Source organism: Alligator mississippiensis, chromosome 1 (assembly GCF_030867095.1).
Source record: "Alligator mississippiensis isolate rAllMis1 chromosome 1, rAllMis1, whole genome shotgun sequence".
Taxonomy (NCBI): Eukaryota; Metazoa; Chordata; order Crocodylia; family Alligatoridae; genus Alligator; species Alligator mississippiensis.
The window spans coordinates 155,715,565-155,787,653 of NC_081824.1; the positions used below are offsets into that span (position 1 = coordinate 155,715,565).

Consider the following 72,089-nt stretch of genomic DNA (forward strand, 5'->3'; position numbering starts at 1 on the left):
AATCTATGAAATCTATGAAATCAAGATCTATCAAAGGGAGGAGGGTCATTATCACTTTTCATGTATGGGAATAGTCTGGGTATCAGGTAGGTTAAAATGTGTCATAAACCAATATGCTTGTTCAGACAGTGTATGTGGTATTAAGTTCTTACTGTCTGGCCAGATTATGCATTCTTGTTCCCAAGTTCACCTTTTAATGGTAGATTTACCTTGAGGTCAGAGAGGGAGTTGTTGTTCTGTGAGAAATATATTCCTAATGGTGTATTTATATTTTTTTTCTGTGAAAGTTCATTCTGGTGTGTAGTTGCTGTTCAGTTTCACCCATGTAGTTGCCATGAGGACATTTGGTGCATTGGATCAGATATATTACATTTTGGAAAAGACGTGTAGGATCCGTGGATTCTAATGGCTTCATTATGGGGGGTGTTGATAGTAATGTCAGTGGAGAAGTGTTGACAGGTTAAGCATTTCTTGTTAAGGTAAGACTCTGTCCTACTTGATGTCTGTTGGTAGTGGAGAGTTTGCTTCTGATGATGAGTTAGGCAAGGTTAGGGTGCTGTTTGAAAGCTAGGAGTAGAGGGGCTAGGAATATTTCTCTCAAAGTCTATTTGTCAGATATAGGCTGAAAGTGTTTCATGATTGGTTCTTCTGATTGGTTCCAGTATGGGATGGTAGGTGATTAGGGGTATGCAGTTGCAGGTAGGTATTTTGTATTGCATCAGGTTACCACAGGGTATTTGGATAGCTCTTTCACATGGTATATTACTCTACTGGAATGTCCTTGTTGTATAAAGGCAGATTTTAGGTTAGCCAAGTAGGTATTATGAGTGTTCTCCTCAGAGTAGAAGTGGTGGGCGTGACTGCAGATTACAGTTGGTTTTTTTTTTTTTCCTGTGCTTGGGATGACTGCTGGTCTTGTGAACATAAGTGTCCCAGGGACGCCGGGGTTAGAAGGAAACCCCGGGGCAAAACCAGGGGGGAAGTAAACACTTACCTCACGCAGAAGCCGGAGGGAGCAGGGACACGCGCACGGGAAAACCGCCAGCGTGATTTGTAAACCGCGCTTCTATCCAGCTGGGGCTGGGTGACGTCAGCAAGAGACGCCACCCGGCAGCAATAAAAGGCGGCCCCGGGAGCAGAGCAGGGCTGGAAGTGGGGAAAGCCCTCAGGGAACCCCAAGAGCGGGACCCTCGCCTGCGGGGCCCGTGTACCCAGCCTGACGGGGGAAGTCATGGCAACGGCAGCGGCGTCGGCAGCGATGGTGAGAATGGCAACGGCAGCTGCAGCAGCAAGAGCAGCGCCGTTGAAGGAGCCGGCGAAGAAAGCTGCAGCTACAGCAGCGAGAGCTGCGTTCTTAAAGGAGCTGACGGAGAAGGTGGAGACGAAGTCGGCAGCAAGATGAAAGAAGGAACCGGCTACAGATCCGGTAAGGGAGCGGGCAGTGTAGCCGGTTAGGAAACCGGCAGCGGACCCGGCAAGAGAGCCGACAGATGGGCCGGTGGAGGAACCGGCAGCAGGACCGGCGAAGGAGGGAACGCTGGATACGAGGCTCCCAGAGAGCAGGAGCCACGGTCCTGGAGAGTAGACACCTGGGGGAGTCGATGGCCTTAAGCCACCTGACGGACTTTGAGCCAGGGTAGCCCGTCGATCGGGGCTTAGGCACCCGGATCAGATCCCAGGCTAGGCGTGATAGAAGGGCTTGACTTTCTGTTGTGTTGTTTGCTTTCCTTTAGGCTCTCTCATTTTGTGTTGCGGTGGCCTCGGGTCAGTATAGGCTAGGGGCAGCAGGGAATCAGGGGGTGTGAGACCCTCAAGGCGGATTCTAGCCTGGGAAGCTTGGTTCTCCAGAGTGGGGACCACCAGGAGGCACAGGACCGAAAGCACAGCGGGGTCACCAAAGGAAGGCCACTGGGAGACCCGCAGCAGCAGGTGGCGATTGGCCGGGGTGTAGGGAAGGTTGGAGCCCTGTGAGTGCCCGCCAAAGGCGAGACAACCCTGGAGACTGCGTCAACGGAGACCCCCACCACTGAGGTTCCATCCAAAGTCGTGGCAGGTGAGGTTAGGGGGCCTCCCGACACCACCTGAGCCACCTTCCGGGGCCCTCTCGTGGGCTCGGGGCAAGCTAGAATGGCCACCTGAGCGAAGGCAGCTCGAGAGCGCCTAGTCAAGCAGAGGTGGGCACAATAAGATATGGTAGTCTCAGGGTAGGGGTTGTTATATGGTGATTTGAAGGATGCCATTGTGTATGTGGAGCATGGTATCTAAAAAGTTAGTGCTAGTGTAGGAGTATTCCAGTGAAAGCTTGATTGAGGAATGATAGTTGTTAAACCTATAGTAGAAGTTAATACTTGACTCCAGGTGTTTAGTCCATATGATTAAATTATTATCTATGTAATGCAGGTATAATACAGGTTTGACGGTGCAGTTTTCTAGAATTTGTTTTCCTCCAGGTGGTATAGGAAACGTTTGGCATATTGAGGGGCCATCTTTGTGCCCATACCTGTGTCCATCATTTGGAGGAACTGGCAATTGTTGAAAGTGAAGCTGTTGTGGATGAGGATGAAGTGGGTGATTTGTGCTACATGTTGTTGCTAATCTGAGTGTACTCCATATTGTTGGGATGCATCTGTGCCTTCTTGGCGTGGGATATTAGTGTACATTCTGGTGATATATATAGTAGCAAGTGTGGCCTTATTGGGGAGGTAGCTGATGTTCTGGATACTCTTGAGGAAGTCTGTGGTATTTTGTAGAAAACTTACTCTTTGACTGACAAGGGGTTTTAGGATATTTTCTATGAAACTGGATAGCTCTTCAGTGAGGGTACCACAGTTTAATTTGATTAGTCTGCCAGGATTACCTTGTTTCTGGATCTTGGAAAGCATATAGACAGTTCCTGGGGTGGGAGAGTGGAAGTCTGAGGAATATTTTTTCTAATTCTCCACATACTAGAATCTTGTCTGTTTTTTTTTTTTCCTCTGGGCATAAATTCAGGCCTTTGGAGAATACAGATATTTCAGAATGGGATGGTGTGTGTTGTGACAAGTTGATGATGCTAGTGTTCTGGGTGCTGCTGTCTTGATAGTGGTGCACTGCTCGAGAGGTGGCTCCTGTTGTGAGAGCTAATTCCGCTTTTTCTCCTTATGTATGTCTGTCATCAGGTATTTTTCATTTGGGGATACCGCATAGTAGTCAGGTATGTCTCCTGATTTGCATTTGAAAGCTTGTGTGACTCTATCTTAACTCTGTCCAATAAAAGATACCAACCTAAGAAAGCCTTGCTTCTTCAAGATTCCTATACAATCACAGCTACAACATTACCCTAACACTGTAACTACCTTTGACAGACTAGCATCCTTCATTCACCCACAAGCTATGATTAAATCTTTAAATTCTGGTTTAATTTATCTATCATAGTGGGTGCATCTACATGAGATGCATTACTGCACAGTAGAGCAGTTTACTGTGCAGGTGTGTCTACACACGCGCACATTGCACAGTAAACTGCTCTAATCATGAGTAAATTTGCTACCTGAAAATGCAAGTAGAAAATTTACTTGCAATTAGTTACTGCACAGTAGCACTCATGTAGACTCCTGACCGGGCAGCAGGGGGGCGGGAGATTACCTCCTGCCCCTGGGAGTTGCCTGTTGCTGGAGCAGGCTCCGCCACTGTCCACCTGTCCCGGCAGCAGGGAGCTCCCAGCCCCACCTGCCACCTGTCCCAAGATGACAAATCCATAGCTCGGGCTGGGAGATCTTTATCTCTCCAGTGCCAGCTCCATAATTGTGGGGCTGGCACTGGTAGATTCTTATGTCCCTGCCCAAGCTCCATGGTCATGGGACGCAAGCTGGGAGATTATTTTCTCCCAATGTGAGCTCTGTGACCATTGAGCTGGTGCTGGGGGATAAGGATCTCCCAGCCTGAGCCCTGCAACCATGGAGCTTGGGCTGGGAAATAAGGATCTCCCAGGCCCACTCCCTGATGGTGGAGTGGGGGCTGGGAGTTCCCTGCTAGCAGGGGCTGGGGAGCCTGTTCTCTTCCCAGCTCCATGGTCACGGAGCTGGGTGGGGAAGAGGTGCAGAGCTGGGCAGGGAACAGGCTCATGAGTCCTCAGCCTGCAACTGCACAGAGGAGGCTGGGGAATAGTCCTGGTCAGGGGCATGTTCTAGCCCTGTGCCCCAATCAGGTGATCGAGTTGTGGGGCTTGGAAAGAACTGCAGAGTTGGGGCAGGCCCCAGACCCCCTGCCCTAATCCACCGGTGGGCCAGCTAGCACTAAGGGTATCCCCACCCAGCCAGAGGCTTGTTGCTAGTTGCCTCATCAATGGATCGAGGCAGGGGCCTGGGACCTGCCCCTCCCCTGTGGCTCTTTCCAAGTCTCCTGCCTCCAGTTGGGGAGCTGGGTTCAGGAGCTCCCTGCTGCTAGGGCAGGGATCCCACCTGGGCCCTGGGATCTGATGCCACCTTTCTTGGAAAAATGACTTTGTATTTTATTTCACTTTCTGCTTACCTTCATATCATTGATTACTTTTTCCTTCAATGGACAGGAGTACCACCAATACTCTGCCACTGTAATAGGATATAAGTTATTAGGTTATCATACACTTAGATGATTGCAGTAAGAAAGAGGACTGGCCTTTATTCTAGAAAAAGAGGCAAACCCCCACCCTGTCCTGCCCATTCTGGCCTCAGGAAAATCCTTCAAAAACAAATGGACTGCTCATCTAGAAGAGTATGTAAACATATGTTGTGATATACTACATATTACACATTATGAGTATGAGTATTTATACTGTCCCCAGTTGTTTGTGAAACTGTGAATCTTCAAAGTATCATGAATTCTGGCATTGTTACTCACCAGTCACTTATGTGAACTGTTAAGCAATGGCTTGCAAATAACTAATCAGAATTTGTAAATGAAGCATTTGCATGAAGAAAAAAGGGCGTGAATTAACAAAAAAAGGGGTACTGAATGAGTATATAATCAATTGACAGGATAGATTTTTAAGCAATTATAAATAAGAGACAGATATGTATGAATCCTTTTGTGAATATGTACTGTACTTAGGAACTGTGGCAACAAATGTCTTAACAGAAACTAGGGCCAAGTTACAGAATTCAGATCCAGATTCCAAACTCCAACAGAGTTCAGCAGTGTTTCGATTCAGGGGTTTGTTGCAGACACAGTGAAAGAAAGCATGATAAAAATGTTTTTGTAGGACTCCTAGTAAAATACAAATGTTACAGTTGAGCGCTGATGTATCTGAGATGTAAACAATAAAAGTGTTTGTTTAGAGGTTTGGCTTATTGCTCTCATAGAATTATAAAATATCCAGCTGACACCAAGGATTTTGCTCCTGTATCAAAAGAGATGTCATCCAGAGTAAAAACATTTAGTAAACACTTGCTATAAAATGTATTCAAGAGAAAATTCTAGCCCTGCCATGTAACAAGAATGTGTTAGCAAGCATATCAACAGATATCCAGATTACCCAATCATAGTCTAAACAGCCCCATATAAAGATTTGTTTTATTCATAGGGAGAGAATACATTAACTCTACAGTAAGAATTCAAGCTTAAGTTTGTGGTGCAATCCCTTCATTCTGAAATCCTGTCAAATTAAAATGAAAGGGAAAAATAATGGTCTTGCAATTATATAACACTTCCAATCCAAGTGCCTTGTAAAGCCATTTACAAATTTAGTATTAAGTGACTGTGCAAACTTCACATACATGAATCCCATTTCTCATCACTGAGGTTTATCCATCAAGTGCAGCAAAACATGGCAAGAATTTAGCAGCACATAAAGCACTAAAAGAGCTGAGTACAGGATTTTCCTAATTTGCAAACTTAATTAACACACACAGGTCTTGCACCATGGTCACTAACAAAAATATGACAGAATGAGCTCCTAAACCAATCCCTGAGGTAAATCACTAATAACTTCTCACCTATCAGAACCCCTCCGCCCCCCCAAGTTCTGCTGGTAAATAGGACAGCAGTAAATCAAGGACTGTATGTAACAATAAACAGCTCCAGTTCTATGCAAGTGACCCACTTCAAGTATTTAGTTGCTATCATAGCCGAAGAAGGCTGTAACACAAGCACTCATAGCATGGCCTGTCATAGTCCAATGCATCTGCAAATTCTGCTAAATAACTTGTCACAAGGACATGAAAAAGGAAGGATAGCTCAGGATGGTAATATAAAGGAAAAAAATTAAATCATTGCACAAGCTCCTGTCATCCAGCCTTATCCAGCTCCTGTCATCCAACCTCATCCCAAAGATAATTAAGCTTCAAGTCAGGAAAACCATAATCAGGCCATATATAACCTACAACAGTCAAAACCGGGTTCTCAGGGAAGCAAGATCATTTTGAAAGGAAGATTTTACAGAAACTCTCTGGTGCACTGTATGATCCCATAACATAAGAATGGTGCATAAGAACCTAGAATGAGTTATATCAATTGTATGGAGACCTAGCCCTGTCACAGGAAAGATGAGCATGATGACTACAGTGCCTGGGCCACATCAGAAGAATGGAAGTGATCTGAACACCAAAGAAAGCACTCCTTGGGGTCTGGAGGGTAGAAGGCCACCTGGATAACTAAAGCAAAGATGGCCAGATGATGTAGTGTCAGACATATAGAAATTAAATGTAGACAACTGGAGGATAAAGGCACACAACCAATAGGAATGAATGAATATGGGTGGGTAGCCAGGGCCTCTAAGGCCTGGTGCTAAATCACACACAGAATCTGATAATTTCCCTTTAAATTTAACCTGGTGTAGCCTCTCATTTAGCCGACTCTTTAGACACTTTACAACAATGCTATTATTTCCTTATTTTCCATCTTAGCTAGTAGTTCCTTGTAAGGGATGGTGCCAAATGCCTTGTTTAAACTTAGATAGATTATGTTTACTGCATTGCACTTAGTCCATTGCGTTTAGTAATCCTGTCAGGTGAAGGATATTAGATAGGTTGATATAGTCTTCCTTGGATAAAATGACCCTATTTTGTACATCTCTTTTATTTTATTTTTTTTTACTTTAATGTCCTTGATTAGTTTTTCCTTTAATATCTGTTCTAATACTTTAAATAATTTTAAAGCTAAAAACATGGCCTTGGTCACTCATTGTTTCTTTACGGTAGTCATGGAACTGGGAGGGGCCTCTCAGCAATTAAAGCTGTGAATCATTTGTATTCACAGGCAAATAGAGTCCTAAAAATTGTCCTGCTCCAGGCTCAGTCATATATTAAAGCCAAAAAAACCCATCCTACAATATGCCATAGATAAAAAGCAGGGAGACGAAAGCTACCAATGCTTTGCCACTGCAATGGCAGAGAAATTATAGGGTTAATATACGATCAGATGATTCCAGGAAGAGGACTGTGACTTATGTTACAAATGCTGTAGCTGGATTGAAGCTGTACACACAATTGTCCAAGAAATATGTCCAAGAAGCAAGACATTTTTTGGTGATATAATTTATTGCAGGGGTGTTTAACTCCTAGCCTGCAGGCCAGATCTGGCCCATGAAATCATATTATACAGGTCATGAGGCTCCTCAAAGATCTGACAATTTGGTAGTGGGTGCAGTGGCAGCTAACTCATGCCAAATTTCAGATAGTACGGTCCTGCACACTGGATTAAGCATATGGGACAAGCTTCCACAGCTCCTCACCCTTCAGACTGCAGGCATAGACTGCCTATCCAAGCCCCCAGGCTGAATTTATATGCACTTAAGCCCTGCCCCCTTCCATACACCTTACCACAGCCTTTGACAGTGGGTCCAGGGATTTCTGCTTAACCTTAATGTAGCAGGCTTGCCTTTTGGAGCTTGGGTTAAGTCCCAGGCTTGAAATCTTGCTATTTTGATGGGTGGAGCTCATCTCTCAATCAGGAGGCAGCAAGAGGAGTGCAGTCATGCCCCTTTCCTGCGGGGAGGGGGAGAGGAGTTCCCAACCCTGCCATGGACCTGATTGAAGACTGCAACACTCAGGTCCAGAAGACTTCAGGGACGGAGCCCTGGAGAGTATGAAAGGAGCTGTGTGCCCAGCATGAGGGGAGCACATCTGGGACAGAGAAGAGAGAAGAGCAGGGCTTAGAAGAGCTGAGGAGAGCTGCTCAGCAAGATGAAGCAGTATCCCGGAAACACCCCTGAAGACTTCCATCAGAGGGGAATGGCAGACGGCTCCAGCAGCTAGGTTTTCGGTGTGCAGCACGGCACATGGTGTCCGGACCCTGGGAGCTGTGTGAGGCGGCTCAGGTCTGCAACCTCTGGCGTGCGGCCAGAGACACAGTGCACAAGACGGTACATGGGGTAGGGCCTTTGGAGCGCTTGGGCAGCTCAGGTACTCAACACCCGGAACGCGGCTGGGAGCTTGGTGCAGGAGGCGCTGCATGGAGGGTCCAGGAGCAGACCAAGTCTGGTGCTGCACCCAGGCCTCTGACCCATAGCAAAAGATTGAGTCCAGGGAGCCAGATGGTGATTGGGCTACTGAGCCAGCAGACAGGGCCACGCCAGATGCCCCAGAAGCCCTGCATAGCGGATCCCTGTTCCAGGGCACAGTAACCCCCCAAAACCCACTGCAGGTGAAGAGCAGTTTGGCGTAGAGGACGAGGACCACCCTCCAAGCCTGGGAGCCGTGAATTACAGGGAAAAGAGGATTCCCACAGAGGAGGGGAGTCCCCTCCCCGGTTAGTTAAGGGCTCCTGAAAGGAGAGGTCCCACTGAGAGGGCCCCCCTAAAGTTACCAGCTTCTTTGTAGGGCTTGGAAAAGCCCGAGGACATTGGGGTTTCCCCTTGGGATTAAGTTTATCTTTGGGGTTTATCTGTTTCAGATCAGATACTTACCTGTGACTTACCTGATATAAGGTTTTATGTCATTTACCCAGAGGGTATTGTTCATGTTACTGGTTTAGATATCATATATAGAGAGGGAGAGAGAGAGAGAGAGAGTACATATTTTTATATCCGTGTTCCTTTCCCTTGTGATAAATTAATGCAAATAAATGTGTACATAGTTAAGTGCCCTGACTGTCCTGGCCTGGTTCTATAGGGACGGAGGGAAACTGAGCGGTCTGCAGTTCCCACCCCACAGCACACCTTCCAGCTAACAATCCCCTTCAGTTGGAGAAGGGGAGTATATACCCGAGTACACCTGGGCTACAATAATGATCAGTTTTGTTCCTCTGTCTTGAAATTCTCCTAAGCTGCTTGGCAGTCTCCTGCTTCAGGGTTTGGGTTTGTGTTGCTGCTGAATGATACAGAGATCTGCCCCTGTGGACCACAGAAGTCCTAGACCCCTGGCAAACTTGCTCTACCCTCCTGCTCCCTGTCCCTCTTTCTGTACTTAACAGAGTTGGGGTTCCCTGTTACATGTCTCATAATTACACATTTTCCATAATTACTAAATTCTCCCATAATTTTGTAAAGATCTTTATTCTTTTCCAAGATCAAACTACAGGATTGATACCAAACCCCAACACCATCCTTAAAGGTGCATTCTGAGTGTCTGTTCTTTATGGAATTCTTACTTGGACAGATTCTGTTTTATGCTGCGTGTCAAATATCTGGCCGGCAGAGCATGCCATCCAGCCCATTGAGCTACTAGTGGGTTACTGGAAGTTGGGGCATGGCTGGGAAGAGGTAGGACTTGCTGTAGAATCCAAGGCCCATGAGCCCTGCTGGACCTATGCATCACTGGCAGGTGGGCAAGTGAGGGTTGTGCCAATATTGCCTTGCTCAACTCCCTGTCACCTGGCTTGTCAGTACTTGGCCCTTCTGTGTCTGGCCTCACACCACCATTCCTGGGCTCCCCCTGCTGTCTCCAGACCTGCCTCCAGATCCACCACAGCCACTGACTTCACAGATTTGGCTCAGGAGGAGCCCCATAGTCTAGATCCAACCCCAGACCCGGGATGAGTATGACACCCCTGGGCTATGTCATTGTATTGTATTTCATTCTAAAGTACTGCTTCACTAATATCCACTGTTACTCCACCATCTTTACCATTATTTCTGTCTTTACAAAACAGTTGATACCTTTCTTTATCTGTAATCCTGTCATGGCTATTATGGTATTTTTCTATGTCTTTACTATTCTTATTAGAAATGTCATCCAAACCTGTAATCCAGTGTGGCTTCCAAACTAGGAGTTTTAGTTCCTCAATTTTATCAACCTGACTTTGAAGTTGGAACTGGTAAATTCAGTTTGTTGATTGAAATATATACCTCACTTTTTTTTTATTATTAGTATTATCATTGGCATTTATTTCCCTTCCATTTTGTGGGGTACTTTTTCTCAATGGCAACATCCAATTATTTAATTTTCCTCTTGTTGTGTATTTATCTCCAGGAAGAAGATTCCATAGGTTTCTCTCAGTATTTTATCTCAATTACCTATTTTAAATCTCTTCTTATCACTCATGCCAACCTAATCCCAGAGGGTCATTTCCCTGCTTACTCAAGTACAGCCAACTCCTGGAAAGAAGCTCTCTGTCTGTGAATACCTGCAGCAGTTACACATCTGAACCCTTTCAAGTAGTGCCAATTCTACTTTTAGCAGACAAATACCCCTTTATATTTTGGGATCTTCCTTTGCGACGAGTCTGTCTATTCTTAATAGTGAGTCCCCAATTATTTAAATGCTAGGGCTATCAATCCTTCTGGTCTCTTTAGGCTGTCTCATTCTCTCTTCTTTCATGTCATCCTATTGTCTAATATCGATAATTTCTTGCCGTCATTTTCTAACACATTAAGACAGTCTCTCAATTATTTTTCCTTTCTACTAAATGGTCAGTTTTCCCACTTTGTTTTCACTGTTACATGCCTATGTGGATTATCTTTCTCACCTGCAGGCCTACATAACCAATAATCTTTCTTTTCAGAGGAATCTGTGGCCTCTCTGTTATCTCTGAAGCTTCATCTCTGCTTCTTCCACAACATATGTCATTGTTAGGTTCATCCCTTTGAGCTTCTTTTCCATGATTTCCATGGAAGGAGACTTCATGCCTATTTATAGCTGGCATATGAATCCCCACACAAGGATGGTATATGTCTTGCATGCAGCTTCCATATCTGATTATCCTCATTTTTTGACCTGTATATTCCATTGATGTTGCAGGTGCTATCTTCTACTTCTTGAGCAAAACACAAAATACAACACAAACCCCACTGCAACGAAACTCTCACTCTCATTCCCTGTTTACTAGCTTCACTGGTCATTAACTCCTATATATTAAAAAATGTATAAGGGGATCTTTAATACTGAAAATAGTCAGACCCTCAGATTTACATTTCATTTAGAAAGCTGCAAATGCAGCAGTACTGTGGGCTCTGTCTCTGTTGTAGGGCATTGGCTCAGTACTGACTTGGAGGGTAGAACTACTCCCTGCAGCTTCTGAGCTTTTCACTGTAGCACTTGAATGGGAGGCCAGTTAAACCAAACCAACCCAATAGAAGTCTGATCAAGAAGCATAGGAAAGCAGCTTTCTGGCTCCCTTTTGATCCCCAAGATGCCAGGAGTCTCCTTACATTAAAGAAACCACAGCATGGGTAAGTTCCTGCTATCATTTCCTTATGTTTTATTCTGCCACTGTATTCTTGCCAGGTCATTAGTATTTAAATAATCTCATAAATATTTTGCTTAATTAGATATTATGTTGGATCACTATGGTGCTGTGAGCTTGCATGTAATTTAAAGTTCTGTTTTTATTTATTTAATTTAATCTTGCTATTAAACCATTCAGTTTTTAAGATGTAGTTATCATGCTGTCTGCAGGTATGGGAGATATCTAAGGTGGCTGCCAGTGCTAACAGAAGGAAGAGCAAATGAGTACCGAATAGGCTTAAGTTTAAGACTGAAGGCGTTAATAGTCTATCCAGGGCATGAGATAATTATTATATATTTTTAATAGTATTTGAATTTTGCCTGTGAGGTGATTTTAGCAGGTAAAATTCTATACTGCTAAATAATGAAAGTTCTGAATGCTAGACTTATGGAATTGATCCTGAATGTGGGAAAACCTTTACATGGGTGAGTAGTTTCATTTAAGTCAGGTGTTGAAATCCTGGTCCCACCAAAGTCAATAGATGTTAAACGGGTTTATATCAACTTAAATAGAGCCATAACTCAAAGATTACTGTTTATGTAAACCAAGTCAAGCAGGTGCTTTAATTGTTTGACAGATAAAAAATATGAAAATAGATTCAAAGTATTTCTAAGACTTTGTAGGCTAATTTATATTTTTTCTTAAACTGTGTTCTTTCAGATTTTGCCATGAATACCATTAAAAATTACCCCCACCATAAAAACAGGTTGAAAAATCTCTTTGTTAAATCCTTTGTACTCAACTAGAGACAAGTAACATGTGTAGACCATGGGAGAACCTGTTTCATGAGATTTCCAGAAATTCAAATTATTCAGATAAGGTTTAGATAAGCACTTGAAGTTTTGTGTGCTTATCTGAATCACACCAGACCAGACATTATTTGCCATCTTTAAAGTTTCATACTTTATATGTCAAATTATGTTTAAGCAAGATTGGCCCATTGTTGAGAAGAAATAATACAGTAGTATATATGTTTTAAGTTTTCAATCTAAATTCAAATTAAAAGATTTTAAGTGGAGTTGTGCTTTTTGTCTTGACATTTTCTATTTTGTTTGAAATTAATCAAGTCTGTTACAGGATAATAAAAGATAGTGAACTTTGTTTAAGAAAACTGTTTTCATAGGCAGCAGAAGGCCAGGGCTAACAGGGCTCAGGCTGCCAAATACAGGGCAGCAGTGGCAGTGCAGAGGGCCACAGGGCAGCCCAGGTGTGGGCTCTGGGTGGCTGCAGCAGGGGCTGTGCACAGACATGCAGCTGCAGCCTGGACGCAGTCAGGATCACAGCCTGGCTGCATGTGGAACACTGTCCACCACAGCCAGCATGTCTGTGAAGGGGAAGAGGTATGGGGGCCAGATCAAGGCTCCCACAGTGAGGTAGGGAGTGGGGCAGGGGCTGGGGTGAATGGGGCCCTGGGGCAGGATGGTCAGAGCCTGGGTGGCTCATCCAGGGGTGCGGGGGGACCTGCTGCTGGGCATACCCCAGGGGAGGCATGGGGGGCATGTGCCCCCCAGATTTATGTGCAGGGTGGAGGCGGGCTTCTGTTGCAGGCTGGGGCTCTGCACCCTGATGCTGCTGCCTCAGGAACCATGCACTGATATGTGCCTGCTGTCGCCAGGCTGTGCCGCATCCCCTGCCCGCCCGGCGGCAGCAGGCACATCCTATCACATGCGACTCCCAAGGCAGTGGCAGTGGGGTTCAGAGACCCAGCCTACAGTGACAGCCCACCTCTGCCCCCTGTGCCTTCCCCCAGGTGCACTCAGTGGCTGGAGCCCCCCCCCCCCTCCCTCCCCCCCAGACTAGCTGCCCAGACACCAACCACCCCACAATCCACCCCAGGGCCCTATTCACCCCAGTGTCCCTGCCCCTGCACTTGTCCCTGCCCCACTGCTTCCCTCACTGTGGGGTCCTCAACCCCCCCCCCCCAAAAGATATGAAGGCCATTTGAATAATCTTGGTTATTCATAAATCCACCTGTTAATTGTATTAATTAAATCTGCAGGACTAGTGAGATAATGCTTTGATGGAGTGTGAAACTGTCACCTGCATGCATGGAATACTGGCATAGGCAACATAGATTAGTATGCTGTCCCTTGTCAAGTGTCAGAACATGTGGATAATGACTGACTTGGTTTTCAATTTGTATTTAATAATAATTAAAGGTCCAGTGCCAAATCACTCTGTTTTGTTCTATGTGCAAGGCAGACCCAGCTTCAAAATAAAAACAGATTTTTGGCTCTTCTAAATATTTAACTCAGTTTTTTAACAGAAGAGAAAATAGTTATGTCAATAGTAACCTGGCACCTACACTCTTGCCATCAAAATGCTGTTTTCATAGCTGGCAAAAAAAAAGAAAATCCCTTCCAACAGTGCTTTAGAAAAGAGCTCCATTTCTATGCATTTTGGTGGAGAGATGGCATATTGAATGTGTCAGGTTTGGGCTCTACACTTCCTTGAAAACTCATCAGAATCTAGTGCCTGTGTAGCTTTTGAGTCAACAGACTACAGTGACAAAAGGGACAGCTAACTGCTTGCGGGTGGCTGCCTGACTGGCATGCTGTCACTTCACTGTCAGAAAGTAATCAATTTGATGAGCCTTGTCACTCAGGAACAGAAGTGATTATGGAGAGAAAACAACAAACAAAAACAGCTTCTGTGAAAAGTAATCAGTGTCTTTAAGAGTCTACATTAATGTCAGATTTCAGCATCGCATTTTATTATGCACAAAGATTATGAGCAGAAGGTGTGCAGTCAGTCTTCAGGCCTAATCAAAAGCTATCTTTCTAATATGTGTATGTTGTGAGAAATCCCTGTATAGGGATAGACACTTTGCTCAGTTACACTGCATTGAAAAGAACAAAGATATGATTCTGTACTGTCTTTTGTGTTTATGTACTCTTGTTCAAAGCGAATGTGAAGACAGGCAATTACATTGGAACAAAATGGTTGCATTTTACACCCACTGTGCAGAAATGTGAGGGATTGCACAGTTCTTTTTAAGAAACCAAGTTGCATTTTCCTGTGCTTTGTCAAGAATATCATAGTGGTGCTAATTTTAAACACAGTCACAACAACACACAATTTTGGGGGGATATTTTAAAAGGTTTCAAGTATATCATTTATATATTTTTCCCCCCTTGTGCTTCATACATGACACAGCACAAAAAGACTCAATAAATGCAAGACACCATGCTGGTATCATCCTGAGAGCTCTCTGGTGCAATATGCCTAAAGATATGGGCTACCTGTACACATACTTGTAGGTAGGGAGGGCAGGGCATTTTAATTAGAATGGTTCCCAGGCAGCCACTCTAATTAAAATGGCTCACCATCATGTGTATTAAGCCCTGTCATGTTTCAAAATGGGTGCTTTAAGTAAAGCTAATTTGACAAAGTTTAGATAAAGCACTCCTGCAGTCATTTTAAATTGTGGGAGGGGGCTTAATACATGTGATAGTGAAGTGACACTGGAACATTTTAATTACAATGTGGAGCAGACGCAATTAATCAAGTCTTTACCAATGCATTCTAATTAGACCATGAATGAGCATGTCTATAGGTAGCCATGGAGTTGGAGTTTAGTTGACTTAGGGTGCATGCAAACATTCTAATCAACTAGTTGAATTTAAGTGGGTTAGACTGAGAGGTGGGAACACTTACTGATAGAGAAATGCACAAGAGTTCAGCATTTGTGGTAGGAGTTGTGCAGGCTGCCTGCGCTACCGATGGCTCACAGCCAGAGGGCCCCTGTGCATGCAGACTGTGAAGTATTGTGCATTAGCTATTATACATTAGGGCTATGCTAAAAGGCACTGTTCTACTTTGACTTCTGTTTCAAGATTTCAATGGAAGAGTGTTTAATTTCAAGTTTCATTTGGTTTTGAAAGCACTGTTCTGTTTTGTTGAAACTGTTTTGCTGTTTCAATGCTGTTTCGACATTTTGCCCGTAGGCTATTCCACACCCAGCACTGGGAAGATTGGTGCTGTCACTGGCCCCAGCTGGCAGCATTAGCCTCCTGTCATCCAGCAGGCAGATCAAGGGTCCACACCCCTGGGAAGAGCTTGGCACAGCCCCTGCATCCCTCCCAGGGGTATGGGCAAGCCCCCAGGAGGTCTGTGCAGCTGTGCCAAACTCCTCCTGGGGGTGTGAGCCTCCGATCTGGCTGCTGAATAACAGGAGGATGGTTCTATCACCTGGGGCCAGTGGTAGCCAGGGCCATACCTGGGGTGGGGGGTGGTGAATGGGGGCGACCGCCCTGGGCCCTGTGCTTTGGGGGTGCTCTGTGAAGCTGGGCAGAGTGGCCATGGTGACTCTGCATAGCTTCTGCCAGTTTCTCATTTGGCTGTTTGCTACCACCCCCCCCTCCCCCGCCAGCACTGCCATCAATGACAGCAGCAACTTCTTTACATCCAGGGGGCATGGGATTGGGGTGGGGGTAACCGCTCTGGGCCCCGTGCTTTGGGGAGCCCCATGGTATTGGGTGGAGTTGCCATGGTGACTCTGCACAGCCGCTGCCAGCTTTGCATCCAGCTGCTTTCTACTCCCCCCCTGCTGCTGGTGCTGCCACTGATGGCATTGTCAGTTTCTTCACATCCAGGGTGTGCAGGATTGGGGCAGGGGTGGGTCCCCACACAAGCTGATTTTCCCCAGGCCCTGTACCCTCCTCTGGTTGACTCTGGTGTGGGGCCTGGGGAAAATCAGCTCATGCAAGAGACCTGCCCCCCAATCCTGTGCACCCTGGATGTGAAGAAGCCACTGCTGCCATTGGCAGCGGTGCCAGCAGTGGGGTGTGGGGGTGGGGGGAGTGAGCAGCTGGATGCAAAGCCAACAGCAGCAGCACAGAGTCACCATGGCCACTCCACACGGCACTGCAGGGCCTCCCAAAGCATGGGGTCTGGGGTGGTCTCCCCAATTCAGATCCCCCTAGTGATGGCTCTGACTGCCTTTGGCCCCAGGTGCCAGAACTATCCTCCTATCATCTGGCAGGCAGATTGGGGGCCTGCACCCCCAGGAAGAGTCCAGCACAGCCTATGCAGCCCTTCTGTGGGTGTGGGCGAGCCCCTGATCTGCCTGCCAAATGACAGGAGGCTGGTGCTGCTGGCTAGGACCGAAGCTGGGCACAGTCCATGCCAGGAAGATTGGTGCTGCCGCTGGGCCCTGCTGGCAGCACCAGCCTCCTGTCATCTGGCAGGCAGATCGGGGGCTCACCTGCACCCATGAGAGGGCTGCGGGGGCTGTGCTGAACTCTTCCCAGGGATGAAGACCCCCAATCTACCTGCCAGGTGACAGGAGGCTGGTGCTCCTGGTTGGGGCCAGCGGCAGCACTGATATTCCTGGCGCTGGGTATGGGCTGCACCCAGTGCTAGTCCCAGGTGGCAGCACCAGCCTCCTGTCATCTGACAAGCAGATTGGATCCCATACCCCTAGGGAGAATCTGGAACAGCCCTGCAGCCCTCCTGGGGATGTGGGCAGCCCCAGTTTGCCTGCTGGTGACAGGAGGCTGCTGCTCCTATTTGGGACCAGTTCTGAAACCAAGTAAGCCTGGTTTCAAGTGCCCTTGTTTCATTTCAAAGCTGTTTTGAAGGTTTTTGTTTCATTTCAGTGTTGTTGTTTTGAGCTTGAAACACATCAAAACAGCTTTGAAATGAAACACTGAGCAAAATTTCACACATCCCTACTATACAAAATACTATTTCTTTAAATGCTGCTAAACTGTGTACCTCCTAAGGCACCGTGCTTGCTTTCAGTTTTGGTTCTTGAACAATAAAGTTACCACCATGTAAGCTGTGTGGTTCTGTCTTTCCTAAGCTAGTCTAATCTCCCTATCAATATGGAGCCACAAGATATAATACAAACCAGCCTATTTTGTGGCTCCAGCTGGTTTGCTCCCCTGGCTGCTGGAAATTTTCATAGATTTCATAGACATTAGGGCTCGAAGGGACCTCAGAAGATCATGGAGTCCAGCCCCCTGCCCAAGGGGCAGGAAGTCATCTGGGGTCAAAGGATCTCAGCAAGATAAACATCCAATTTTCTCTTGAAGGCATTCAAAGAAGGTGCTTGAAACATCTCTGATGACAAGCTATTCTAGACCTTGGGGGCTCGGACAGTAAAGACATTTTTCCGTATGTGCAGCCTGAAATGTTCTTGCAGGAATTTATAACCATTCAACCTTGTCATGCCTTGTGGGGCTCTGGTGAACAAAGTTTACCCCAGGTCCTGGTGAAGACCCCTGATAAACTTATAGGTGGCCATCAGATAGCCCCTGAGCCTACGCTTTTCCAGGCTGAAGAGTCCCATAGTTCTCAGCCTGTCATCGTAAGGTCTGTTTTCCTGACGTCTGATCATGCACATGGCTCTCCTCTGGACTCTCTCAAGCTTCTCCAGATCCTTTTTGAATTGTGGAGCCCAAAACTGGACGCAGTACTCCAGCTGCAGCCTCATCAAGACCAAGTAAAATGGGAGAATGATGTCCTGGGATTTTCTTGAGAAGCATCTATGGATGCAAGTCAGCGTTTTGCTTGCTTTACTAGCCACAGCATCACATTGAAGGCTCATGTTCATCTTGTGGTCAACCATAACCCTCAAGTCCCTGTCATCCATAGAGCTAGCCAGCATAGCCACTGCTGAGCTTATAAGGATGCGGCAGGTTTTTCCTCCTAAGGTGGAGAACCTTGCATTTTTTGGTGTTAAACACCATCAGGTTCTTATTCGCCCATTTCCTGAGCCTGTCCAGGTCAGCCTGGATCTCCCTCGTGTCCTCAGATGTGGATTTACCCCAGAGTTTGGTATCATCTGTCAACTTGGCCAGTTCACTTCTGACTCCAATGTCCACATCATTAATGAAGATGTTGAGCAATATAGGCCCAAGGACAGAACCTTGAGCAACCCCACTGGTCACAGGGCACCACAACGATTGACTTCCATCAACCTCCAGCTTCTGGGTCTGACCACAGAGCCAATTCCCCGGCCAGCAGATTGTGGTGGACCCAAGACCTCATTTGGACAGTTTTACCAAGAGGTGATCATGGGATACCAGCTCGAAGGCTTTTTTGAAGTCAAGATATACAACATGAATCTCCTCTCCCTTGTCCAGGTGATAGGTCACCTGGTTGTAGAAGGAAATGAGATTGGTCAAGCAAGACCTACCCTCAACAAACCCATGCTGGCTATCCCTCAGGATGTTGCCATTGGCCAATCTATTGAGAATGACCTCTGATGATTTTTTCTAAGATCTTCCCCAGGATAGAGGTCAGGCTGATGGGCCTGTAGTTTGCCCGATCCACTTTCCTCCCTTTCTTGAAGATAGGCACCACATTGGCTTTCTTCCAATCCTCGGGCACTTCACCAGAGTGGCAGGAGTTCCCAAAGATCCATGCCAGGGGCTTAGGTATGATGCTAGCCAGCTCCTTTGTTGCCCTGTAGAGTCAGGCCAGCTCCTTTGTTGCCCTGTAGGGTCAGACCAACTGTCAGGATCTCAATATTGTGCTGTTAGACAGAAGGGTATGACACAATTGCACATGTACAAACACACAAATCAATTAGGTGCAGACACACACACACTACCAGCTTTGGCACATACACATCCAAACCAGCCTAGGCACCTGCATACCTATCACCAATTCAAGCACATAAACTATACACCCCAAAAGTTAGACACAGATCACTAATTCATATATCATGCACACAATGCCATATATATATATATATATATATATATACACACACACACACACGCACACATTCACCAGTTCACACGCATACAACCCACCTACACATACACACAGATAAGTTCCTAAATTGGATGGTACAGTGTGTATGTGTGTGCTTGGGGTACCTGGGGGAAGGTTCAGGTGAGAGAGAAAGAGTTAAAGTGTAGGAAGTGAAAGTTGCCAGAACCAGGATTAGACCCAGTGGACTACAAAGAAGGTGGCTGAGGAAATGAGGCTTGGGTTTACTTAAGGTAGACTACAGCTGGAAACTGAGGCAGACAGCTAAGATATTGGGGTGGGGGGCAGGTAAGTGGTGGCAAGGAGGAGACTGCCAGGAAAGAAACTGAGGCAGAAACCTGGTTGGTCAGGTGAAAAGGAAAAGGAAGTGTGGATAAGACAGTGGCAAAGAAACAGGGGGGTTGGAGGCAGAGAGAAGCTCAGGACAGGTGTTGGAGGTGGCAGTGAGCCAGAAGCAGGAGAGGAAGAAATGAGATAGAAGTTAGAGAGGCAAGGAGCAGAGATTGGAGCAGGGCCAAATCATAGTAAAGCAAAACCCAACTTAGGGGTCCAAATAACAGTTTTATTACACAGACAACACACTACACAGCCCCATGAAGTTATTGGTTCACACACACACACACACACACACACACACACACACAACGGAGAAAGAGACTCAGTGGAAGGGCTGGAGTCCAGGTAGGGAAGAGAAGCAGAGTCCAAGTCCTTGTTTGAAGAGGGGGTGGGAGGTGGTAGCTACCTATCCAGGCTGGAAAGGGGTCCTTGTCCTGTAGGTGTTGTCCAGAGGGAGGTCACCGGCAGGGCCTCTGGGTGGATAGGTGGTGTGGCATGGTGCTGGTCCAGATGGAGAGGGAGTCCCACTGCGTTTGTCTTCACTGCCCCTTTTTATAGGGGCAGACCTTGTGTGACCCTAGTGACAGGAAGCATGCCCAGGCAAGGGTCAGCTCCTGGCGTACTGAACATGTGTGCTCCATCCAGGGATGTGCAGTTTCGGGTGTCTGTAATGGTGGGGTACAATGGTAGAGTTGCTGGCTCTGCAGGGTCTTTTGTCTTTCAAATGCTGGGTTCTTGTCTCTGTTCCTGGGTGAGGTCCGTGGTTCCTGGATGAATCAATGCGAGGTGATGGCCTGGTCATTACAGGCCATTCCATAGAGGCCTGCTACCATTGTATTTCAATCATTCCCAATCACTCTCATTCATCTGGAAACCAATTTACATGGGAGGGGTATGTGACTCATACAGTTGTGACACAGGGGATGCCCGGGCAGAGGACACAAGATGGAGACTTGTCATACAAAATGGAAACTTGACATTACTTTAGTTCACTTACAAACACAGACCTAAACCATACAATATCCATATGAAACAATAAAAATCAATACAAAAATGATAATAATACAATATATAACAGTAAAAATCAATACACACCTAATAATAATACAGTATAAAACAGTGGATATCCAAAACCAAAAACTTGCTGCCAAAATAAAAATGTTAAAGCTTATCCTAAGTCTGAGCTCGCTTATGCTTGTGTATAGGAAATAGAGAGGGAGAGAAGGAAAAGCGAGAAATAATTGGGGAAGGGAATGCATATTCATCATATATATGTATTAAAAAAGGAAAAACTGGGGGTTTTGCTATACCTTAAGTACCCTGGGGTGTAAATCGTCAGGGCTGACTGATTTGAAGGTGTCTAGCCTCTCAAGGTGTTCCTTCACAAGGTCGGCATTGATGGAAGGCAAAGAATCTCCCTCACCCGGGCCTTCCTGTCCCATAGTGGGCAGGGGCGTCCCATGGGATTGATGAAAGACTGACATAAAGTACCCATTTAGTTGGTTGGCTTTTTCCTGCCCATCGGTTGTCAGTTTTCCCTTCTGGTTTCGCAGGGGTCCAATGTTACCTTGCTTTTCCTCCAACTCCCCACATATCTAAAAAAGGACTTTTAATTGTCCTTGATCTTAGTAGCCAGTTGGAGTTCAGTTGCAGCCTTGGCTTTCCTGGTTTGCTCCCTGCAGGTCCAGACCATTGGAATATTCTTCCTTGGAGGTGGATCCCATCCTCCATCCTTTGTAGGTCTTTCTTTTTAGCCACAGGAAGTCTGCTAGTTCCCTGGAGAGCCAAGGGGGCTGCTGTGCCCATTTGCTGCCTTTCCTCTGAGACAGAATAACATTAGCTTGTGCATCCAGGATCACTCCCTTGAGCAGCAACCATTCTTCCTGAACTCCCCTCCCCTTTGGGTCAGGGTCCCTTAGGGCCTCACTGACAAGCTTCCTGAGCTTGTCAAAGTCAGCTTTCCTGAAGTTGAGGACTTCAGTTTTGCTGATTGACTTGCCAGCTTTATGGCAGATGGTGAAGGTGATCAGCTCATGGTCACTGTCACCCAGCTTCCCATCGATTGCTAGGTCACTGATTAGGTCATCTCTGGTTGCCAGTACCAGGTTGAGCAGTGCTTTACCTCTTGTTGGCTCACAGACTTCTTGTGTCAGATAGAGGTCATCCACGCATGAGAGGAAGCTTTGTGACCACTCGGATTTAGCCGAGCACTCTTCCCACGAGATGTCTAGGTAGTTGAAGTCTCCCCTGACAACCATGGACCAGAAGCATGCAGCCTCAGCCAATTCCCTGGCAAACTCCTGGTCAAGCTCCTGACTTTGGGTGGGAGGTATGTAATTACTAAGACCAGCCAAGTGCATAGGGCACCCTTGATTGGCTGGTCACCACAGGGGACCATGTACTTCCAGGGAACTACCATGTAAAGTAAACCATCCCACGCTGCCTGAAGGCTTCCAGACGATATCCAGAGTGAATTCCCTCTCTTGGTAATTGCACATGCATCAGTTTCTGCTTCTTCACCCTACCATGGCTGTGGGGCTCTCTCTGAGACCAGCAGACCTAGGATCTTCATTGCCTCCTCCATGGCACCTTGCTTGCATTTTGCCACAGGCTCAGGGACATTTTGCACATCTGAGGCTGACCTGAGAGATGCTTGTGTTGTCACGTGAATGACTCAGGAACTCAAATGACCAGGTCTGTGCTACTTACCAGACCTTGAAGCCACCAACACCCCTGGAGATGCCCAGTGACTTCTACTTGGATGATGGACATGTGGCTTTCCTGGATGCCATGGATGCTTTAGGAGCACCTCCAGATCATCTACTGTTGCACTGGGGCCAAGACACAAGAAATGAGTGGTGGGAGTGGATCTTCCTGTGCATCTGGGATGACAGACAGTGGTTGCTAAACTCCAGCATGCCAGGCCATCTTCATGGAAGTCATCACTCAGCTGGCCCCCTTGCAATGAGGAAGAAGATATCAGCATAAGGCCACCCCTGACTCCAGGAACTGTGTTGCCATCTCATATGGAAACTCAACCTTCACCAATCAGTTTCACTAATAAGTTCAGCATGGACAAGTCTGTGGCTGGAGAGGAGTCCCAGGAGGCATGCCATGTCATTTAGGGTGTGCTGGTAAACCACATTATTTGCACTGGCAACTCACGTAAGCTTTTCAGCAATTTTTGCTGGCTGGGATTCCCCAACTGCTCCTTAACTGCTTGAGGGATGTCACTGGCACCCACATCACTGTCCTGTCTGAACCCCAGTGCTCCATGGAGTTCATCAATGATAAGTGCTTCTTCATCCTGCTACAGAGCATAATCAACCACAGTGGCTACTTTACCCTAATTTTTGCCAGTTGTGCAGGCAGTATTTTCTGGAAGAGGGTATCAGGCTCTCATCCTTGCAGAACCATTCATCCTGACCTGCTAATGTACAGCTGACCATCCAGCCTAGGCAAGGCTGGCCTAGCCCTGCTCTTCCACCTCCAATCTCTATCACTAGAGTGGCCAGCATAGTGACTCTCCACTTCTCCTGGTAAGGCTCCTACACTGTAGCCTGAGCCAGCTCTGTAAGGTTCAGGCAGGCTTCTGTCCTGTAGCCCTTGTTAAGTACACTCACCCAGTTACCACTAATCAAGGCTAGCTGACCACCTTCTCCTTCCCTCTGACTGTTCTGGAGCTGCATTTAAAGAACTCCTCCAGCAGCTGAGCCTGGCTGCACAATACAGTGATCTTTAGTCTCTAAGCAACTCCTGTTCCAGCAGAATCTCTGACTTGCTCCTGGATTTTGGCCTTTAGATTCTTCCTGCAGACCTGTTTCCTGGCTCTTGACCCCAGATTGGCTTATTGTTGGACTTTGTCCTGTGGATTATCCTTTGGACTTGGTAACTAGGTTTATGATTCCTGGCTCCTGCCTATAGCTTGGCATTTTGGCTCCTGACTTGTGGCTTCTGACCTTAACCTCTTCAATCTCTAGCTAAATGTATGACTCTGGCCACTAGGTGGATGGGCTGGTGGACCATGACACCCAAATAAGCTCCTGAGTAGGAACAGGAAGTGTCCAAAGAACAGGGCACCATGACCCAAGACTGCTTTGTGGCTCCCTCTGTCTTGCTTCTTAGCCTAGAGAGCAAATCTTTGTTTGATCTCCCAGCTTCTTGACTCAGCTTGCTTCCTGGTAATACTCTTGGATCCAATCCAATGCTCTTGGATTGATCTCCTGGCTTCCTGACTTAGTTTGACTGCAGATTTCACTTACCCTCCCAGCCCCAGTTGGTGCTTTGATCCCTGAGTGGACCCAGGCCATCCTGGCATGATAGTTTGCCCAGACCATCCCTATTCTGTGAAGAAGGTCCAACATGGAGCCCAGAATCCTGATGGTGCCCTTGTACCCACCTGCTTTCAGATGCCACAACTTGTGGAGACCCACAAGTCAGACCTGACTGGTTGAACCAGCTTGCCTTCATCTGATGAGTACTACAAACCTGGGTACAACAGTTGCAGGCCAAGAACCAGTGCCTCCAATCCTAGGAGGCATACCACAAGAAGATTAACTGCCGCTGGATAGTTTCCAGGAGGCATGATGGCTGCAGAAGGAGATCAATGCATTTAAGGCTGATCCAGCAGTGTCCTGTGCCCCTCACCAATTACCCAGAAGGGACAACAGGAATCAGCAGTACAATGAGAACCAACTGAGATTCAGGGGGTTTCTTATCCAATACCAGGAAAGGTTCTTTGGGAAAAGTGGTATATTTTATTAAACCAACCAAATAGTTGGGAAAAGAGTTCTTTGCAACCCTTTGGGCACAAACACCCTTCTTCAGGAATTAGGAGACTCACAATGCCTGAAAAAGGGTGTTTGTGCCTGTCGGGACCGAGGGCGGTCTAAGGCTATGGCCAGTAGCCCAGACCGTTAGGTGGGGTTTTTCCATGACGGAGTAGAGTTAGGCATGGAAGCATATTGGTTTTACAAAGAAAGCTTTACTTACACTGCCGATGGTCACAGTGCAGGAAGGAAACTTGCTTGAGTTGCAATTGCACACAAACAAACACAAGTGAGATCTCTTCCGAACCGAACCGAGATGAGTCGTCGATGTACGACTCCATGAGCACTTCACACAGGGGATACGTCAAATTTTGCACTATGATGGGGAGTGGCTAGAAGCTGATCAGGCTCCTATGTCCTCCTCCAAGACACACGCGGAGTTTGCTAGGCTCCACAGCACGCTCAGAGATCCCCACGAGATGGTTGTGGAATCCTCCAACTTGGGCGGAAACTGCTCTAACCTTTTATACGGCTAGCGAGCCAATTGCTAGCCGCCACATAGGAATAATTTAGAATTGACCAATAATGGGACACTAATTTGCATACGTGTGGCGGGAACTCTTTTGCACCAGGGATTTCTCTCTGCAGCTGAGAAATCCACCGTGCAAAGAAAGCTCCATGTAGCGGGAAAATTCCAATGTGCCGAGGCACTAAAAATCATTGGGTTATGACAGTGCCCAAAAGCTTGCAAAGAACTTTTTTCCAACTATTTTGTTGGTCTAAAAAAATATATCACATTTAACCAAACAACATTTCCTGTGTAGGTCCTTAGACCAGCATGGCTACAACAAACACCCCTTATCCAATACCATTCTTTCAGCATAACCCAACCTGAAACCTCCAGGGGTCAAGTAAAGGCAAGCATCATCATAAATCTCTGGATGGGGAATGCCCTGAATTAGGCCTCCCCACTGATGAAGCATAGCAGTCCTATTCTCCATGACTGGTAGGCATTCCTTCAAGAATTCTCCATGATGTTTGATGACCTCCAGTGGGCCTAGACAACACATTAGAAAGCCACATTAAGGAACCTTCACTAGGGGCAGGGTAGTGCCAGTACCTGTGCATTCCTTTTCTGCCATTATGCAGCAGACACCAACTGGAAGCCTAGCATTACCAATTTTGTTGGGAGCTTCAGGAAAAAGTAAAAGGTGAATTGACATGAGTGGAACTACCCTCAGGCTTTGATGTCTTTGTGGACCTGGAAGTTGAAATAAATCATTGTCTTTGGGAGTAGAGGGAGGAAAGATGGTATTCCCAACCCCCTCTGGTTCTTTGTAGCACTGCTGCTATTTTCAAACCCATGTGGGTCAATGGGGGACCCTATCATCATCCCTCAGAAGAATGGTAGTGAGATTGCCAAAATGACATGTGCCCCTGTAGTGGTGGCCCCAGGACAGACATGCCTACTTCCTCAAGAGAAAGGGCAAGGAAAACAAGCCACCACATGCCAGGTAAAGGAGGTTGGACTGGGGTCACCACAAACTCTTTTCACCCTCCCAGTAATGGAAACCTGCAGCAAAACTGACTTTTGGGTAGGGCACACCAAATCCATCCACTTCTTGTGCTAACCACCCTATTGGGCTCTGAGACAGTGGGCAATTTAATTGACAAAACCTGGACTGCACCCTACCAATTCCATTGCACTGGTGGTCCAAGCCAAAGATCATTGAGACCATAGATGGGTCATCCCTGGCATCCAGTGCCATAGAATGGGAGAACACAATCCTGGAGGTGAAGAGCCACAGGCACTATAAGATACTACACTTTGGAGCAATTCATTTTCTACATTACCTCTTAATTCTGGGACTCCCTTGGCTTACCTGTCACAACCCCCTGGTCAGGTGGAAAACCTGGGAAATACACTTTAATTCTAGTTCCTGCCATTAGAACTGCTGGAAACCAAGGAAGGTTTCCTACACTACATTCCAAGCAGGGGTTTGAAACCACTATTGCCTCCCAGAGGCTTAGCCTCCGGAGGCTATACCCAGTCTTCCCCATAAATATCAGAGCCAGAATTTTCTGTTGTCCAAGAACAGCTGCAGGAAAACCTGGCCTGAGGAATCATAAGAAAGTCCACCTCACCAACTGAAGACCTTATCCAACTTGTCAATAAAAAAAGATGGAAGACTGTCTCTGTGTAGATTATTGGGTCCTGAACCAAGTCACCATCATCAATCAGTACTCCTTACCTCTCATCCCAGAGATGCTTGATTGACTAAATAGTGCCCACCTATTCACCAAGCCCAACCTCTTGGGGGCATATAACCTGGTACAAATCATAGCAGGTGACAAATGGAGAAATGTCTACCATGTTGGATACAGGCATTTTGAGTATTTAGTTATGCCCTTCAGCCTCAATGGCCCTGCCACATTCCAGCTTTTCATCAGCAATATACTGTGAGACTTCTTGAACCAATTCATTATCACCTAGTTGAATAACATTTTAATGTTTTCAGAAGACTCTGACCAACACTTATTGCATGTCCAGGTGTGTAGCAGAACCAGACCCCAGGGGTGGCTGTGATGCCCCCAGGTGGCCACACAGCTCCTTCCCTACTTTGGCCCTTCAGGGTACCCTCCCTTTTACTCTCACCTGCCACACCTTGCTGGAATTATCTTATGGAAAAAGGGAGGCTGCCCCATGTAGAGGGCAAACTAAGTTATGCTCAGGTTCTCAGCATAACTTTAGGCGTTCCTGGAACTAAGCAATTAAATTGTACAGAGTGCCTTATAAGGCATTGGGAAAAGTGAGTGCTGTGATTGGTATGGTGGGCTAAACAGGTACAGTAGTTTCCCTGAAAGGAAAGGACACCAAAAACAGAAGAGGATTGGAGTACCTTACCTAAAAAGATGAGGTAAGAAACTTGAAGATCGGACAGTTTGAGATGAGAAAGTTACAAAAGTAGTGGACAAACAAAGAGACAGTGTATGTTTGTGTTGCTACTCTAGGGAGACTGGAGCAATCTTGGAATTCTTGTTCGAACAAGGAATCCAGAAACTAACATCCCACACACCCAGCAGAGGATCTGAGGCTGGTACCACCAAAGGTTGCTGTTGTAACATCTAAGGAACCACTTGCCAGGTCATATTGCAAGGATAATTATCTTGTAATAACCCTAGGGGTTACTAATAAAGTTCCCTCACTTGATACCAAATTGGATGAGGGGGCCATGTCAATCCTTGGAGGCCTCTGGTAAAAGGAATCCTGGGGCAACACCCCAGTGTCCCAGAGTAAGCCTGTTTTGGCCATTGGATCTCCCAGTCCTGTACTTCAAGCCCGAAGTGGGACCCTCCTGGCCTCATCCATGCCCCAGGGCACCAGTTGCCTTAAGAGTTATTTGTGGTCAATCTGCTTCTACAGCCATGTCCATGCCTCACAGATGTTACTTCCAGTTCTCCATTGGACCCTCCAGCCTGTCTGTCATACTCCCATCAGACTTCTGGGCCTCTGGACTTCTGGGCCTCTGGCCCTGATATTTTCTCTGGGGCCCTGGACCTGATTCCTCTTCAGGCTTTACCCCTCTTGGTTTAAGCTTTCTGTGACCCCACCATCCTGCTCTATGGGTCCCTTTGCCTCACATGGTAGCAGTAGCCCTATCCCAGCCCTGAGCCTTCTGGGTCCCAGGCTCCAGACTGGGCTGCTTCCACTGACTTGTCATTTTTCCCTCTGGCCCTAATCCCTTCAAAGGCTTTGGCCCTTGTTGACCTAAACCTGCTCTGGTCCCAGCCTTCCACTCTCTGGGGCCCTGGACCTCACAGAGTGGCTGTAGCCTTATCCCATACCTAAACCTTCTGGGTCCCTGACTCCAGGCTGGGCTGCCTGATCCTGGCCTTATCTCTCCCAGCCTTGGCCTAACACCAGCCTCATCCCTATGGGTCCCTGACATCAGGCGAGGCTGCCTGCTACTGAATTCCTTCCAGGAACCCCTCTATGATCTCTATACCTCCCCCCATAGCCACAATCCAGTTCTTTAGTTCTTAATCAGAACATAAACACATGACCACTGGCGGTATAACAAAAACTCTCCCCACACTGGGGCATAACTTCCCTGAAAGCTGTAAGTCCTGCTTCCTATTTATTTGCAGCTCTCCTGGTCTCCTTGGGTGCCAGTCAGTCCCTTTTCTGCAGCCATCCAGCTCAGGAGTTCCTCTCCATGATGCCTGCAGGGACAGACTGACCACGTGGTCTCAGGCACTGGCCAGATGTGCCTCTAAAGGCCCACACCTTTCAGTCAGGTGGCTCTCCAGCCATCCACAAGGGCTTCCACTTTGGACCTGATGACTAGCCTGCCTCTCCCTGCTGTGAATTAGCCCAGCAGCTGGTCCCATGCAGCAAGTTTAGCCTGCTTCAGCATCTCCTTAAAGTAATGGTAATGGGGAGGTTGTTCCAACATGGAAAAATCTACTTTTGACCAAACATCCACTAAGTGTCTTTGTTTTATTTATCTCCAGAATGTTTAAAAATGGACCCTCAGATGGTGCTGGCTGTTGAAGATTGAAAGAAATCCCAGAGTGCTAAGGAGTTCCAGAGATTGCGGTCCTGTCAATTTCTACTGGCAATGTTGTTCAAGTGGTGGCCATTGTTACCACACTGCTATGTAAAAATGTCCAGTTTTACTGGTCTATGGAAGCCTTTGAATACCTGGTCAAAGACCAGGAGAGCTGGAGGCCTTCATCTCTGTCCCTGTATTAACCCATCCAGCCTTGCCCTTTGTGATGGAAATACATGCCTCCTGAACTACAATAGACACAGTGTTCTCACAGTGATGGGGCCAGGAATTGGACCTGTACCCTTGTGCCTTCCTTTCCCATAAGCTCAACCCAGTGAAACAAAATGATGAGATCTTGGAACACAAACTTTTGGCTACTAGAATGGCTTTTGGGGAGTGGCAAGATTACCTTGAAGGGGTGCATCTCATTGTACATGTTCTCACCAACAATAAGAATTTGGAATACTTCCAAAAGGCTACGGTGTTTAAGCAGTGGCAGCTTCAGTGGGCACTTTTATCCTGATTTGACTTTCAGATAGCTTACCAATCTGGGCCCAGAATTGAGGGGGCAAGCACCCTGTCCCAGAAGACTGAATATAATGTAAATCATCACAGGAGCTGCCTGAAACGTATTCTATTCTGAATAGCCCCCAGCACCACCACCCCCATCCTGCAACTCCCCCTCCCCCTCCCCACCAGAGAGGCAGGTAAGTCAGTGGGATGTGTGCATGACATGGGGGTTTAATGAGCCCTAAATTGAAGCGGTGTTTTTTAAAACCCACCACTTCAATTTAGGGCCCGTTTTGTCTACACATGCCCCAGGAGATTAAGGTCTTCCATCAACAATCTCTTAATGAGCAGTCCCCTGCTCCAGTAATTCAGATTCATGGTGAGACTCTGGAGAACACTTTCCCATACCTCAGAAGTCATTTCTTCCAGAAGGCTGACATAGATAAAGAAATCCAGCATCTCCTTAAAAGTGCAAGTGAAGTCTTCAGACTCCTGAGGAAATGGGTGTTTGAAGATCATGACATCAGATGCAAAACCAAGTTCATGGTTTATCAAGCAGAAATGAAGACCTATGATTTCCTTGCAGCCACTCAGGCTAAAAACAGATGTTGGGTTTATCCTGACCTCACTGTCCTGGTGGGGAAATGGAGGAGGCAGGGAGTGTTTTCTTGATACTTCATAGGTACCTAAGTCTCAGAAGGTACATAGGATCTCAAAAGAAAAAAGTCTTTATCCCAGAAGAAATCTGACTTCTGTTTTTAGTCTCAGAGTTTAGTCAGGAAGGTTCAGGAAAAACTCTAGCCTGGTGCAATGTAATATTCCCATTTGTCACTCCTTTTTTATTTCAATGTTCATTTCAATTTCTGGCATGCTCATAAAGTGGGCCATCTCTTATGCAAGACAGAGCATTTCACTGTTGTTGAGGAAACAGTTGTACAGGATAGAATTTCCTTCATCACTTTCTTCTTAACATAACAAAACCTTAGGAAATTAAATTTGGGGGAAGATATTTAAATGGGTGAACCTGGAGGTTGCAAAGTGAACATAGAATCAGGAAAGGCTAAAGTTAAGGTTATTCATATAACCTTAGCTTGTTTGAATATTTACTAGAATATAGTCTCCCAATATACAATTATAATTTTTTTATCCTCCAGAGGCTATCCTTATGGAGTGTGCTATTACAATGAAAAGAAAAAGGAGTGTACAGCAACTGAGGTTGTAGAAGCAAAGTGAAAATAGACAAGAATCATATTTTCATACATAACAAATTTGTGGGTTTCTTTCATCAGTGCATTATGAAATTATGAATTTGGGGACTTGTACATTAATGCATCTTCACTGAATCAGAAGTGGCTTAGGCCCCAAAATAATATGTAAACACATGGGAAAGATGTTATATCACTAATATTCATTTAAAAGAATGTATTTCCTATTTTTTTAAAAAGAAAGAAATTCTGCGAAGTAGAACTATATGATAGAGAGCAATAATACACAATGATTTGCACAAATTGAGTGCAAGATGACAGATCTTAAAGTTGCAAAAATTACATAATAAATATCACCGTTACCTCTGTTTAATTTATAAAATTATAATTTTTAAGTCAGAAAAAGGGTAAACAAAAGCAAACTGTCTAGATCCTCCATTCAGCAAGAAGGGTCAATGCAAACAAATTTGAGCATAAAATAATTCTTTCCCAAAAAAAGAAAGAATCAAGAGTGGGGAAAAACACAACCATGTCCATACAGCAGGGTTGTAGCTAGCAGGGTTTGTGCCCTGGGCAAATGCTACTGGAGAGAGAGGTGGAAGGAGGTGAAGGAATAGCAGTTTTACTTGCTCTGGATACTGAAAAAAAGTTCCTGGATGCTGTTGCCGTGGCATGTTTTATGCACCCTTGTTGTTGCCACTACAGTAGCAATATGGTGTCTGCATGCCTGTTGTTGTTGCTGCTAAGTTGGCACCTAGGGCCGGTGCCCTGCTGCCTCCAAAACATGCCAAGTTACACAACTTCCATACAGGATAAAGTTTCACTAACTCTTCTTCAAAATGAGTAACTATTTCAAAACTCATTTGGTTTACAGTTTGTACCTAGTACAGCAATGGATACCTCAGTGACTTTACTGACATATGCCAAACAGTTCTGTGTGTATTTTTTTAAAAAAAGAATAACAACTTCTTGAAATAATTTAGTTCCTAATGGAACATTTAGTTTTCTGCACTCAAGTGCTTATCAGAGTTAATCAATAATATTCCTAAGGTGACTTGTTGAGTCCTTGAAACTGCCAACTCCAACAAAACATCTGATTCACTTGAGAGCAGCATTTTTCACATCCAGATGAATCACAGATGAGGTCATGAACATTAGGTCACTGCATTCCATTATAGATCCAAGTTCTTTTCTGCCACCCTTGTTTCCCAACCTGGGGTTTCTATGTCAAGATGAGAATCAAGCTCTTTTGTTTGATAAATTGCATCTAGTCAGAAATCTATACCTGTGCCCAAGCTTGCATTCACTGCTGTTACCAAATTTGCCCATTACTTTGGGGTGTGCTCATTTATTAAAGGATAGTTTCTAGGGTCTTGGTGATTCTGTCAATGTACTGCTTGTGTTACTATACGGAGCTGTATCTCTCCCTTCTGCAAGCCCTCACCCCCAGTGGAGCTATCTTGCAGGACTCAATCTCAATGGGACTGGGTTCCTCCAGTCACCAAATCAGTCATACACACAAACACACACAAATTAATGTGACACGCCTGACCTGGCTGGGCTGATCAGCATGGACAGGCTGACACCCTCATATGCCAAGAATCAGTTCATAAGAGCAACAATAAAACGCAGTCAGACACAAGCACACAGGTAAACAGAATCCCTCTGAATCCGGCTGGGTGTCCAGCTGACACCCTCATGGGCCAGCATTCAGTTCATAAGGGCACGTCTGAGTCAAACTGGGTCAATCAGCCTGTACAAGCTGATCCCCTTATGTGTTTCAAACTCAGCACGTCCCAATCTTTGGCCTCTTGATGAGCAGAACCCACAATAATTTGGGCTTCACAGGGATCTTTAGCTTAGGTAAAAGAAGCTTTGCTGCAGAGCACGGGAGGAAAAAGAAGCAGAGAAGGAAAAATATACCCAATTACTACCAGTTTGCCTATAAAAGTTATTTATTGCTAAGCATATGAAATATATAATAGTACTAGTAGTAATAGACATGCAAAAGAAGAACAAACACAAACAATGACAATATTACCCTGGTTTCACTAAGTATTGGGGGAAACTTAGCTAAAGCTTAACTAATACAGTTCAGGTTCAGAAGTTTATGCCTGGAGAGAAGAGATAGAGAGCGAGCGCTGGGATCTCACCTAGTCCACGGTACTCAGGCTGCAAAGCTGACAGGCACATTCCGTAGCACAGTCCTTGAAGAGAGAGATGATCTGTTCTTCCAGCGTCCCAAGAACGACAGGGGATGGTGTCAGCACAGGAGTTTTCTTCTTCTTTCTTCTTCTCTTTCTTTCCTCCTGCTTCTTCTTCTTCTTTTGCAGCACACACACTTACAGATTTTTATACCCTCAGTTCAGCTGCTTCGAAACACCCTCAGTAGTGTAAATCATTGTCTTTTCTATTGACAAGGGGTTATCTGGTTTGGACCATCTCAGGAAACTGATTGATAATCAGGAAACACTTAAGATTAGGGAGTAACCCAAATACTTGGGAGCCAGCTAGAGATTCCTATGGATGGCAGATATCTCATGGTTTCTTCAGGAACAATAGATAGCTTGCAGCATCAGGATTTTGGATTTTTACTTGTTGTGCACAAGCCTCAGCTTAGCATGACTTTTCCAGGTTTTACTATAGTCTTTTAACAGACTTAAAGCAATTATTGGGGTGCTCATAACCTTTTGTGGAGAGGACTTCCACCAGTCGTCTCGGGAAAGATATGACAACACATGGGATTAGGGCTCCAGCAGGTTGGATGCTGTGATGAACCCTTAACCATTGTTCCAATGTTGCCCATACCCCCTCTGACTCGGTCTCTTGCCTCAGCATTCCCTAACCCAGCAACCGAGTTTTAGTCAATCAAGTTTAAATAGGCCGGGGAATGTACGGCCCGAGATGCCTATTAAACTTAGAGCTGTGTGTGTGTGTCGGGGGGGGGGGGGGAGTCCTTAGTAAATCCAGATTAGAACTGGTCTGATAAATGCTGAGGTGGGTGTGTGTGAACATGGGTTGATTAACATTTGAAGCACAGATTCCCCATCATGCAGTGCTCTCCTGCTTCTCTGGTCCCAGAATTCACTGCAGTCTCTGCTTCAGGCTTTCTGTTTTCCATCTCTCATGTAAATGAATGGTCATCTGGTTCCATCTCGGATGCAAATGAGACCTAGGGCAGTTGTTTCACTCTTATCACCCTTATCTGGTGAGGGTCTTAGGTGCGTCTCTCGCTGCATCTTAATCAGTTTCGTTTATGTAGAGGAGGGGGGGGGGTGAGTCCTTTGTGAGTCAGACAGACTGCATCCTGTGCCAGGGTTGCCCAAGAATACAGAGCTGAGGTGTAACACTGCTGAGGTCCTTGTTACTAAAACGGCCAAAAGGAAAGCAAAATATCAATGAATTACTGGAGGAGAGAAAAATTGGACCAAGCTCTAATATCTAGGGAAGGGGTTCTAGGACTGGAGATGCAGATGAATCAGAAATCAAGTAAGGGTTTCTGATGCCTGGTATAAGGGAAATGTCTTTTGTTATACCTGGGGTCCAAAATCTAGCTTAAAGCAAGAAGCAGGAAGGAACGCAGTTGTTTTGTTAGAAAAACATTTTATTCTAAACATATTTACCACCTTTGCATGAGGTATTAAATAAGGCAGCACAATTCTATCCATCGCTCATTCCTGTTAAACATTAGGGTCGACATTTAATCCTATAACACATAACTACTGGATTCTGCTGTGTTCTGCACATGCCTGGAACTACTATAATATTGGAAAGACTGAGCAGTTTATGACCTATATCCAGGAAAAAGCTAAAAAGCTTATTTAGGAATCTCAAAGTAGATATTTATCCTCCCTCACCAAGAGGCCCGCTTCATATTGACAGGGGTCAATATAAAGCTCTAGGTCAATCTGACAGAGCTGAGTTTCGCAGCCAAGGCCACTTTCATTCAAAAATGTGGCTGGAGATATTGGTGATAGTGGTGACAATAACTGTTTTTCCATCTCTTCCCATTTTACCCAATAGTGCATTTAACAGTGTTACGTATAAGTAACCTTTAAGAGATTATGTGTAACCTTTAAGAGTGTTGTGTAGAAATTGTCAACATTCTTTGGATAAATTGTTGGGTTTTGAACATGCAAATCTCTAGGTTTAATTAAGAGAATGGATGCCACTGAAGGATTAGAAAGCAAGAATATAGAAGAAGAGTTTTATGATGTGTTTCAAGGCATAGGGAAACTGTCAACTGAGTACATAATAGAATTAAGAGAACCAAATACTCCCACCATACCAGCTCTAAGAAATGTTCCCCTTGTACTAAGGCAGAAACTAGAAAAGGAATTAGATTAGTTAACATGGGCATAATAGAAAAAGTAGAGCAACCAATTGCTTGGGTTCATTCACTGGTCATAATAGAAAAAAAAAAGATGGATCCTTGATATTGTGTCTGGATCCTAAGCAAATGAATGGGTACATCAAAAGGGAGCATTTTCCCATTCCCATTAGGGAAGAGGTTTTTTGCAATCTGGCGGAAGCTAAATATTTTTCCACTTTGGATGCGTCTTTTGGGTTTTGGCAAGTGCCCATGGAGAAGAATAGCTCTAGATGATTTAACTTTAATATGCCCTTCAGAAGGTATTGATTCCATAGGCTTCTTTTTGGACTGTGTTCTGAATCTGAAGTATTTCACAGAAAGGTGCAACAAATTTTTGAAGGTCTTGATGGAACTATGGTTTATACTGATGATGTATTAGTTTGGGAAAATACTGTAGAAGAAAATGACTTGAGGCCAAGAAAGACATTAGAAAGAGCTCACAGAGCAGGTTTGAAACTGAACAAAGAAAAATGCAAAATTAGGGTCAAATAAATAACATATCTGGGAGAAAACTCTCTGAGAAAGGGGTGCAAATTGATCCTGCAAAGGTTACAGTCATTATAAACATGCCACACCCTACAGATAAGGAAGGAGTACAGAGATTACTGGGAACGATCAGTTTTGTAGGAAAATACCTACCTAACTTAGCAGCGCAGACCAAACAGCTTAGATCACTCCTATGAAAGAATGCTCAGTGGACATGGGAACATGAACGTGAATCTGAATTTAAAAACTTGAAGGAAAATTATGAAAGCTCCAGTAATAAAATACTATGACTCTAAAAGACCCATTAAATTGACAATTGTTGCTTCTAAAGAAGGCATTGGAGCAGCTTTGCTTCAAAAAACATGGGGATAGTGGGAGATGAGTAGTATATGATCCTAACGTACTCTCTAAGTCAGAGTGTCTATTTGCACAAATCAAGAAAGAAAGTTTAGCTCTGGTATATGGCTGTAAGAAAATTCATATATTCATCTATGGGAAACCTGTGATGGCTGAAACTGATCATAAACCTTTGGTAACTATATCAAAGAAAAGGTTATCAGGCATGTTACCAAGATTATAGAGACTTTTCTTTCAACTGCAAATGTATAACTGTCATGAAGATAGAGAGCCGGTGGTGAAGTGACTCGAGAACCAGCAGGAACTGGGAGATGAAAAGAGGAAGCCGCGCTTGCATAGCAGCTGCTCGCTGCAGCTGGAACATCATCGAAAGCGGAGGGAGGGGTGGAGATGCTCGGATGACAAGAGAAGTGGCAACATGATGAAGAGAGATAGGCAGGGAGCAGATTGGAAGATGGGGAGCAGGGAGGAATCGGCTGTCAACTGCAGGGAGGAGTTGGCTGTCAGCTCCAGGGAAGAATTGACTACTGGCTCATTGGAGAGGATGGGAGACAGCATCTGTCTGGAAGAGATAGGGGGAAAAAAGAAAGAAAGAAGAAAGGAAGGTCTTCCAGGGTGTGGTCCTGGGGTCAGGTCGACATTGAGGACCTGAGGATCAGAGGAGGGAAGGTGGCAGAGACATATACTAACTTGTAAACTTTTCTTGAATCTTTGTTTTAAAAAAAAAAAAGGTCAGGTGAAAGTTCCATTGTAAAAGAGAAAAAACCTGAAAGATGCAACAAGCCCAGCTCTGTTTAAAGTACTTAAAGGTGAAGTCAATCTGGTTTTTGAGACACTCATATTTTAGAAGAAAAGACAAAACCTTATTTGTGCTTATGCTGCTTGAGTTTATGTTTGATAGTTAAAGATTATAAGGGATATAATACTTACCTCTACTGGAGAAGACATTACTCAGTCACTTGGGAAACAAGCTTCTGGCAATCCATCCAGCTCAGGAGATGCTGAGACCTAAAAATCAAGATGTAAAAACTAGATAGATCCCTAATAAAATAATCATAGTTCAAAGAACAACTTGTGAGTTTTCATGTTCTGGTTAAATAAATAAATATCTGTTTTTTTATGAGTAAAGGTCAAAAACCTCAATAGTATAGATCTGTACTTCATTGCTCTGTGGTGTTTAAGTTACATTTTCCCAAACAAACTTTTTTTACAACAAGATGCAGCAGGTGGGACTCAGAGTCACCAATGAAAGAAGGAAATGAAGAATAATCAGGCTATTTGGTATCTAATCTAATCAACTGAGGTTTATATATACTCTACAACAGGGGCGAGCAAAATACGGCCCGCATATTTTTGAAAATTAAAATTTATCTGTCCTTGGTTTCTGTCAAAGATGACAGAATAATTGCCCAGTCAAAATAATTGCCCACCCATACTCTACGAGATTCAAGTGATCACTCCACAATAACTTAGACATACAGTACACGCAAGAAAAACATGTACTTATTGCAGATATGTTTTCCAGAGCATATGATACAATGGAAAATGACAGTATTCCAGACTCAGACATAGTACATGTTAATCTAATTAAAAGAGTGACTTCTGTCATAAATAAAATGTGGGCATTAGTTGCAGAAGCTATTGCTTAGGACACCACTTTGCAAAAAGCAGTAACAGCTATTTGTGCTGAGTGGCATGGAAAATATACACCTATACCCAACTCTCATTTCAAGGAAGACCTGTTAGTACTGGATGATATTTTGTTCAAAAGTGCATGACTTCTTGTTCCAGCAGTGTTAAAGACATGTTAAACAGAAGATATGAGGGGGCATCTAGGGATTGAAAAATGCAAAAGGAGAGCAAAGTGTGCTTTATATTGGTCCAACATAATGACATAGAAAATGGTGTAGAGGCTTGTACAACATGCCTAAAGTACAGATCAGTGCAAAGATGGCCTTCCAAAGATAAGCCAGTCCTGGATGAGCCAGTAGCTCCATGATATCAAGTGGGAATAGACTTATTCATGCATGCAGGAAAAAATTATGTATTAGTGCTGGATTATTATTCTCACTATCTGGAAATTGCTGAAAGCACAACACCAAACCATATCATAACTTACATCAAATCAATGTTTGCTAGACATGGAATTCCACAAATTGTGAGAACAGACAACAGACCTCAGTTCAACTGTCTTGAGTTTAAAGAGTTTGCAAAAATATGGATTCCATCATAACACTTCAAGTCCTAAATACTCACAATCCTATGGTCTGGTGGAAAATGGAGTACAAATAGTGAAGAAATTGTTTTAAAAAGCTAGATTCAAACACAAATATTTACCTGTCACTCAAGTTACAGGGCAATGTCCATGAAACATTTATTGTCCCCAGAAGAAATGCTGTTTAACAGGAAACTCAAAATCAGGCTGCCAAATCTTGTGGATGATGCTTATCAGAATGAAAAGGAAGCCGTGAAACATTAAAAAAAATTGACAAACTCAAACAAAAATGGTATTATGACAGGGGTTCCAAGCAGTTACCACAACTATACAACAAAGGCATGGTGCTTATTTCAGATGGATGTGTATGGAAACAGAAGGCAAACCGTATCCGATCGAGTAGCTCCCAGATCCTATCAAGTAGTGACAATGGAAGGACAGATGTTAAGAAGGAACAAATGACACTTGTAGCTTGTAAAGGGGAAAAAAGAAGCAATGTTACAAGATTCACCAAAGGAAACAGAGCTAACATCAAAGCAACAAGAAATGGCAGAGGAGATTGAAAATGACACAGAAGTAGAGACATCTGAAAAAGGAAACCAAACAAGAATTGAACCAATAAGGATTGAAAATGCAAAGAAACTGAGAACTAGATCTAAAAAGCCAACACAAAGGGTGTGTCCACATGTTGCCATATGGCAATGTTGCTACAGCACCATGCTGTAGTACTTTCTTTTGGAAGTACTAAAGCATGGTGCAGTACCTGCTAAAACAGGGGACAGCGGTAACAGCTAAAATGGGGAGTGTGCTGCTATGATGAAGTAGCTGCGGATCATGTGTAGACTCACATGATTACTGTGTTATTGTAGTGCACTGTACAGAGACAAAGAGTGATGTGTAGATGTGCTCAAAGACTAATAGTGACCTGTTAAAATGTGGTTTAACTATGGGTTGAACTAAACTGACAATGTTAGTATTATATGGGGATATGTTACATGTAAATGGGAAAGATGTGTGGATTAGTGCTGTGCAAAGCTTTGATTCCTGATTCAATTAGGTGGAGATTTGGCCTGATTCAGTGTCCAAATCTCTGAATCTGAATTGAATCAGAGGACCTTTTAATCTTTCTGAATCAAACTGGAACCCTTCAAATCAACTCAGAAAGATTCAGGCATTCGGACATAGAAACAGTTTTAAATGTTTTTCTTCATACCTCTAGGTAGCAGATGGCTCATGACTGCTGTGATGCTGAGGTGAATGGGGCATCCCACAGGAGCATGGGGAGCTCCCCAGCATGCTTGGCAACAGATCCAGAAGTGGACCAGAAGCACTTCTCGTCCACTTCTGGGTCTGCTGAGGAATGAGCTGGGGGGTACCCATGCGCCCCCCCCCCCCCCCCCGCTCAGTGACTGGTGTCTCCTGGCTTGGAGGGGGCACCTGGGGTCCCCCTGCAGTCAATCATCAAGCCAGGGAGACCAGGTGTGTAAGGCACGTATGTGGGGTGTGTGTGGGGGGATGTGTGGGGAGGTGTGTGGGATGGGTACCTGGGTGTGTATGTGTGAGGTGAGTGTGTGTATATAAGAGGCACATAAGTCCCAGTGGCTGTAGGTGGCAAGGGACCCCATGGGCTATTGTGGGGCAGCACAGATCTGCTCACCTGGCTTAGTTCTAGATGGTGGGGCTAGGGAGTGGTGGGGGCTCAGCATGGGGCAGCAGGAAGGGCAGGCAGATGGCAGGGCTGGTTATATCAGGGACAGGAAATATAGCCCCAGCAGCAGGTTGCCACTGTCTTGTGCCTCCCTTGCCAGCAGTGGTGGCTGGGAGGTGCTGCAGCTTGACCTCCAGCCCAGCAGATCAGTGATGGCAAAGTCCTTGGTGTGCAAGCTGGATCCACCCAGGTGTGCCACCTTCTTGCTAGGCACCACCTCCTTCCTCTTGGTCTGGCCTTCAGTGCCTTCCTCCAGAGGGGTGGGCCCACCTTCCCAGCCCCTGGAATTAGTTGCCATTAAAGTCCCCCACTTGCTCCCACCCAGCATGAGCAGTGGGATAGAACTGTGTGTGTGTGTAGCACCCCTATGACCATGGCACCCCGGACAGTCGACCATGCCATCTGCTCATAAAACCAGCTTTGCTTTCCCATCTAAACCCCCAAACAGCTGATGAATGTGAAATTAGAGCTTTTTTTCCTGAGAGGCAAGAGATGTAGTTTAAATCCCCTGAAGAGTGTATTAAATCAGGTATCTCACGTCCCAGGTGAGTGTTCTAACTACTTAGAAGTCATGTAAGGGGAAGGAAAAGGGGGTGAGGGAGCAAATCTATTATCATCATGATTTTTTTCCAGGCTGTGGTTCCTTATTTGCAGTAGATATCTATATCCTCAAGAATAGCACACAGCTGTCCTAATCTTTTCTACCTAGCTCACTTTAGACAGTTCCCCTTCAGTGTGTAGACTCTTGTGACTCCTACTATAAAGCTTCCAAACTCTCTCCAACATTCATAGATGATCCTAGCAGGGCGTGATGCCCAGGGGAAATCAGCTTGTGCAGGGCCTGGACATGAAGCTGCAGCAGGAGGGGAGGGGAATGGGGAGGGAGTGGTGAGTGGTCGGATGTGAAGCTGACAGTGGCAGTGGTGTTAGTGGCAGCAACAGCAGCAGCGGTGGTGGTGGTGATGGTGGTGGTGTGCAGTCACCAGCATTACACAGGTCCTGCAGGAGGGGCTGCGGCCGCTCTGCCCAGCTCCGCAGGGCCCCCCAAAGCATAGGGCCCAGGGCGGTTTTCCCAATTCACCCTTCCCTAGGGATGGCCCTGCCAATATGCAAGGGGAGTCTGGCATCCAACTCAAGGCCATGTGGCCTTTATGTGAACTCAACATTTTGCCATAAAAACCCTTACTTCCTTTTGTGGATCTAATTTGTGTGGCTGTTAAGAATTTTACAGTTAGAGCTGAGACTACAGTACAGAAATCCCTGGATCAAAATTGTTGTACATGGGTCACATCTGATTTACCTGAATATATTCATATGCAAACCTTTTATGTATTCTTCATGCATTATTAAACACTGGGATGAGGGATTATTTGATGAGCTCTTCTTATAATAGCAATTAACTGGTTCAGAGAGGCATGAACTTTCATAGATGACAACCTACTTTGCTATCACCTGATGACGTAATCGGTCACCTATGCAGGCTTATACCTCTCTGAAGCAGTAAATGTCTAAGGTGTCACCCTACCCGGCTGCCTGACATCAGACTAACATGAGTAACCAACTCCCAAAAAGATACAAGGGTATAATAGTACACAAGATTATTGCAAAGTCTGTTCATAATATCTATTCTTCATTGTGTTATCACTTCAGTAAAATCATATCAAATAGATCAACTCTCCACTCTCAATTTGATAGCACCCAGCTGATTCAAAGACTTTCTTTTGTTTTTCAAATTACTTCAATTTTTGCAAGGCATTAGAAGTTCTGCACACACTGTTTCCAGAAGGGTGATTTGATTTATAGTCTATAGTAAAAATCAAAAACAATGAAGTTGAATTTCTGCTTTGTAATTTTGTGCAGAATTGGAAAGGAACATTATATAAGTAAGTAACATAGTAGCAAGCATTCCTTTATCAACAACAAGTCAAATATTTTAGGTCCTGCAGTGTCCCATATTCAGGTTTCATATTTGATGGATTTTTAGCAAAGTAGAGAATTCTATAAACAGGGAATTGAATTTAGCAGTACATGAGTCCAACTACTTCAATTTTTAATTTAAGTAGGCACTCATCCATGATGTATGAATACCAGAGTTTGAGGGAAAAAAAACAACAACTAATTCTAATCTATTACTCATATTCACAAGAATTTGGACACTTAAGAGCTAAATCAAAATGTTACTTAATATAAAGCACTATTTCAAACACTATTTCCATCTGCCTACATATAACCAAGCAAATGCAATTGTATTTTTTAATAATACTGCATGCTGATACTAGGTTTTCTGTTAACAAAAATGCATATACGTTTTCTTTTGAGAGTGGGTCATGTGTTTACTAGGACAGCAAGTAACAGTGTGGTTTTTCAGAAGTGTAAAATCTGTATCTTCTAAAATGTATATTTTCAGGCCTCTGTTCACACACAACTGAGTGAAATAGAATTATAAAAATATCCTAAGCACCAGAGAATTTGCATTTTCAATGAGCTGAGGTGAAAAAAAATATCATTTTGCTTGCTGGAATTTTGTGAGCCATAAGGATTATTCAGCTGGGTATCCTAATGCACAAAACAATTTATATCTATATTTGCTGGAGCCCATGGGCCAGGGAAATTCTTCCCTGTAATCAGTTGAATCCACACATGCAACAAGAGTATTTGGTAGAGAGATGTAAAAACACCACAATTCACTGACTTGACTGATAGACAATAAAGTATTCAAAAACACAGAAGAAGGGGGATGTTATTTGGTAAAAGGTGATATTGTTGAGCATTCAGGTCAACAAGAAGAGTAATTTAATAATATTATCTACTTAGTCATGATAATTTTATCTCTGTTTATGACATTGGTGAAAATGACATTGGGATTCTTGGTACATTTCTGGTGCCGTGTTTTAAACCAAATGTTGGAAGGGGGAAGATGCTGGAAAGAGTCACGCAAATATTTAAAGGCAAAAGAAAATGCCCAACACCAAAAATGCTTAAAAGCTTCCCTCTGTTTAGCTTATAAAATGAAAAAATGAGCTATGACAAGAATAGAGGGTATAAAGGTACCTCCACCAGGAGAACATACCAACTTATTAATAGTTTCTTTAACTCAACAGACATAACTAAAACTAAGAGTTGGGAGCTGAAGTGGGAGAATTCAAATTAGAAATAAGAAAAAAAAAATAAACTGTGAAGGGTGCTTAACCCATGCAACAAGCTAAAGAGGACAATAGATTCTCCATCTCATGGAGTCATTAATCTAAAACTGGGTACCTTAATCAATCACAACTAATTTGGCCCATTACAGGGGTAAACAAATGAAATACAATAACTTGTTTTATACAAGAATTCAGAGTAGGTGATCTAATAGTCACTTCTATGAATCCCAGGCCCTACTTGGGAGGCAGGTTAGCACTGCTAATGGCAAAAAAACCCTAGAATTTGGCTCAAGATTTCAAAGGAGTCAAAATAGAGTAGGGAACAGAATACACAAAACTCTTGAGTCTGCTAGCATATGATTTCTGAAAACACAAACATGTCTTCTTTCACAGCCAGAAGACACATTGGTTAACTGTGTAAGCCACTCTTTAATTATCTGGGTGAAGTCATCTGTTGTTCACCAGCAAGCAACAGCCTGAGCAGCAAGACAAACTGATATGGTTCATTTGTAGCTGTTTCCAGAAACCAAAGCGGGGGTAGGGGGTCTCCACAAGTGGGAATGTGCATTCCCTGGGGACAACCACCAGTGACACATATTTGTTTACTACTACTACTGCATTTGTTTTCATTGTTTCAAAACAAGTGCATGAGAGCTAATGAAGTTAAAGAGTTATTTTGAAAGGCCAGATTAAAAAGCAACTTTAATTATGGAGTCTTGATTATATGTCCATAGCATATATAATTATATTAATCATTTAAAAAGAGTAAACGTCCTAGATTCATGAAGGAAAATAAACAAACTATGATTTGCTAATTCCTGAATATCTTACCATGGTATATTATCAGTGAAACGTGTGCATGCACACATACTCTAGAAAAACCTAAAAGGATGATCTTACATTGATTCTGTATCATAAAGATGGATGTATTTGCTTTGTGCAAACCATCACCCATTTAAAGCTTCCATAACTTCCTGCACTATTAGTTATTCCATTTGCTTAGAAAAATACTATGTAATATTCATGGCTCATAAATCTTCTCAAATGTTATCTTTGAAATTTCTCAGCACTACATTTCCTTCTTTCATGTGACCCTCATTCAGTGAACTTGATATAGTACATTAAAAATCATGAATCCGTAACACTTATCTTTGCCATGCTAACATTGTGAACTTTACTTTGTATAAATTATTATGAAGCAGGGATTTATCTATTTCTGTGTGTGCATTATTTTGGAAAAAGAACATATTAATATTACCAGTCTATGTCCAGACTTTGTGTAAGTATATGTCCTTCAATGGGAATACACCAAGGCTGTGCTTTACTTGTTTTGTTAAATAAGTGAGAATCTGCTGAAACTCTTTTGGTATCTTGTTGAAAGAATTTTTACCAGCATGCAGAAGAACAAAATTTGGTTCAATATGTTTTCAAAGTGGTTATCAAAACAACCCCCCTTTTGTTAGAGCTCACTTTCCCAGCCGCACCAATTCTGGGATGGCTAAATGGTAATCTGCTCCTCCTCTCCCTCTCTTCCCATGTAACTTAAAGGAATTTACAGATGATACATTTCTTGGTATCATCTGCCAGCATTGTCAAGGAAATAAAATGGCAGCAAGGCATTAACAGCCTAATGGAACACCCCTACTACTCCCACTTTGTTCTGGGTTGGTTTCAGAAACTGATAATACAGAAATGAAGGAAAGGAAGTGACTACACTGTTTATTCTCCATAGAAGACCTAGAGCTGCGGTTCCCAACCTTGGGTCGCAACCCAGATGAGGGCTATGGGGGCAATGCCAGCGGTGTCACACACAAAGGATGAGCCAGGCCATGTGCTGGGAGCTCCCCTGCTCCCACCTCACTCTGCTCCCAGCAGCGGGTCACAGAAAAAAAAGGTTGGGAACCACTGACCTAGAGTGATGCAACCATGGCCAGATTCCACTAGCAGCATCCTACTGTATGGCCACTGGACTTGATCACACATGTATTCTGTGAACACAGAGCCTGGAAAATTGTGTTTTTAATTCTAGTGGGCAACCTTTGCAACAGTGAAATTATTTTTTCAATTATATTGCTTCAGAAAAGCTGTGAATCAATATTGTTAAATGGTGAGACAATTATTTCTATCATCTCATAATCAAAAATAACTATTACAGGTATTCTTCTACCTGAAGACTAGATAGGAAACAAATTAATTAGTGCTAGATCATAACATTTTAAATATCTACAATATATTCATGTGCTTCAGAGTTCCCCATCTCTTATTCAGCTAGAAGGAACTTATTAGCTATGTCATCTGGCATTTATGCAGCACTCAAAGATTGAATCACTGTTTTGCAGATGTGAGCATCTTTGATCATATATAAAAACTTTAAAGAATCTAACTCCTTTAATGTACATGCAAATAAGGTGAATATGAAAGTTTTGAGCTAAAAATTGAAGGCTCAATATTATCACTTTTAAAAGTTGTGGTCAGAACATGCTCTTGTTGGACACAAATTCACTGGAGAATACTGTATAACCAATTAATTCACTTTATTGTGGCATATTATTCCATGTTACTCTGTAACCAAATATCAGAAAGTTTGTGGTACGGGAGTCAGGTGACTGAAAATGAAAGCTACTATCACAAAAGTACTTTTCATATGCTATACTACTACATTGTTAACAATCAGTCAAATAATGTAATGGTTGCAGCATCAGTTGCTTAACTGAAGCAAGTATTTAATCATTAGCATCTGTTTAATTAGCTCATCAATTTCTCATTGCTTAAAGAAATTCAATCTGTACTTCAGGATTGAAAATGTACTGGAACATTGTTGTGCATAGTCTGGATGCTACTGCTTTCCAGCTGTGTATTTCATGACTTCAAGTCTGACACAGTAAGTGACTCATGATCATTATAATGCAGGAGGGAAAAAAAAGATCCAGTGTAATACTATATTAATAAAATATAATATATCGTGCTAACAACTAAGGAGACTTACCAGAAGCATAGTGAGTTCCTTTGACACCCTGAGCAGAGCAGGCTGGAAAGGAGGTGGGGATAGAGTCTTACCTGCCATGCCTTGGGCTTTCTGATTTCTTGTTGTAACTGCTGGTGCGTAGCACTACAGTTGCTATGGCTGGGGCACAGACCATATACAAACTGTCAGCAACAGTCTTGAAATATATGCTCCCCAGGGGTCAGCAGTTTGGTACCTCCTCTAAGTCTGGTGCCCCATTTGCCCCTCTGCCTGTCACATGCTATGCTACTGAGACTTATTACTGTTGCCAAAGTAAGCAGCAGGTCTGTACGAAGCTTGGGGGGATGATTCTATTAGGAGGAGATATGGCCTGATTTGGTGGCCAAATCTCCAAATCTGAATCAAATCAGAGGACCAATTAAAAGGTTCAAATTGATTTGAAGCTCTCTGAATCGATTTGGAAAAGATTCAGAGAGCTTTGGCAATTCAGGCAGTCCTCGCCGACTGCAGCAGGGAGCTGGACCCAGAGTCCATACTGCTTGTGGCAGGCCAGTATGGGGTGCTCCTGAATTGAGCCACCCACCTCACTGCACCCAACTACCTTCCAGGCTCTGAGTGCCTCCCTGGGGGTGCCTCATGTCTGGCTGACCCCCCTTCCTGGAGCACACCCGCTAGCCTGGGGTAAAAACTGCCACCACCCGGGGCTGGGCTTGATTCTGGCTCTGCATACCCTGGGAAACACAGACCTAGTAGCCTTTGAGGGTACTTGATTCACTTCAAGAACTTGGGATGCTTCCCTCAGTCAGAAGCACAAGTAGTGGTCTCCCTTAGTCAGCCGAACCAAGGGGACTCCAAGGCATAATCTAGACCCACTCCCAATACGTCTCCCATGGTAGGTACAAAGGAGAACTTTATTGGTTACAAGGGGTAGGGTTGGAATAGGGTACAGGGTAGAGCAATATCAGAGAAATCCCATAGAGCAAACTGGCATGGCTGGGTAGCCTTTGATCACACATCTTAGTTACTGCAAGCTATATATCTAGCTAGATCTCAGGTAGCTTACTCACAAGTATCATCCAGAGGCAGGTGGAGATTCCCTCTGGGGGCAGGCAGTTCCTTGATCATGAGCTTTGAGAGAGAGAGCAAGGTTCAGATGGTCCAGCTCTTCTTTCTCTCTCAGTCTTCCTCATGGCTGCTGCTCCCTCCTCCTGGGCAGTCCTTAACTTATATAGCCCTTATGACCTCATTTACCTGGTCCAATGGAGGCCAGCACCTGTTGGCTGTCAGCCAACCAATTTGAAATGCATCAGTGGTTGCTGGGCAGACTGGCAGTTCCTAGCTCCCCAGGGAGTCCAAGCCCCGCACCCAGGTATGTGATGCCAGTCAGGTAGGCAGAGGGAGCAGGTTTCCCCCCTCCCTCAGGAATGTAACCCAGCTCAGGTTACCTAAAGAGATATGGTCAGGTGTGTGCCCTCTGCAGGGCCCATCTTAACCACATTGTCACAGAGCAGAGTTTTTGGGGAGAAACAGAGGTGGCCTTCTTCCACACTTCCCCCCCTCCTCCTTTAAAAGCTTGGACATGTGGCTTTACAGAGCTATGGGTACGAGCATGTTTCATTTGGAAAGGTGACCTTTCATACCTAAAGAGTGAATACACAACATATAAGACTGGTCATAACAATAATACACATAAAATATGAAAGCACATTGGGGAACTCCCACACCAGAGCTCTCTCAGGTGGGTCTGAGTCCATCTGACCCACTTCTCAGAGTCGTTTCGCAACAGGGCATCTGCTATCACATTCTGGCTTCCCTTGATGTGTTCTACAGTGAAGTTTTTCTCCTGAAGCTGCCAGGCCCATCAATGAAGCTTGGCATTGGTGTTTTGCACTGTCTGCAACCACTGCAGTGGGGCATGGTCCGATAGGACGATGAATGGCTGCCCCCACAAATAGGTCCTCAGCTTGTTCAGCACCCAGATGGTTGCCAGACACTCCTTCTTGATAGATGACAGGTTCTGCTCCTGAGGAATTAACTTCTGGCTTAAGTACACCATGAGGTGCCATGTCTTTTGGTGCTCTTGTAAGAGTACAGCTCCTAGTCCTGAGTCGGAGGCATCAGTGACTACGTAGAAGGGTTTATCATGGACTGGTCCCTTTAGAATCGGTTGCCTGATCAGGGCAGCCTTTAGGGTGTCAAATGCTTCTTGGCACCCTTGCTTCCAGACCACTGGATCAGGGCTGCCCTTCTTGGTCAGCTCATGTAGGGGAGCTGCCATCGCACCAAGTCCAGGGACAAACTGCCTGTAATATCCAGCCAGGCCAAGGAAGGCTCCGACTTGCTTCTTGGTTTGTGGAGGTGGCCAGTCTCTAATGGCCTTGATCTTGTCCCACAAGGGAGCAATATGACCTCCACCCACACAATGTCCCAAATATACCACTTTAGATAGTGCACACTGGCACTTTTTGGCATTTGCAGTAAGACCAGCTTGCTTGATCTTGCCTAACATGGTGATCAGATGAATCAGGTGCAATTCAAAGTCCTGACTGAAGATGGCAATGTCATCGATGTAAGCCATGGCAAACTGCTCACATCCTTATAACAGGTTATTAATCAGTCTTTGAAAAGATGCAGGAGAGTTGCAAATACCAAAAGGTAAAACTGTAAACTCATATAGTCCCACAGGTGTGGTAAAGGCAGACTTGGCTATGGCATCCGGATCCAGTGCCATTTGCCAGAATCCTTTGGATAGATCGAGAGTAGAGATAACCTTGGCTGGGCCCAGGCGATCAAGTAAAGAGGCCATCCTGGGCATAGGGTAAGCATCAGGGATGGTAATAGCATTCAGCTTCCAGTAGTCCACACAGAACCGGATGGACCCATCCTGCTTCCGGACGAGTACCACCAGGCTGGCCCAGGGACTCATTGAAGGCTGGATTACCCCTAACCCTTTCATCTCTGTGATCTCCCACATTATTTATTGCCTCACCTTCTTGTTAACTGGGTAAGGTCTGGATTGAGTAGGGCGATGTCTGCCTGTGTCTATAGAATGTCCTGCCAGGTACGTTTTACCTGGTTTGTTGGAGAGCACTGTCTCAAAGTCTTTGAATGCTATGAGTAGCTTGTCCTTGCCCTGGGAGGGCAGATGGTCCGGCAGGTAGAGTTCCTCTATTCATGCCTCTCCATCCCAGTCACCATACATGACCAGCTCCTCTGGATCCTCACATGATCCTTCTACTGAGGAAATCCAGAATACTTAATCACTTCTATAAAAGTATGGTTTAAGCATGTTCACACGAACTGTCTAAGGCTTTTTCTCACTCCTGGCCACTACATAGGTCACATTGTTCAGCTTGTCCAAGATGACATGAGTACCTTCCCAAGCTACTTGCAGCTTGTCTGTCTTCAGTGGCAGGAAAACCATGACCCCTCATTCAAAGGTACATAAGTGAGCCTTTTCATCATACCAAGTGCTTTGCTTCTCCTGGGCCTGGCCCAGGGAGTCTCATGCCACCTTCACCATGTCAGTTAGCTTTTGATGAAAGCTGAGCACGTATTCTACCACGGAGGTCTTAGTGGAAGATATTTTCCCTTCCCACTCTTCTCTCACCAAATCAAGGGGACCTCTAACTCACCTTCCGAACATCAACTCAAAGGGAGAGAACCCAGTGGACTCTTGGGGCACCTCCTGGTAGGCAAAGAGCAAATGCGGAAGTTTCTCATCCCAGTCATTGGGGTCAGAGTCCACATAGGCCATGAGCATACCTTTCAAGGTCCCATTGAATCTTTCTATGAGCCCATTTGTCTGAGGGTGGTAGGCTGTGGTCTTGAGGTGTTTCACTCCACAGCACTCCCACAGGCACTTCATCACCTCCACCAGGAAGTTCCCACCTCTGTTAGTCAGGATCTCGGAGGGAAAACCCAGCTGAAAGAAGATCTTGGTTAGGGCATCAGCAACTACAGGTGCCTCGATGGAGGTCAAGGCAATTGCCTCCGGGTATCGAGTTGCGAAATCCACTAAAGTCAGGATGTATTTCTTCCCTCTATGAGTCTTATGCCTCAGAGGGCCCACAATGTCTATACCCACCCTTTGGAGGAGTTGATCAATGATAGCGAGGGGCTGTAGGGGAGCCTTTCTCTTGTCCCCACTTTTGCCCATCTGCTGGCATGTCTCACAAGTTCTGCAGCAGTCTATCACATTCTGGACAATTCTGGGCCAATAAAAGTTTGCCTGCAGCCGCTGGTGTGTCTGTTCCCTGCCCATATGACCAGCACATGGTAAATCGTGAGCCACGGAAAGCAATTGTTGTCTGAACTTACAAGGTACTATGAGCTGGCAATGGGGTTCCCAGGTCTTGGCATGGTTCTTTGGTACCCACAAGTGATAGAGAAGTCCCTTATCCCAGATCACCTGTTCCCTCTTATCTGGAGTGAACTCTCTCTTGCTCCTGAGCCATCTGCCAGAGTTCCTCCAAGCTGGGGTCCTCCAGAACCTCCTGCTTGAACTCCTTTTGCCCAGCTAAGCAATCAGCAGAGAGTTCTCATGCTCCTGTAAGGAGTGCACCTGCACCCTCAGGGATGTCCTTTAACTTCTCCCCAAGAGTCTCCATTTCCTCTGCCACGGACTGACCAGATTCCTCCCTGGGACTGTCATTTAACCCAACCTCGAGGTCACTGGTTTCCCCAATGGCCGGGGGCTGGTTGCAGTCAGAGGGAGTCTGAGTCTCTCCTTCCTCCCTCTCTGCCTCAATAGCCAATTGGGTGACCAGGCCCTGGGAAGTTTCTATTTCTCCTGCCTTAGCCTTTCTACTCTGTTGATGAATCACCACATTAACACGGTAGGGCTCTAGCTCTAGGAGGTGGCCCTCCTCCCTTTGCAGGTATTCTAGCTCCATAACATCACATCTCACCAGGATGGGAACAGGAGCCCCTTCCAGCAGATCCATTTCTATGCACATCCCACCGCCTCTCCACAGGATGGGAGGATAGGTTACCAGTACCTTGAATGGCTGGGACCCCACCCCTTGAATGGACCCAGGACTATATCTGCAGGTGAAACAATGTTGGCATTGATTAATGACACACTGGACCCTGTGTCCAGTTCCCCAACAAGGGTTCTCCCATTCACTGTTATCTTAGTCCGGTGGAAGGCCATCACCTCCTCTGGGTTTGTAATCCTGTAGCAACAGGCACACCCCTCAGAGTGGCTCAGGTCTCCCCCCTCACCGCTTGCAGCTGTTACATGTCTGACTAGCTTGGGTTTGCTGTTTATCTTTGGGCAGTTGGACCTTATGTGGCCCGGCTCCCTGCAGTTATAGCACCTTCTCTTTTCCAAATTAGGTGGTTTATCTGAATCTGGGGCTGCCTTGCACTCAGCAGGAGGTGGCCATCTTTCCCCTTTTTGGGCCTGGCCTTCCCTTCCCCCCTTTTTGGAACCCTTTCTGTTCCTTCCCAAAGTAGGGAGGCTTCTTGTCCAGCCCCTCACGATTTAGCAACAGCTGGTCTGCAATTTTTGTAGCTTCCCAGATTGTTTTAGGGCCCCTATCCTTGACAAGGGTTTTAATCTCCCTTGGGCATTTGTAATAAAATTGGTCCAGCACCATAAGCATGTCCACCTCCTCCATGGTGGAAGCTTCAGCTCCCTTCTTCTGGTATGAGTCCCATAGCAGGGCCCCAAATTCGTTCATGGTCTTTCCCGGCTGGGGGTTTGCACTATGGAATTTTTCTCTGAAGTAATCTGGACCTAACCTAAACCTTACATGCACTGCCTCTCTAAAGGTATTGTAATTATCCACTGATTCCAGGGCAGGCTGTTCAGGACAATGGATATGTTGCCCTCAAACAGAGCAGCCATGTGTTTCATGAACTCTTCTTTTGGCAACTTCCATCAGCGTGCTTGGCTTTCAAAGTTGCTTAGGAACACTTCGGGATCCTCCCTGTCTTTGTAGCAAGAGAAGACTGGGGTGTTCAGTCTGGGGGATGCAGCTAGTGCAGGCTGGGCACCCACTGTTCCAGCATCTGACTGCATCTGGAGTACTGCAAGATCATGTTCATGCTTGAGCCTTGCCTCTTTAGCCTTTGCCTCGCGCAGGTGCTGGGCTTCTCTAGCCTGATGCTCGCATTGTTCCTTCTCATGCTGGCACTGGGCCTCCTTCTCTGCCATTTCCATCCGCTTCAGCTCTAGCTCATTCTTGACCTTGCGTTCTCACTTCTCAGCTTCTAACTGCATCTGGTATTTCCAGAAGCCCCACTCAGAGGGTGGCTCCTCGGGGCCCCCGGTGTGTTTTGTATGGATGGCTAGAGGTGATCTTGTGGCCTGATCATTATCGCACAGGATCTTAATCAGATCTTCTCTCTGTTGCTCCTTCCTTACTGGAAGGTCTCTCTCTTCCATCAGCTCTCTCAAGTCAGCCACTGTCAGGTGGTCATACTCATCAGTCATCCTAGCTATCTACACTGTCCAGTTGACCCAATGCTAAAGTAGAAAGTGTTTGCACTAGAGTTTTCAGTGACTCTATTCCCTTCCCCAGATTATGCCTTCAATACAGCAGGTTGTCAGATCCCACCGCTACCACCACATGTGGCAGGCCAGTAGTGGGTGCTCCTGCATGGAGCCACCCGACCATCTTCCGGGCTCTGAGTGCCTCCCTGGAGGCACTGGTAAGTAAGGGGTGGGGGAGGGAGGGACTGGAGGATGGGGGAGGAGAGCATGAGGGGACCCCTACCAGGCCCTATCCCCTGCCTGCTCCCCAGCCCACCTGAGAGCCCCCTGACCCCTGCCCAGACCACCTCCCCCATGGTTGCCCCACCTGGCCCCAGCTCCTGGTTGTTAAAAAAAAAGCCTGGTCTCACTGGCTGCTGCCAGGCAGGGGGGTAATCTCCACTTCCCCTCACTTCCTTAAGCTGTATGGGGGGCCCTGCTACAAGCCCCCCAACTCCTGCCCACTCTTCCAGCCCCGCCATGGCTGCCCCACTCACTCTAGCTCCCAGCCCTTTAAAAAACAACCCCCCCCCCGCTGCCTCAGGGCTTCTGGGGGTTCGTGGCAGAGCCCCCCCCATGCAGCTTGGGGCAGTGGGGGGAAGCAGGGATTGCCCCCCCCCCCCCCCCCGCCTGGCAGCAGCCTGTGCCTAGGGGCTTTTTTTTTTAAAGAGCTGGGAGCTGGGGCCAGGTGGGGCTGGGACAGTGGGTGAGGGATGGAGCCAATTTGGAGATTTGGCTGATTTGACAGCAGCTGAATCTCCAAATCAGATTCAGCCAAATCAATTCAGGACAGTGAAGCGAATACTAGCTGCTGTGCACAGGCCTAGTAAGCAGGTAGCATTAAAACATTTAAAAAAAATGCAATCTGTAGAGCGTGTAGCCAAGTACAGATAAAACCACATAGGTTCTTCCACCAGTACAAAGAAAATTCCTGAATAAATTGTGCTTGTCAACATCCAAGACTCCAGAGTTTTCAGGTGATCTATTTAAATTAAAACATAATCAGTGTAAAAATGTGGTTCGACTGAAACATGATTCTAAAAAGGGATTAGCAGAGTTGTGTAACACTGCGTTCCAGATCAAATTTCTTGGGTTTAAAGTAAAAGGATTGATTCCCCGCAACTCTCAGAACTTTAATCTGAACCTTTATTCTTGGACATTCTCATTAAAAAAATATAGGCTAGATGAATGCAGAATAAGGTAATACATATCTAGTTGGATCATCATGCTGAATCAGTAGTCATCAATTACTCAGAGGGAGGGTTTGGCCAGGATGTAGTCAGCTGGGCCCACAGGTAGGCCCTGAAAGGCAACCAGGAGGTCAGCTAGGTAGGGTTACAGGTTACTGGGGCACCAGGTTGGGGTCTGGGTCAGCAGAGCATGGAACAGGGGACTAGATTCCAGGACAGCTGAGAGGGAGATCCAAAGATGTAGTCCAGCATGCCAGCTGTGGTCAGGAGCCAGGAGAATCAGAGAGAATGCAAGGCTTGTTGAAGCAAACTGAGGTTGTTATCAAGGCTGGCCAGGCCTGACTGGCCAGAAGCCCTGACACTCAATGGCTAACTGAGAAGAGATATCAAGTGATGTTCCCCAGGGACTGTCCTAGTCTGGTATTGTTATCTTTTCTGATAATTTGGAGGATAGGATTGAATGCAAGTTTAGCAAATTTGTGGATGATACCAAGTTGGATGGAGTTGTAGACACTCTGGGAGGATAAGTCTAACATCCAGAATGACCTGAATAAATTGGAGAAATCATCCAACATTAATCAGATGAAATTCGAGAAGGACAAGTGCAAAGTCCTGTGCTTGAGATGGAACAGTTACATGAATAAATATATACTTGGCAATAACTGGCTAGGTGGTACTACTGCAGAGAAAGACCTGAGATTTATAGTAGAACATAAGCTGAAACTATGAACCAACAAAAAAAGATTGTTGCAAAAAAAAAAGAAAAAAAAAGCTAACATTATACTAGCATTCTGTATTAATGGGAGTGTCACTTAAAAACCAAAGTAAGTGATTCTTCTTCTCTATTCAGCACTGGTGAAGCTTCATGTGAACTACTGTGTCCAGTTTTGAGCCCCACACTTCAAGAAAGATTTGGCCAAATTTAAGGAGTCCAGCATAAAGCAACACAATTTAAGGAGTCCAGGACAGAGCAATGATTAGAGCCTTGGGCAATGTGACTTATAAGAAAGAACAGAAAGAACTAGGATTATTAGTTTGGAAAAGAGAAGACCAAGAAAGGATTTGATAACAGTCTTCAAATACCTAAAGAGCACTTATAAAGGGGATGGAAATAACAGCCTCAAACAAAAGCAAAGGAAATATAGGTCAGAGACAAGGAAGAACTTTATCACTATGAGGGTGATTAAGCATTGGCATAGGCTACCTAAAGAGGTTGTGGGAACTCCATCCCTGGAAATTTTCAAGAGCAGGTTAAACAGACACTTGGTGGGGATGGTTTAGCCAAGGATGACCTTGCCTTGAGTCCTTCTTTCTTATGAATCTCTAATCAATCTGTATTTTTTCAAGCTTAAAGAAAACCGCTGCATATAAATCTCAGATTAAAATGAAAATTTACGATTAGGCATTTTAGCAAAAAGGAATTAGTTTGAAAAAGGTTTGAGCAAGTGTAAAAAGCAGAACAAATTTTTCAATTCACTATTATGGATAACATGCTGTTAGTTCTATTCTTCACTTTTTTTTATTTATATATAGAATTTTAAGTAATAAGAATATGTCTTTTCACTAATGATGAATGATGAGTTGTCAGATTTTCATGGCATCTACTTTCCCTTTTTGATCATGAGGGATAATTGTCATATATGGCATGTGAATTTTGATGAAAGTGATGGGTCTGAAGACATTTTACATATCATATGCTTCATTATCTTGCTTGCTTCGCTATGTTCTCCAAGTATATACATTGCCTATTAAAAGTATTATATTATTACTTCTGAACTGGTTATAATCTGTTTTTTTGAAACTGTAATTGGCAAAACCAATAAAAATGTTAATTAAAAAAAATGGTATAAACATCTAGTATAAATATTCACAAACTTGAATTTGAAAACCAGTGGGAAAACTCTGTTCAATTAATGATTCCATTGGAATCAAATTTTTAATGAACCTTTTTGAATCAACATATCTTTTCTTTTTCCAACTGGAGAAATGTTTCTGTTCCAGGGGAATGAAAATTAAGTTTTCATGATCTGTACTGCCTAGTTCAATAACTTACCCTGCAGGACTCCATCATTTCTAGAACATAGTAAAAGGAAACAACATCCTGAGGCCAGGGAACATCAGTCTCAGGAGAGAATAAGAGACTGAGGGAAAGAGCAAAGGAGTCATGATAGAGGCAGTATCAACCAGAGGCAACAGGTGTGTCGTTTGTGAGATAGGGAATGCATTATTTTTACTGTATGGCTGAGTGTAGGAAGCTGAGTGTGATTAAAGTCTAAGTAAAAAAAGGATAGTGGTAATGGCCCAAGCCAAACTCTGTCCACTTGTCAAAAAAGGATGCCAGATACAGCAGACTGTTCCATTGTGCCTGCTCAGAAAGGGATTTATTTGCAAAGAAAAAAAGAAAATCCTACATTTAAAAATTTTAAAATGTATCAATATTTTTTAAAATAGAGCAGTTCTGCTCAAAACCAAATGAACATAAGTCCTATGGGAATAAACAGTTAACAGCTTACTAAGGAAGTCATGTTGTATCAACAATTTGAGTGGGATAGTGCAGCTACTAGGGACAGTAGTTCAGTTTCACATTAGGTTCAGTTTCCTCATATCAGAAAAGTTTTCTGTAAATTTTGGAAGAGTTAATGGGTTATTGTATGCACTCCCCATTCTCACTGCCTCAATCTACTCTCAGGAAAAAAGTTATCATGATCATCGATATTGGCATGCTGTCCTATTACACTGATTTTATGCCATTCTCAACTCTGGCTGTTCATGGCTGTACTCTCTGGCAGTCATGTAAGGCAGGTAGGAGTTACAGAAAAATACTTTCCTTTTCCTCTCATCCCAAAATATCCATCAGTCAGCCCCCTGATGCAGGGTGTCCTGTATAGTAATATGGAAGGTCTTGTTTGGCAAAGTTTGGTACCTTAAGCTGTTTGTTTTCTTTGCAGCTCACATGGTTTGATTTTTCACTGATTGATGCTCCTTTGTTTCTGAATGGTATTTGCTATCCACCCACCAGGGAAAAAAAAGTGTTACCGCAAGAGGTTGTTCCTGTATTACACAATGGCAATTTAGCACTAAGAATATCCAGCTGTCTCTATAGATTCAAAAGATAAATGAAGTTATCAAGGGAGAAAGTAAGCAAATTCTGTGCTTTCCTGGCAGATACTTGACTTTTGTTTTCCTGTAGTCTTTTCACAGACAAAATAGATCTCCCAGTCTGCCTTTTAAACACAGAACTAGGGCAAATGTTGGAGACTCATTTACTTTCTTTAATTTAAAGGTCAAAACTCACCAAAGTCAAAAGAACAACTAAATAGAATTCAGACTTCTATCAGACTAGAAATGGAGTTGCATGTAAGATATTTATTTGCAAACATATTAACAATGGTTTGATCCAAACTCTGTCTAAGACAGAGTTGCATTAGATCCTTTAGCAGGGAACCAGCATATGTAGATCTCAAAAGCCTCATTATGTAGTGCAGTGGAGAAAGGTGAATAGGGCATGCAGGCCCAACTCTCTTCCCATAGTTGAACCTGTTGCTTTTTTAGCCTGGTATAAATCCCTTAGTCTCATTGGGAATGCCAAAGACTGGTCATGGAGTTTGACATTGCCTTTTCCCTAACTGTAATCCTACCAAAGCCATGCTGAAAAGTATTGGTAGAATGCCATTGTTAGCATAGCCACTGTCAGTGCTATAATTTTTCCAACACTAAATAGCTGTTTACCATTAAAAGAGATCACTCTAGTATCTTCCATGTATGCTAACATTCACAGGGAGTCAGCAGGAGGAAAATCCCACCTTCTTTTCTCTCCTTTAAAGAGCTATGAAAGGCAAAAGGATCATGCTACTTTTATTCAGCTTTATAGATCCATGTAAGAGAAAGAGATGGAACGTTCCTTGTGCAAAGAATGAATGGCCAGGCTTTTAAAAGGTCTTATTTGTATATGTACAATGTTACATATGTAAGCATCCTTTTCCAGAATTAACCCTTTTGTAGAACAGTGACAGTCTCATTTCCTGTATTAGATAGGAGTATATACACTAGCTAATACAGGAAATAAGACTGTCACTGTGCTACAAAAGGGTTAAGTCTGGAATAAGATACTCACATATGTAACACTATTTACTTCACATGCAGGCATGAATAAAGGCTCATAACTGAGCACAATAGAAAGGGGAAAATTGAGATGCAGAGCTTCTCTTTAAATTGGGTGAATGTTGTAATACCTGGCTTAGGTACTCTAGGGTCTGATCAGTACCTTCTATTGAAAAGATTTTAGAACAGCCCAGGGAACTGAGGCAGTAATGTGGAGACTAGAAAAAATATTTCAGAATGAGAGACTAGAGTAGGGGCGGGTAGTTATTTCAGGTGGAGGGCTACTTACCCAGTTTTGGCAAGCTGTCAAGGGCTGCATGGGTAGCCCCACCCCTTGACAGGTGCCCTGCCCCCTGGTCACCATCTTGGGACCGGTGTCCCAGGGCCAGCACCGGTAGGTCCCAGAGCAGGGTGTGGGCTGGCGGGAGTCTGTGGAACCAGGATGTAGAGCCCCTGCTGGATGGGACCCTGTGCTCCTACCACCCTACTCTGGGCCCCACCGGCACTAGCCCTGGGACACCAGTGAAGAGTCCCTGTGCTCCCACTGGCTCCCTGCCTGCTCACTCCCAGTGCCCTCCAGCCCTGTGGTACTGGCGGAGGGCAGAGTGCAGCCTGACCTCCTGCTCCCTGGCAGGGAAGGAGCTGGTGCTGAGTGCAGGGAAAAGCATCCCCACCCCCACCCTGTGGCCAGCACTCCCTGCTGCAGCCACCCACAGCCTATGTGGGGCTGTCCTGAGGAGGCATAGGCAGCCCCATGTGGGCTGCGAGCAGCTGAAGCACGGGGTGCTGGCCACAGGGTGGGTGAGGGGCCACTTTTCCCTCATTCAGCAACAGCTTGTAACCCACCCCCACTGCCAGCCTGGGCCCCCACCCATTGGGGCTGCACGCAGTGAGAGCAGCTGCTTGGTTGGTAGGAAATCCACCCCCTGCTTGCTGCGCTAGGCAGTCTTTGCTGCTGCTGCCCACCCGGAGTTTGTGCACTAGGCAGCACGGAGGCGGCAGTGGCAAACACTGCCCGGCATGGCAAGTGGTGGGGCTTCAGATGCTGCTGCCATGTGCAGGCCTGACACGCAAGCCCAGAGCCAGCATGGGGCCCAGGCTGGCAGCGGGGGCGGGTTACAAACTGGTACGGAGCGTGGGAAAAGTGGCCTCTCATGCACCCCATGGCCGGTGCCCCACACTGCAGCCACTCACAGCCTGTGTGGGGCTGCCTGTGCCTGCTCAAGACAGCCCCATGCAGGCTGCGAGTAGCTGCAGCAGTGAGCCTCTTCTACTCCTCTTCCCCCTGCTATGGAGGGGGAAAATCTTATTATGTCTTCAGACTCTGCAAAGTCACTAATCCTAATTGTTATGAAAGAGTTAAACAGTAGCTTAACTAAGGGGGAGTGACCAGCAGGCCTGAGCACCACTTCTATGGGGGGAGCGAGGACAGAAAAACAGCTGTGACCACAGCAGTGGTTGTTCATACTGCTGTGATCCACATCAGAGAAGATGCTTCTCTGGATGTCACACAACTGCCTAAGGTGCAGAGGTGTCTGGCTGTGCTGATGGAGTTAAACTCTAGGAGGGAAAGGTTAGCAATAGGACAGTATTTTTATCTGATGGTATAGTCAGTGCCAGGATAGATCCCATGACTGATCCTAATACCAGGTATATACTTTCTCATGGCACAGTGGATGGATTCAATCAACATATCTAGACAGAGAAGTGGTCTCTAACCTGGACAGCTAGAGAGCAAGTAGCTCACAGCCTTTCTCACATTCCCCATATAAGCTCGGGTCAGTGATGCTATAGGTACAGGGAATTCCAAGGATGGGCCATCAGTTCTGCTGTCCAGGTTTGGATTTTGTTTATTCAGTCAATTTCAAACATTGTCAGGTCATTTACCTGGTGGCTCATGATGGATTCCCATTTATATTTTAGTGCTGAAATTGCTTCCTGGCACACAGGCAGCATGCCTGGTAACTTCAAGGGTGGTTCAGCACTCCAATCCATTTCAGCTGTTCTGCCCTCCAAATTAGGAGAAAATTATGGAGAGAATTCCACATGCAACTTTTCCTTAGGCCCTGGTGAGCTAATGAACTTTTATTTTTGGATACTATTGCCTGGTCCTCACCTCCTGAAAGAGCTAGAGAGGATCAGGAAGTAGTCCTCTATTGCCTTAAAATGGACCTACCCTACAGTATAAGTCACTGAAGTGTTGTACAGGTTATAAAGAATTGAAGCTGACTGTGTCTCATCATGGCCTCTCTAAGGGTTTGCAAATTCTGAATGGAGGGGTTCCAGACATTCCTTTTCAGGTTGACTGATGCCCTGCCTTCTTTCACCAATCTGGGATGCTGCCACTATGAGCCAGAGAAAGCCAGAACACTTCTATTAGTTATTAATGAAGATGTAATGGCAAACATAAACACTGAGTTCCTTTATACCTACATGTACATATGTTCGGTGGACAGTCAAATAATCCCACTCTGCAGAGCTCCCAGTCCAGTTTCTTTCTTTAGCACTAAATTCCTTCACACATGCAATCTTTGGCATGTGTGAAAGAGTGTTTAATGGAGTGTGCGAAATGGGCTGTATTTGATTCAGATTTGGATTTGGCCCAAATCAAAGACAGTGATTCGATGTGTTGATTCAGATTTGGATCACTGTCCCCGATTCGATTTGGCCAAATCTGAATCTAAAAATTCAATGCTGATTCAGAGAATCAGCGATTTGGCCATAGACACAGCTTTAAATGTTTTTTCTACATACTTTGAGGTACCAGGCATGGCTCATGAATGCTGCAATGCTGAGGTAGATGGGACATCCCATATGAGTGCAGAGGGCCCCCCCTGGATGCTCGGTGGTGAACCCAGAGGTGGACCGGAAGTACTTCCAGTCCACGTCCGGATCCGCCACTGAGCATGCTGGGCCTCCCCCCTGCACCTGTCCCGGCTCAGCAATCAGCTGTGGAGTGACCTTGAGTGGCCCTCGCAACCCAGAAGGCATTAGTCACTGAGCTGGGGGAGTGGGGGTGGTGCGTGCTCTCCAGTGGACCTGGAAGTGGATCGGAATTGCTTCTGGTCCACTTCTGGCTCTGCTGCAGAGTGCGCTGGGGAGCCCCCCATGCTCCTGTGGGATGCTCTATCCACCCCAGCATCACAGCATTCACAAGCTGCCTGGTACCTTGAGGTATATAGAAAAAACATTTAAAGTTGTGTCTATATCCGAATTACCTAATCTTTCCAAATCTCTCTCAATTGATTCAGAGGGTTCCAATTCAACTTGGAGAGATTAAACGGTCTCCTGATTTGATTCAGATTTGGAGATTTGGCCACCAAATTGGGCTGAATCTCTGCCAAATTGAATCAGGGACCAAAGCTTTGCACAGCCCTAGTGTTTAACATTAGAGTGTTTAACAGAAGAACAAGGTGATGTGTGAACAATACCTGAATGTCAAAGCTGAATCTGGAAATGCAGTATTTGGAAGCAACATCACTGTTTAATTAACTTAAATAAGACAAAATTGTCTTTTTATGGGTGTTTGGTAACATTTTTAAATAATGGCACATTAATTAAAGATTAACTACAAAGATATTTCAGTCAGAAGTGCAAATTATATCAAAACCTAATACCCCATTAGGATCTCCATGATTAAAATTATTTTCCCTTCAATCCTGTCAAACACAAAGTATGTTAATTAAATTGACTGATTTGCTCTCCTTTCTCTGTTTCAGAATATCTTCTACAGCATACTGGAACTTACACTGATTAAGACTGACTATCTTTTTTGCCAGTGAAGAAGAAGCTACATCTCTTCACAATGTCACATTTTTTTTTATTAGAAGTTGTCACTTAATGCATGGTAGGGAACAAGATCTAGTGAATTTCATTTAAAGATAATTCAGCACTCAAATACCATAAAACACAACAGGATTTAGGTGCTTAAATACCTTTGAGGATTTGGACTGAGTTATCCTAAAAAGTGTAAAGCATATAGTTATCTCCTAAGCCATGAAAAGTGCATTTGTACTGTAGTTCTTCAATAGAAATTAATTCCTACTTTTCTGACTTAAAAATAGTTTGAGTAGTGATTTTTAGACAAATCAAATCAGTGCTGTAAGATTCTGCAGATCTAATAAATTGAGTTGATGAGTAACTGGCTGGTTAAGAGTGTTTAATCAGAGCTTATAGTCTTAAAGCTATAATACTCAAATACTTTAATTATTACTTTTAGAAACAAGTGGGATGGTATTTTCTTACCTTGCAGGGTTTTCTAGCTGATGCATATCCATAATAGGTTCAGGCTGATAGATAGTGTGAAGGAAGACTGCTGAGCATAGTTTCCTGAGGGCACATACGAACATTATACTTGGACTGATCTAAGTGAATATAGATCAATCTAAACCCATAACCGTATAGTATTTTGGTGCATAAACCAATCTAAAATTGGTGCAAGTGATCTAAGACAAACCTCGTGTGAGGTACACTCAAATGAGATAGATTCAGGTAAGACAGGTGTATCAAATTTGTGCACTGTTCCAACTATTGATTCAAGTTAGATCACTGTCTTCTGGCATCCGAGCATGCTAGCACTCTGCCCACACTGGGCTGCTCTGGCTGAGTGCCCAGCAGACCCTGTCCAAGTGCCAAGCAAGCACAGCCCCTCTCCTGTGCCCCACCTCCACCCTAGAGCCATCTGTGAGCTATAGGAGGAAGCAGGAAGCCCTGGGACCTAGGCATCTGAGTCCCTGGGCTGTTCTCTGCACCCCCAAAACCTAGTCACAAAGTACCCGATGAAATAAATGCAGACCCCAGCACTGAGCCCATGAGAAACCCTGTGCTTGAACACAGACCCACCGACCCTGACCCTGGAAACTGTGAACGTGGCCAAGTACCCCAATTCCCTCATGCCTGGGCTCCAACCCAGGCCCCACATATCACAGCTCAAAGGCCAGAGCCAGGCATTCTGTGACCCAGGTGCCAGCATAGACACATCCTTCCTGCCAAGCAGAAGCCACTGTGGGTAGCTCATCTGTGGTAGGACAGGATAGTTGTGGGAGGGGCAGAACACCTTCATGGTGGTGACCATGTGACCTCTGCAGCTTGAACATTGCCAGAAGGTACCTGCTTAACATTCAGAGCACTAAGATCCTCCATCTTAAAAAAAAAAGTCCCCAGCTCTGGTAATTCAGATTCATGGTGAGACTCTGGAGAAAGCTGAGTATTTCCTGTATCTTGGAAGCCATCTCTCACAGAAGGCTGACACTGATGAAGGAATACAACATTACCTCAAATGTGGAGGTGCAACCTTTAGCTGCCTGAGAAAATGGGTGCTTGAAGATTGCAACATCAGATGCGAATCCAAGATCAATGATTTATCAAGCAGTTGTGATCCCCAGTTTACTGTATGGAGCTGAGTTATGGACAATGTACAGGATATACCTCAAATTATTGGTGAAGTACAATTAATGCTGCCTGTAGAAGATCCTTCAGGAAGACAGATGCATGAATATTAGTGTCCTCTCCCAAGCAAACATTATGAGCATCAAGGCCATGATCATCTAACACCAGCTTTTCTGGGCTAGCTATGTGATCCAGATGTCCAACTGCAGACTCCTGAAGCAACTTTTATTACTCCAGCTCAGTCAAGTTATATGCTCAAGGGAAGGGCAAAGAGAGTGCTTCAAAGATGTCCTCCAGGCCAACTTGAAAAAATACAACATTTACATCAACTCATGGGAGACTATCACCCAGAACTTCTCTAAATGGAGGAAGAGCTGTAAGGATCTCAGTACTTTGAAACCTTATTGTTACCAAATTTGCCCATTACTTTGGGGTGTGCTCATTTATTAGGGATAGTTTCTAGGGTCTTGGTGATTCTGTCAATGTGCTGCTTGTGTTACTATACGGAGCTGTATTTCTCCCTTCTGCAAGCCCTCACCCCCAGTGGAGCTATCTTGCAGGACTCAATCTCAATGGGACTGGGTTCCTCCAGTCACCAAATCAGTCATACACACAAACACACACAAATTAACGTGGCACGCCTGATCTGGCCGGGCTGATCAGCATGGACAGGCTGACACCCTCATATGCCAAGAACCAGTTCATAAGAGCAACAATAAAACGCAGTCAGACACAAGCACACAGGTAAACAGAATCCCTCTGAATCCGGCTGGGTGTCCAGCTGACACCCTCATGGGCCAGCATTCAGTTCATAAGGGCACGTCTGAGTCAAACTGGGTCAATCAGCCTGTACAAGCTGATCCCCTTATGTGTTTCAAACTCAGCACGTCCCAATCTTTGGCCTCTTGATGAGCAAACCCTACAATAATTTAGGCTTCACAGGGATCTTTAGCATAGGTAAAAGAAGCATTGCTGCAGAGCACGGGAGGAAAAAGAAGCAGAGAAGGAAAAATATACCCAATTACTACCAGTTTGCCTATAAAAGTTATTTATTGCTAAGCATATGAAATATATAATAGTACTAGTAGTAATAGACATGCAAAAGAAAAACAAGCACAAACAATGACAATACTACCCTGGTTTCACTAAGTATTTGGGGAAACTTAGCTCAAGCTTAACTGATACAGTTCAGGTTCAGAAGTTTATGCCTAGAAAGAAGAGAGAACGCTGGGAATCTCACCGAGTCCACGGTACTCAGGCTGCAAAGCTGACAGGCACAGTCTGTAGCACAATCCTTGAAGAGAGAGACGATCTGTTCTTCCAGCATCCCAAGAACGACAGGGGATGGTATCAGCACAGGAGTTTTCTTCTTCTTCTTTCTTTCTCCCTCTTTCCTCCTGCTTCTTCTTTTTCTTTCTCTTTCTTCTCTTTTTAAGCACACACACTTACAGATTTTTATACCCTCAGTTCAGTTGCTTTGAAGCACCCTCAGTAGTGTAAATCATTGTCTTTTCTATTGACAAGGGGTTATCTGGTTTGGACCATCTCAGGAAACTGATTGATAATCAGGAAACACTTAAGATTAGGGAGTAACCCAAATACTTGGGAGCCAGCTTGAGATTCCTATGGATGGCAGATATCCTGATGGGATATCTCATGGTTTCTTCAGGAACAATAGATAGCTTGCAGTATCAGGATTTTGGATTTTTACTTGTTGTGCACAAGCCTCAGCTTAGCATGACTTTTCCAGATTTTACTATAGTCTTTTAACAGACTTAAAGCAATTATTGGGGTGCTCATAACCTTTTGTGGAGAGGACTCCCACCAGTCATCTCGGGAAAGATACAACAACACCTGGGATTAGGGCTCCAGCAGGCTGGATGCTGTGATGAACCCTTAACCATTGTTCAAATGTTGCCTGTACCCCCTCGGACTCGGTCTCTTGCCTCAGCATTCCCTAACCCGGCAACCGAGTTTTAGTCAATCAAGTTTAAATAGGCCTCCCATAGTGGGACCGGGGAATGTACGGCCCGAGATGCCTATTAAACTTAGAGCTGTGTGTGTGTGTCTGGGGGGAGAAAAGTCCTTAGCAAATCCAGATTAGAACTGGTCTGATAAATGCTGAGCTGGGTGTGTGTGAACATGGGTTTATTAACATTGGAATCACAGATTCCCCATCATGCAGCGCTCTCCTGCTTCTCTGGTCCCAGAATTCACTGCAGTCTCTGCTTCAGGCTTTCTGTTTTCCATCTCTCATGTAAATGAATGGTCATCTGGTTCCATCTCAGATGCAGATGAGACCTAGGGCAGTTGTTTCACTCTTATCACCCTTATCTGGTGAGGGTCTTAGGTGCGTCTCTCACTGCATCTTAATCAGTTTCGTTTATGTAGCGGAGGGGAGGGAGGGGGGTGAGTCCTTTGTGAGTCAGACAGACTGCATCCTGTGCCAGGGTTGCCCAAGAATACAGAGCTGAGCCGTAACATTATAACAACAACAGAAAACAGAAAATCAGAAGTGGCAGAAACAGCATGTCGTAGATCAAATCAAGAATCCAAAGCCACATGCCCTGCTTGGATACATGTTCTTGAGTTTCAGAAGAGTCTTTTGATCCTGGATCAGCCTCAGCTGCCATCTTTTGACCCACAGATAAGATAATGATGGAAGACAATCGTCTTTGACTGTGAAGGACTGCTGAAGAAGAAAAGAAAGATCTCTCAGGGCCATGTTCAGCTACTGGGAGAAACAGTCTCCTCACAGATGCCCAGAGTATTGGCACTGAAACAGCAACCTTCTCTCCCCTCCCCCCCCCCCCCAAACCCACACACCCATCCTTACCTTTGCACTCATGGAAAGGCACTAAAATAATTTATTGAGCTCTGCAGGAAAAGGCAAAAAAAAAGTAGATACAAGTTCCAGTACTCTGTACTCTGCCTTGGTTGGCAATTCCATGGGGCCAGGTGGCAGAGAGGATACCAAGGTCAGAGACAGAAGATAACAAGCAGATATCTATGTGGTTGCAGTACAGAAGGAATGGAAAAAATTCCCCTAGCCAAACAACCCCTCTCCTTCCCTTCCAGTTCAAGAAAGGCACTGATGCAATGGCAGGAGTCCTCCACATGGGAAAAGTTATCTCAGCCAATTTGGTTCTACTGCCAGAGGACTCCCAGGTTGTGCATTTGGAGAAGATTGCAAGTGGCATTCCAGAGCTCTCACCCCTTCCATCTGATCTGATTCCTGAGGAAAGTTCACAGAAGCCAGGTGACTCTGAGGCTCACAGCGCAGCCAGTCACTGTACTGATTCCTAAAGCAACCCTCACTGCACCTTCCTGCAATCTCATCCCCATCCCAGTCCTGGACAGTGCCCCCTCCCGCAGCCCCAAGTCCTGAAAGAAAGCAAGCCCCACCCCACCCACTCATAAACATCCCCATCCTGGTCACAGACAGCACCCCCCCTCCCCCCGTACCTACTCCAAACACTGAAAGCAAAGCAACCCCTGCTCCACCCCCTCCCAGTATATTCAAAGCAGAAGAATGGTTCTGGAAAGACAAGGGCATAAGACAGCAGGACTTTTCTTAGGCAGCCAGAGTGTGGGGCACCTTTGTTGGTTAGGTCACAATGGATTCAGCATTATGTCAATAGTTGTGTTGATCACAAACTCATCTGCAGGCATCATCTCATCACAGCAGAGCCACAGCTAGGACACATGCTTGACTCTCACATTAAATGGCAATGCAGGCCTCCCCTGCATGTCAAACACCTTCCAGGGGACCATGCCTTGCAGCAGAGCACAGTGTATTGGCTGGCATTCCCCTTAGAATACTGGTAAACTCATCCCTCTGGACCTGACCTACTTTCACTAGGGAATTATCATGAGTGAAGTACCGCTCCTAGACAGACACAGCACTGAAACATCTCTCCTGTAAGAGAAGGATGTGGGGGCGGGGTTGGTTTTAGATTTCTGCCAGCATTCTTCTGAGTGGTCAGTCCCTGCCTGCTCCAAGAATTATATGAGTCCCAGTTGAGTCCCAGATCCCTGGACTGTCTGAAGGAGTGGAGCAAGTGCCCATCAGTTCCCGGACAGCAGAGAGGGGGAGTGTGGGGGAAGGGCCAAGACAGAGGACTTACCTTAGCTATCTTGCCATCTCTTCATGAGTGACCAGGTCAGTTCTAGGAGAGTCCAAAACTTCTGCCCAACAGCAAAACTTGGAACTTCACACAAATGCTGTCTCTCCATTGTCAAAGTGAAGAAATAACATTGGTGCAAAGGAAGATTATGATGGCTTAAAAACAGAGGACTGCACAGCTGCAGAGTACATGAAGGATGTCCATAATAGGCATCAAAGGAGCAAGGAGGAAATGCTCCAGGCTTTGGTCAGTGCCTCTGAGAGCTCGGCATGCATGCAGACCTAACTCTTGAAGACAGGGGTGTCACAGAGAGACTCCAGATGTGGAAGGGAGACATTCTCTGACTATGGAATGCTTTTACCCAGGATGCTGAGGTACAGAAACAGGGGCTCAAGATGGCTAACCCCTGTCTTGAAGAGGCAACTTATGCCTTGTGAAGCTGGTAGAGTCCCTGTACCAGGAGAGGGAATCACAGGTCCTAGAGCACTTTTGGGGCACCTACAACACCACTGACTAGAGCCAACACTGCCTCCCACAGATAGTCACCTGGGCCAAGGATGCCAGAAGAGGCTGCTGCTCAGCCCCTGATGGCATTCCATGCCCAGCTGTCAGGAGTCTCCTTAGGGGTATCACTAACTGGGGTCCCATGGGAGGGACCCCTAGATGCTAGGTGGGAGGAAATGACCCTCACCAGGCCCTGACTGGGAGCTAGAGCAATGGAAGCAAATCCTGGACAGGAGAAGTGGGACAAGGGACCTGGTGATCTGTGGTCCAGGGAAGCAAAAAGATGGGTACCATTCTGGCAGGCAGCAGTGGCTGAAAGGAGCAGGACTAGGGTGCCTGGGGCCCCAGGGCAGGGCCATGACACCACCTACCACCTAAGCCAATCCATTTGCCCCCAGCCCTGAAGGTCATCCTGTATACACAGGCTCCCAAAGTGGTTCCAAGATAGTCCTGGTGTTGAAGGGGGGGGGGGGGATGCAGGAGCCCTTGGAACCACAGGAAGAGCAGATCCCATCACCACATTGTGCTAATCTGTCACTGGAGCCCACCTGCCCTAGTTCATTCACTTGCCAGAGGTCTTGGGGGACAGCTTTTCTGGCCTTGTGACTCCAGCCTGTTTCCTTCTGTGGAGGAGCGCCTCAGCCATGACAGGGATGGGCAGTCCCCAAGCTCAGTCTTGCCATGTGAAGTGAGCCCAAGGTGTGACTGAGGGTCCCAGGGTTGGGGCCTTGCATAGGGAGACTGGGATGCAGGGATGGGAGGCAAGGGGATGGGTGTCCTGTGAAGGAGCACCAGGAGTCCTTGGCCCCTGCTGTGGTGATGCTTCCTGACTTGCAGCCACCTCCATCCCCAACCCCACATTAGATATACTGTGGGTCTAGGACCACCCTTCTATCCATCTCCTACAGTCTTCACTGTTTTTCACTCCCAAATTTTGGAATTAGTGTGCCAGGTCTAAAGCACCCTTCCCTGTGCCTTCCCTCCAAGTTTCTGTGTTGAGGTCTTCCCCAGGATGTATTCTGCCTGTCCCCAACCCCTCCCATTTTCTGTCCTAACTACCCCTACATATTATTTTGCCACTTTCAAAAGCCTCCCCTTCCCCCATCTCACAGCCTCTGCAAAGGTTTGCTGCCATGCATCAATGGGAAGAGCAACCAAGTTGTGACACAGACAAGATTCAACAGGTTTTCTTTATTAAAACAAGAAAAGTTTGGTAACTGCAACATTGTGCACTGAGCATGTCTCTTACGCTGCATTCCTCCTCATTGCAGTGTGTGCGCCTTGGGGAAGTGGATGGAGGAAAATGCTGTTCAGGAAGCCAGGGTTATGGGCAGCACTGCCCAGGATGCAGGGCCAGAGGAGCCTGGTGCCAGAGATCCATGATCTGGTGCCTGGGCATCAGCACTCAGGGACTTAAAGCCCTCTGGCCATTATCATCTGGGGAGTGCTCCCAGTTCCCATGGAGTTAGTCAGCCATGGCTTCATGGACCCAGACTCCCTGCCACTGTGCAAAGCTGTTGATCCCAACATCAGTGGGGGGGGGGGGGTCTCACTCCCCAGCCTCCACACACTGCACATGCTCAGCACACCATTCCTGGTTTGCTTCCTCTTCCCAGACCTCACAGAAGACTTCCCCACTGGTCTTGGAGATGTTGCAGAGGACACATTCAGTGATGATGGTGCACAGCAGGTTCTCTACCTCCACTTTGAGGCATGTACTGAGAGCCCACCAATGGTCCTTGAGGTGGCCAAAGGTGCACTCCACAGTCATGTAGCACCTGCTTAGGTAGTAGTTGAAATGTTGTTTTCAGGGGTCCAGCTGCCCTGTGTAGGGCTTCATGATCCAGGGTAGGAGGGAGTTAGCCAGGTCCTTGATGATGCAGGGAAGGATGATGGTGTTGATAATGAAACTTGGGAATCCAAGAGTGTAGTGCCCATTCTCAATCATTAGGAGGGGCAGGGAGTTGAGGAAGATGCAGGAATCATGGGCACTTCCTGCACATCCAGTGACGATGTGGATGAAGCATGATTGATGATGATCAATTACCCACCTGGTGATTGATGATGCTCTGCAGGACAATGGAGAAGTATCCCTTGCAATTAATGAATGCCCAGACACCCTGGGGTATGCAGAGGGTAGCAATGAGGGTGCTGTCCATGGCCTCCATGGCCTTCTCCTCATGGGAAAGCCCTTGATGCAGAAGCTGGTAACCACTTTCTGCAGGTTGATGAGGCGGATGAAGTGGTTGGCCAGGATGTTCTGGATGACCATGCACACCCCGACACAGCCTTTCTGGCCATTCATTTGCTGACACCAAACTGGTTGGTAATGTAGCAGAGACTGCTGGGGGTGGCCAGCTTCAAGATGGCAGTAGTTGCCCATTTTTCTGGAGTAAGTGCTGGCCACATGCTGATGTCCTGGAACATGATTTGATGTTCATAAAGGTGGTCTGGATCATGCAAAAGGTCTGGACCCAGTTTTTTTGTCCAAGATTTCATAGACATTAGGGCTGGAAGGAACCTTGGAAGATTATCGAGTCCAGACCCCAATGTCCAGGCTGGTGGCATGGCTGATCCATTCCCACAAGTCACTTCTGGTGGCATGGCTGATCCATTCCCACAAGTCACTTCTGGTGGCATGGGCCCATGCTTGGCAGTCTATGGGTGGTACCAGAGCACCTTGGCATCCATGGTGTCCTGGGTGGCCTCATTTGTGTCAGCCATGTGGAAGTCAGTGGCCCAGTCCAGGATTCTTGGTGGGCTCAGGGTGCAGTAGGTGGCTCCACATGGGATAGTCGTGGGATAGCTGATGACTTAGGGGCAGGTAGCCACATCTCATGGACACCAGCTGCTGGATCATGTCCAGATGGCTGTGCATAATGTCTTGTTCCTCTGGAGAGAGTTTTTCAGGGTGACAAGCAAAACACCTAACAGTTCCTGGGTCTGTGGGCTTGGGTGTAGGCAGTAGGGTACCATGGTAGGTTGCAGGCAGGCCAGGATGTGAAGGCACATGCAATTAACAAGGGATGGCAGTCACTCTAGGACTCCTTTAGAAGCTTCTGGGTGGGGCACAGGGGAGGGCCAGCTGTGAGGCAATGGGTGGTTGAGGCATGGCTGGCCATCAGGAGTGACCTGGGTGCATGGCTGCATTCTTCAGTTTCTGGCAGCTCATGGAGTCCACAGGGATGGCCTCCATCAGTTCAGGTTGTCTGCAAGTCCCTTCTCCCCCACACCTGCAAGGGTAAATGTGTATACTGTTTGCTCCCAATCTAAAATAGGTTGCTTGGAAAAAAAAACACGTAACATAGATCATTTCCTCCCCTGACTTTTTAAAGGTTTATATGTGGCCTGCATGGAGTATTATGCGGATCCAGTTTGTGTGAGAATGTAAAGAAAAACTCTTGGAACTTTAATTGGCAACTGCTTGCACAAAAAAAAGAAGCTGTAGGTGCTGTTATGTGACAATGCAAAGAAAGATGGAAATGAACTTCTCTAGGTAATTATTCATTGTTCTAGAATATATTCAGAATTTGTATTTCCCTTAAGTTTTAAGAGATCATAAGCCTTTGTGTACGCCCCAATGCAAAAATGTGCATGTGCATACACGTACACACACACATACATGTACATCCATCATAGCTTGCTTATTTTCACCAAACCACCATACATATTAAACAATTAAGCAATTTACAGGATATCTGTGTTTATTTAAATATATGAACTAGAACATAACAATATACTTGCTCTACCTCATTACTCATCATCTCATTTTATTATAATATAAAACATGAATTATTCATTTTTAAACACAGTAGGAAAAAATTACCTGTGTTTAATGGGCCAAGTGGGAAATTATACTGAAAACTTGTGAACCAGGCCCAGTCTAATGAAAAACATTTTACAGGGTAACTGCTATGCATGAGAAACAGATATTGATTTTTTTCAAATGTATGTCACCTTGAGGTCATAAAACCAGACAGTTGTATTTTAGATGACCACACAAAGAAATTTGTCAAAGGAAACTAAACACAGGTCATGAATCTTTCCTTCTCTAGGATACAGTAAACAAATTTAAAAACTTTATTGAGAAAATGTTAAAATTATAGTTATTAGTATTACATGGCTTGGTAGAGTTGGTAAACAATACAAGACCCCATGCATTGTGGCTACATAGATACATCATTCGTGTATATTAATATAAGCACAGTAATCAGTCATGCAGTGTATGTTAGCCCAGAATAAAATCTTTGAAAATTTCAACATAATGCTATGGAAGGAAGAGAGACAGGACCCCATGCATGAGAACCACATTGGTATAAAGGTATAAGATTGTAA

The 72,089-nt window shown here is 45.2% G+C and overlaps 1 long non-coding RNA gene across 1 annotated transcript; it reads right to left on the bottom strand.

Moving 5' to 3' along the window:
- Positions 1-32,654: 32,654 nt before the first annotated feature.
- On the bottom strand, positions 32,655-46,065 carry LOC109281224 (uncharacterized). Its single transcript, XR_002087797.2, has 4 exons — positions 45,985-46,065; positions 38,270-38,376; positions 36,863-36,940; positions 32,655-34,084 (listed from the first exon to the last, which is right to left on the bottom strand). It is a non-coding gene; the product is annotated as an uncharacterized LOC109281224 (long non-coding RNA).
- Positions 46,066-72,089: the final 26,024 nt, after the last annotated feature.